Genomic DNA, 65,071 nt, shown 5'->3' with positions numbered 1-65,071 from the left:
CAGCTGGAGCAGGAAGGGGGTTTGGGCATTTTGCACACGAGCTGAATCAGATTGAGGTCCGCAGAAGCTGAGAGTTTGGGCGGAAAGGGCTGGTCATCTGGTTGATAGCCATATCAAACTGATGGCCAAAGCAAGGGCATGAGCTGAGAGAGCCTGTACTGGAAGACCCCAAATTCATGCTAAAAACATGCAACAAGGGGCATGTAGAGATGGAGCGGGTTGGAGCAGGCTTGTCAGGAGGGGAAGGTGAGCTGGGGAAGAGGGAGGCAGCACGAGGCAGAAACCAGAATGACAAACAGACCCAGGTAAAGATTGGAAGCTAGGAGGATAAATGGGATCAGGGTCAGGGGAAAGGCCAGGAAGCAGGAATAAGCAATAAAGGTTGCTTGCTGCAGCCAAGGAGCATGTCCAGCTGTTGAGGGACTGGAGGACTTTGCATGTTTGACAGATGAAGAAGCCATCAAGCTGCTCGTCCTGTGTTGCTGTGGTTTATCCAGGACCTTTGGTCCTTCTGGAACTCCGTGCTGGAGAGTGGCACTGATGTGCCTGGAGGAGGCAATACTGGGGATAGGTTTCTCCTCTGCCACTGACTTTGCTGTCTGTTTGCTTTTGCTAAGACTGAGGAGCCAGAGCTTCAGTCTCTAGAGCTGTTGTTATAGCACTTTTTCTTGCAAAACCCAACCAGTGCCAGTCCTTCAAAGACCAGCAGTCAAGACCACAAATCATTAGCTTAAAAATGTAATATTAAAAAGTATTCACAGGGTGGTTCACTCTTGTTTTCTGGTGCTTTTGAGGCTCGAGCTTGATGGCTTTGTCTGTAATTCCAAGGCCTAAACACAGACTTGTGGAGAGTTTGGGGGCGGGGGGATGTTTGGTTTGTTGTTTGTTTTTTTTTTAATGATGCTAAGGGAAGTTGTGTTTTTGAGATGCAACCCAAGTCTCTGCAGTCCTTACAGCTGCTGTGGTAGAGGTGCAGCAATGCCAGGGCACACGAGGGCTGACACAGCTGCTGTGGCCTCCAGCTGCCTGTCACTGTATCAGAGGCAGAAGTAGCTGCTGCTAGCTTGCGGGGAGTCTCTGCATGACTGAAGAGAGAGAAGCAATTCCTCGATTACAGGAATTTAGGCTTCTTCAAGGAAAATATTCCATGTGAGACCCACAGCACGTCACAAGCTACCAAAATTGCAGGCTGGCTTTCAGGAAAACAAGATGTCAGTGGTACTTCCAAACTGGGTAGCTAAGGTTTTTCTCACCTTTGAAGCCATTTTTAATGTGAGCTACCAAAAATGGGGTACATACCAATCACCAGAGCCTTCCTATGGTGGTTTTTTGGTGGTGTTGTTGGTTTTTGGTTTTTTTTTTTTTTTAGCTTCAGTTGACTCCACTCCTGCCTCCCTTGTGGACCAGGGTGTGCTCACAGGCAGCCCCAGACAACCAAAGCGTGACTGTTGTGCCACGTGCTGGCTTGTGTGAAGGGAGCAGAACAGGGATGAGTGACAGATTTCTGTTGTCCTATGAAAATACTGTTAAGGATACTTTTTTGTAGTCTTAGAAATGGTTTCTTCCTGTCTTGGGAAGTCTGTAATAAGAGAGTTGAAGGCAAAAAAAGAAAGAGAAAATAATGCTGTTTATTTAAATAATGCTGTTTATTAATGGTGGGTATTTCCAATTCTCCACTGCAGCACAGAAAAACAAAACAAAAACCAAAACCAACACCCAAAAAGCCCCACCTGGTATGTCTGTGAATAGCTTTATAAAACTTCTCAGGGAAAAGTAACAGATGAAACCACCATCTAGAGCTGGAGCTGCTGTGTGTTTGTTAGCGTTTTCCTGTGCAAGCAAGCGTGATGACTTGCCTACACAGATCTCAGTATTGCTTAGGCACTGGGGTCTCAAATGAAAATGTAGTTGGACCTTTTTTTGCTCCAGTTTTATCTGTGACTTTTTATTTTGTGGTTTTAATAGTAATCGCAATGCATATATACCAGAACGTTGAGAATTTCCTATAGTATTTTGTTGTAACCATTTGGATGACAATGTCAGTCTTACCTACGTGAAATCTATGGTCTTGGAAAAACAGACTTAATAATTTTAAAAAGACTGATAAACCTGAAAAATCGTTTGTGTGCAGGGCCTACTAGTATGTTCCTTAAGCTTCTTGCACATGGGAGGTGTAAATGCTTGAAGCTCTTCAGAATGAGAGTGGGATAACCCCCAAAAAAAACCTAGTCTCTGGCAGCACTATTTTCCAGTAGCAGTGAATTACTACATCCTTTTAAAAACTAGCACTTGATCTGAACAGGTTCATCTCTGCTGAAGAGGTTTGTGCTGTAATTACAACCGATTGAGAAGCAAGAAGTTACTTTTGACACCTGCTGAGCATCCCCTCTAGAAAAGGAGGCACTGATACCCCACTTCTGCAGGTTCTTCAGAAAATTCACTGTTGAGAAGCTCAGGTGCCTGTATGGGCACTGCATGGTGTAAAGACAGTTATTCCAGCTTGAATTTATGTGCATGTTTGGAAATGAATCTTTTTAACGTGTCTACTCCTACAGCATGAGCAGTGCTATTACACAGGCATAACTGGCACTTTCTAGATGGGAAAGGATGGGCATGTTTAAAAAAAGTGCTGGGATAAAGAACAGGGTAAGCAAAGCAGAGGCTTGGATGGGAGAAAGCCCATCAATTTAATTTTATGAATTTTATTTATTTATTTTTTTTTAAGGCCAGCATTACCAGAGGCACTCTCAGCTCCTGAGACAAAAACACACTTTCGCAATGGAAGCAGCAGCCTGAACCACAGGACATGTTTCAGAAGGGTGGTCTGCAGGGCATCAATTCTCTATTTGAGGAAAGCTGGGGCAAACTCTACAAAAAGGTTGGTGGTACAGACCTGTGACAGGTCATTTCTTGGCTCTCAAATATGGGTAACTTTCATTTGTTCTTTCATTCTTCAAAGATCAATGCAAACCTTTATTTTCTATAAATAATTTAATAAATACTTTTGTTTTACAATGATACAACAAATAACAAATTCATAGCAAACGAGTCACAAAGAATTTAGGATCAGTATATTTTAATAAGGTATCAGTGTCAAAATACATTTCCTTATCAAGTTAAAGTTCCCATACAGATATAATATTGTCAATAAGAATTCAGCAATATAGATTATGAAATAATTATGATTAAAAGTCTGATTAATATTAAGACATGGAATATTTTTCAGAGTGTTTTAGTAAACTGTTAGGGTATAACATTTTTAATGCTGAAACTACACACATAAGAAACAGAAGAGCAGTATTCAAGTGTCTTTAATCCTTGAAGCCTTTAAGTCCTTGCCACTGCAAATTTGTCAAACCTGGCTTGCCAATTTTAATCAGATTTTGATGCTTACAATTTTTTGACACAGTAATAACTTCACTTTAGCTTATTTTTTGTAATAAACTTTTCAAAAATTGCCTACAATAGGGACTATCATTTTTTTTTTACAGTATGTACCAATAACAAAAGATCTTCAGCTTTTCTAAGTGTATGTGGTTAAGACTTACCACAGCGAACTCTGAAGTGCTCAATGAACCCAAGGCTCCCTTCTCTGCAAGTGTCAGTGCATGATAATAAAGCAGTTTTATAAACCAGACTGCAGCAGAATCGGAAGTCTCACAAGAATATATCTTTATTTTAAGCTTCTGGGCCAGGTTTTTACTTTTTGTACATTGCCAGTATTCCATTTCTTCAATGAAGCTATGATGATTTATACCAGCGGAGGAACCAAGATGATCTGTCCCAACATATATTTAGGTCTGTACGTATTTTAAAGTCAGAACTGCTCACCTGCCTTTTATTACTTAAATATTTTTGCTGTTTAAATATGTTTGTTGTAATTGAAACTTTCAAATCCCTTTGAAAGCATTTAAAGATGACTTATTTTTTTTAAATGTGTGCATGACGACTACTGATAGTTGGAAAGGAGCTCTGAAAACGTCTGGCTGCCTTTTAAGGACACTTCAGCTACTGATTAATGTAAGGCAAGTAAAAATGATAGAGCCCTGCCTGCCAGCTATTCGTCTTACTACACAATCCTTAGTTCTTTTTGTCTACCTGTAACTGAGTTAGCCTAATATGCTGGGAAATACCACTTTTAACTTTTAGTTTTAACAAGTCTATATTGGTAGCTAGAATACAAAATTAAAAAGGCTAACATTAATCAGAGGTGTTAGTACTGGCCACTGGTCAGATTTCTGAAATACCAGTGAGACCATAACAAATAGTACTAGTTCTAGCAGAAACAGCTCTCGAAATTGATGTGTCCTAGATATAGCAAAAGTACCAAGAGATGATTAACAACTGACCCAGAGAGAAATAAAAAAACAACAAACCTGTTTTGGTTTTGTGTTTAAAAAAACCAACAAAAACCAAACAAAAAACCCCCTATAACACAAAAGAAAAGAACCCCAAAGAACAAAAAAAGAAGCCCCAACATGAATGAAAACACAGGTCAAAATCCTCCACTGGGGTAAATCTGTAGGACTCCCTTGGCTGCAGAGCTAAGCCAGGTTAAGGCAGCTGAGAATGTGGCTTGCATCTGAGGGGAAAAAAAGCTCACAACGTGCAACTTTCACAGATACCCATAAACATCGCAGTTCACCATTCACATTTCTTTCAAAAAAGTGTATAAAAAAGGAAGGGAAGCTGGGGAGGAGGATGGCCGGGATTATTCCTTAGTATGCTTTTTCAAAAGTTATTAAAGTTACAATATGATAAATGCTGGAAAACAGAAAGACTCAAAGGATTTCAATTTGGCAGATCAACAAAAAACTGTGGTTAGAGATCAAATTTGTTTCATTCATCTTTGGCAATAAAAATAAATCTTTGCAGTACTGCAGCCAAAGTTATCACATGATGAGGCATTTATACCACAGCTTGATAATAGCATGAAATTTGAAGAAAATTTCAGAGTATAAATTACAGGTAATGATATAAGGGAAGGGTAATCAAACTCTCTAAACAACACTTTAATTGCAATAGAGAAAATACAGTAGATGTATTTCTTTAATATGAATAATAAAGTGAGTAACTTCAAAAGGCCACTATTTGGTAACGTGGACAGGTTCAATATCTAAGTAAAATCCTGCAACAGTGTATTGGTATTAGAAATTGTCTACTTGCAAAAATATATTTAAAAACTGAAGCTGTTTTGAACAGTATAGGCCACAGAATATTGCAGGATCGCTCAGGTTGCCTGGTCCAGTGCTCTGAGCAGTTCACTTCCCTGCAGAAGCGTAGAGCTGCCCAAAACAGGGACGTTCACCTCACAGTCATATCTTGTCAACTCGGGCAACAAGTAGGGTTCAAAGGAAGGCCCCAGCAGGCGACTGGTCATACCTGGAAGAGAGCAGGGGAGTCAGTCATGGCGCTAAGAGCAGAGAGACAGAGGACTTCTCTCCTCTCCTCCCTCTTCTATTTATACCAGTTGTAATTTCATTTTGTGTTTATGTCAATATGCCTCAAACCACCAGCAGTTTCAAATTTCAGAGCAAATCTAGGCATTGCTCTGCCTTAAACTACAGTAAGCGTGTTCACACAGACAGGTGCAGTTCTTCACCTCCACCCCCAATTTAGATTGTTCTTAGAAAAGTGATATTGGTGCAGATAAGGAAGGCTGTAATAAACAACACAGTTTCTAAATTGACACTCGCTTCCATTATATATTAACAAACAGGGACATATATATATATGTCCTCTTTAATAACTTATTTTAACTTTTAGAAGACAAGTGTTAAGACCCTAACCTACAAACCTCTCATATATCAATGCTGCAAGTGCCATTGTTTAGTACAATCTAATCACTCCCATCACAAGGCAAGAGTATGGATGGAGGATGACTGGACCTCCAAGGTAAGATGTATTAATTTTAATTGAAATGAAGGGCAAAAATAGTTTTTCCTCATTTTTGACAAATACAAACATTAAAGTTTCACACTAAACCACAGAACTTCCTGTTCTATGAAGCAATACATATTTGGTTCCTGGTTTATCACCTTCCTCATATTTTTTTAAAGTGTTTTCTTTCATGGACTTAGTACTGGAACTAAATAACACTTTCCAATTTCTGTATCTGACAGCTCTTACCTGATGCTTTATGAGCTGGCTGGACACTACAGTCCTGATAATGGGAACTGTAAAACAGAGGGGGAAACGCTCCTGCTTTCAAATTCTCCCCTGGACTGCCACAGGTGGGTTGTTGTTGCTGTTGCTGCTGCTGCTGTTGTTGCTGCTGCAGTTGATTCATTGGTTGACTCAAACTTCTCCAGTTACAGACAAAATCATCTGATTTACATTGTAGGGGAAAAAAAAGTTAAATTAAGCCACTGTAACAATGTAGTAGATAATACTAATCCAGAGCAAAGTGATCCTCAGCGTGACGGTCACATGGCGTATGCATACCTACACCTTGTCACAAGGGAAGTCCAGAAACAGCACTGGCTCTAGAAGTAGCATTGCACCCAAGATATGCTTGTGTAAGGAAACACAGTGTTGTAGGCAGAAAGTATCAGTTCTGGCTCTGAGATCTCCGCACCTTGGATCAGCACGAGGTAAACCCATGTCCATTATGCTGACATCTGCTACTTCCAAGCAAAGGTGTGAATGTACATGAAACCATCTACCTGGCAGTTACCAAATATACTTTTAAATTGTCCAGCTCTTAGTAATACAACCTGATCTTTAATTTTAGCTTAGTGTAATATTTACAGAGCTTATTTACATTTCCTTTTGAAAGAGTTTTTGTTTCTATTCAATCTGTCTTAAAATTGCGAAACGGATTTCTTATGTCTTACCAGTAAGAACACTTGTGCTGAGAGACTTTTTTTCTGTAACCAAGGAACAATTTTCTCCTTTGAGAAATTTCATTCTCTTCCACATGAGGTGAGATGGGTTAATGATAGATGGATCTCCCTAGAATGGGAAGAAAAGCAAAATGAATAATTATACCTATGACCATGGTGAGTCCAAGGTTGTGAAGGGGATGCATTCCTTCTGCTTACCCCACTCAGCTGCTGCAATGCTTGTTCTTCATAATTCAGTTGTCGCTTCAGTTTCAAACTGTTAGACAGAGCAATTCTTGCTGGGTTTATATCTATGCCTCGTTGCCCAAAAGCATCCAGGGGTCTGTGGAGAAAAGTTATCTGTGTGAGTGATCAGGGAGGCAAACCTAAACCATCTTGTTGATTGATACTGATTCTTCTTTCATGTAAGGTGTCTTTGACATATGACAGTGGACAGACCTCAAACAAATGTTTTTATTTCATTTTGTTAGTCATCCCACAAGCTCTGGAAACTTTTGATTTTTAGGATCAAAGACTAATGTAAATCTAGCATAAACAGCCTCTAGTTATCTCCACACAGACATAAAAATGCTGTGGAAAAGAAATTCATGTGATTTTTTTTAACGACAGGATTTTGAAAGCCACACCTGTCCTCTTGCTTTGCATGCTAAACATGAACACAGCGGTTGTTGTTTGGGGACAAACCCTCTCTTTCCACATGTATTTTCAGACACTTGTATTTCTGCCAACAACAAGAAATCCCAGAAAGCAAGCTGCAAGTACAGGGCACAGCCTGATGTTTTAAAATGCCCATTGCTATTTTATGGACTTCCTGAATGTTTTAGCATGACCCACATTCTGCATGCTACCCAAGAGCTACAAAGAAATTTGTATCTGAGATAGGAAACTTCTAGGACTGCATTCTCTGGTCTACATCTCATCCCATACTGCTCACATATGTAAGAAAGCAATCAAGGGAAAGAAGGGCTGTAGAAAAAAACCCTGTAATTTCAAATCTTTGCTGTAATATTTATACACACCAACACTAAATGTACTGCCACCCCTCCCTCTCCCCTATTTTCTGTTGTACAAAATAAGAAAGTATGCATGGCTCCCAGCTTACTGCTGCATCAGTAAGCCTTTTCAGAGTATTTTTCTAACTGCAGAAAGTCAAGCAGGCTTTGCAAAGATCACTTGGGTAATCTTTACCTGACCAGCAGGAAATCCATTCTTGCACCTTACAGAGAGCAAAAAAATTGCCAACTTCTACTCCCCGTAGACTGCCTGCTGCTGGGAGAGCGCCACATTAATTTCCCCAAAAGTGCAGTCTGATGCTATCAAAACAACTATTCCAGCTGAATTGAGAAATTTTTTTCAGTATTATCACTTCCTACATTCCCCCACATATTTTGCGTAAAATAGATAGTTATACCCCAAAAACGCTTACCTTTTTTTACATATGGGCACACTGGGAGAATGTACTGGTGGCCCTGAAGGGGAACTTGATAGGGATCCTGAGTATTTATCCATGAGTCTCCATTTAGCAGGAACATATTCTAATGGGGGATCAGGTGGCCACTGGGTGTTTGGTCTTCCTCCCATCGAAGACAGGGGAGTGCTGGCTTGGTCCTGGTATGGTGGCAATGACGACCTACTCACGTTGTTGAAGAACACTGATGACGGGGACCCGTGACCAGGTTTCATGTTTTTATTTGATAGCTGTGGGCAGTATTTCTCTGGGAGGAACTGATTCTGTGAAGCAGAAGCAAGGGGTTGGAAGATGGTACTCATGCTACTTAGACTCTGCTGGGTATTTTGTGCACTTTCAGAGAGGGGACGTTCTTCTTGGCAGATTGGGCTGAGCTGGAAATCTTCTCCATCCATAGGAATGTAAGGAGCCAAGGTTTCAAGGTCCAGTTCATTGAAGTCAGTCTGAATAAAGTAAGTTGATAAAGAAATTAAAAGTTATTAATAGTTGTGGCAGTTAGCATGATATGAACTAGTAAATGTGAAGCTGAAAAATGACTTTATGCCAAATTTACCTACATGAAACTGGCCAGCTCCTATTTTAAAATGTCTTATTTTTATGACTAGCATACATGTTCATATCATTGTCAAAGAAAACTGAAGAAAAAAACTTCCAGATAAGCAGTATTTGCTAAAGCAGCTTGCATGCAGCTTGTGATCTGAACTAGATCTTGTGTTTCATTAAGCTCTGAATAACTTGTCTGCCAAGACTCTACAACATGTGGCATGTAGTTCAACCTCAGGCTTTTTCGTGATAAAAACCAGAAAACAACACAGCTTTCTCATAACCCAGCTACATGAAAAAAATGCACCTAAAAATGCAAAAGTTTTCAAAAATGTAGTTGGAAAAGACACCATTGCACTTTAATCTGCTTTTCTTTTTTTCCTTGGAGAACCAGTCATATTTAAATTCATTTCTCTTGGCATTTGACCAGAGCTGAACAGAATGGGAAATGAAATGAATGTCGGCCCACCAGTCAGCTCCTGACAGGGACACTTTTCTAGCACTCATTTTTGCCACCAGACAACCCTGCCAATGTGGTGGGACACACACACACCTGCGCAAGCAGATGCTGAGTCCGATGAAAGTCAAGTTTGCACGTTAGGTTTTGCACTGAGTTTGATCCGGATCCACATTTTCCTCCTATCTGTGCACTCTTTCTGTTGTTTTCATTGCTGTTTCTAAGTCCAAGCCTAGATAACATTTCTTCAGGAGATAGCCTGCAGCCTACCTATATCTTACTAAGTCTGCGAATTGCACTCGCAAATTGAGGCTCCTCATTTTGGTCCAAATCACCCCAAATTTTCCATTGGAATAATAGAAGGAGATGAGCATAAGGTCTGAGCTGCCAGCCAGCACTGCCTGTTCCTTTCTCTTAACTATTAAGAACTATAAGCTCTTAACAAAGGCATTTCAATTAAGTACCTAAAGTTGGGTGGGCTGAATCAGGCCTACCCCTTTTATTTACTCAATGTAATGTTGCAAGAGTGTAGGCTTAACAGAGTAGTTTATATGGGGAATTTATACACTTACACTCTGATTAGAATGCAGGAAACTGGTACTTTATGTGCAAGTAATTCTCGAATCTCTCTGAAATCCTCCAAGAGATAAGAGGAATACATCCAAAATGACAGTTTTCATTTTGTAGTTAAAGGACTCATGTGCTATGAGGAGCATTTCTTCCTCACTTTAAGGTTTTGCAAAAATTAGTTTATTTATGTTCTATTCTAGAAAGGATGTTTACTTGCTAATCATTAGGCCAGAGTAAAAAAATAAATAAGCTGCTGCTTATATTCCTTATGCAGTCTACAGGAGTGTCCAAATTCTGAAAGCTCTCTGCTGCTTCTTCCTTCTTAGCAGTGCCACCACAGTGACACTCTAAGGAGTGTCAGGAGTTAGGGACAGACATCTACACCCCAGCTTTAAAAGTGTATATTTTTGTTAAGTGTTGTGCATTGAAGTTTTGGCATACATGTGCAGATGCAGTTTGCACGTATGTTACTATATCTGCACACACAGCATGCATCTGTGCTACCTGCTAGCAGGGGACTGATTTTATGGCTTTTGGGAGATGTTAGTTCCTTACCTGGGAGTTGCACTGATTTTTTGATTCTGTGTCCATGGCAAAGAGTTTTTCAATCACCTCAATCTTAAGATCTTCATCCACAGAACTGTAATAATCTCCTGGGCTGCTTGGCTGCACAGAATAAGAATTTGCTATAAGCAGCAAGACAACCACAGTATTGGCTTAGCATCACGTAGTGTATACTGCACTATTCAGTAACTGATCTTTCCTATGATACCAGGCTATACATAGTGTCCTCAAAAAACAAAACTGTCTGCTTCTATCATATGCTTTTCTCCAACACAAGATTACTTGTCACTACAAAATTTGAGAGGTATACTGATTAGCAAACGCACCTTTGTCTTAGTTTGAATGTATTTTTGGCAAATCAGACCAGCAACATGAGATGTAGGCTATTAAATTATGTGTGTCAAGAAGGAAGACGCTTAGCACTACCTCAGTGTCTTTATTAAAATTGGACATGCTCCAGCTCTTGGGGCAATGCCCTGAAAGCACATTAATTCTTTCAGTGAGGAACTCCATGGAGCTGCTCTTAAATGCCTGAGTTGGGTAAAATTTCTGGACCGCACAATTTTTACACTAGCTTTTTATTTGAAGGCTAACTCCATGAAAGATGGTACAGTAGGGATAGAGATGCACCCGGCCTTGTTAATAAGCAATGAGATAGGACTGCTAACATGGAAACAGCATCTACATATATGGGTGGGGCTTAGTTACAAAACATAACATGCAATTTTATTTTTTAAAAAAGCTCTTCTTACCGTGGAACAGCTACTGTTGCTGCTTGCACTTGGTGTGCTGCTGCCAGGCGCGCTCTGAGGCATTGTAAAGGATGGTATTGTCAGCGTTTCACCTTGAGCAGCGTGGCTTTTCACTTCCACTGGCCATGTTTTGTTTGGTGCCAAAACAACACTGGGGAAGGCAGGGGCTTCCTCAAAATTCTGTGTCCCTGGATGGAGTTTTAACAATATTAATGGACTTTTTTAGGTTGTGCTGTGTTATGATATAATTGCAGCTATTCACTGAAAGTAAACACTGCTCCTAGTTGCCATGACAATAAGTTGGCATAGACTTAATGCCTGTTGTTTAGTCAGCAAGAAAGCCTGATTCTGCTCCCATTCACAGAAATTTTCCACTGGTGTGAGCACGTGGACTCTTATAGCCATTACTCCTGATTTGTACACATAGCAAACAGAACTTGTCTGTTAAATTTCTAAATGTAGGCTCACACGTGGTTCTTTGTTGCACAAAAATTATTTATACAAATACTAACCAAAATCCAGGGAAATAATGGCGTCGCCAGGTGTTGGTGCCAGCTGAGCAAGTTCCTCTGGTTCCTCCTTTAACTTAGTAAACAAGAAGTCGCTCTTCTCGGTGCTGGGGATGCTGCTCTCGTAGGCGCTGCTCATCGCCAGCAGGTGAGGCTTGAAGAGTGATTCTGTTTGGTCCATGGAGAACACAACATCGTTCTTCTCAATTTCACTAACAAGAAAATAGGTTTTAGGTATTTTGCACTCTAAAAGAAAAAAAAGATGTGGGTAATGCAGGCAGTGCAAACTCTCTAAAGCTGGGGCCCATACGAGTGCTTTGGCATCTCTCGGTCCCATGCCAGGCTGGACAGGCGAGGCATGGTTCCAGCGTTGCTGAGCACCACCATCTCAGATGACGCAGAGAGTGTGGTCAGGACTTCTGTGGGAATACTCAGGGCTTTGTTGCTCTGCTTTTTAAAAGGATGTAGTCGAGGCTATAATGACCCAGACTATCACTCAAATAAGTATTTCCTATTTTGGCCCCATCTAAGACCAAAAATACTTGAGTTTTGCCAAACACAGGCAAAACTCCTGATTGGTCCTGAGTTTTGGGGTGGAAAACAGCTTCTCCTAGCAACAGAAGATACAATTACTACTTAATTTTATTTCTCTATCACAGCATGAGGAAAAAAAATATTAGCAGTTGTGTTACACAAAAAAATCTTCTTCATACTCTGTTGTAGCAGCAGAGCAGCCACTCTGCAGAAGAGTGGTGTATTACACCAGCGTGTATGGAAATGGGCACGCCACATTTTTCATCGATGTCTAACATCAGTAAACAAGACTGAACAAATATGACTAAACTGATTCCAGAATAACAACCCTGAATAAACAGATCCTTCAAAAGTTCCTCTGATTATTGCTTTTCCTCCAGCACACGAATCCATACATGGGTTTTCTGTCCCGTACAACTTACTTACCTCAGCACGTAGTTGACACAGACAATGCACTGAGGCTGCAGGTTGCGCGTGTTGTAAATCACCGTTCCTTGCGTCTCCAGCCATACGTAGCCGCCGTGCTTGGCGAGCATCCGGTACTGGCCCGTCACTACTTGACCTTTTGTGCACACTGAGAAAAGGGGGCAGAGTGGTAGGGATAATGCAGCAGGACAGGAACACACAATATGTAAACGCTTGTTTTAAATAAACCCGCTTCAGAGTTTTCTGAAAACTCTGAATGCAGTTTTGCATAAAGACATTTGTTAGCAAGGATGCTTAACTTTGGGGAAATCTGGCCATTTTAAAGACAAAAAGGGCTGTTAATTTGAGGTCTCCACATGCGTGGCATGTGAGTTCTTTAGATGGTCTGAGTATTCCGATCAGAGTAAATGCAAAGAAAAAATATCCCATCCTCTGGCAGTAGGGCTGGAGTATGCAAGCAGTACTTGTACCAATACCAGTTTGCAAGCAGACATAGTTGCACTGTGTAGCCAAAGTGGGAACTGGCTCTGCTAAACCTTTGACCACACTGGCAATCTTTCCCTTTAAACAGCTTTTGTGCCTGAAGGCAGTACATCATCAAACTAATGCCCTAAAAGTAATGCAATTTGACTCAGTAAGTCTGGAAACTTGATTCTGCAGTCTTTGTAGTGAAAAAATCCTTGTGAATGTGACCACTAACGGAAGCTATTTCTTGTCAGTCTCTCCTACATCCCCACCATGCAAATGCACAAATCCAGGCCTATGAAATGCAACAACTGTTTGGCAGATAATTGTTGCTGTGTTTATCCTTCTCTCTCTCTGAAGTTTGTTTGTTTTCTTCCTAGGAGTATTTAATCATCCTTCATTTAATTTATTTAGACAAAGTAGAACATTACTTTTATTGATTAAATACTTCTGGTGGACCAAAATCAAAAGGCTTTCATTTCAAAGTGTTTTAGTGACTGGACTGTTCTGCTCTGTTTGTGAAACATAATTACACTGCTTCCTAATCATCAGCTCATCAATAAGAGTCACAGTGTAGGCGCCTGTTACATTACAAAGAAGCTTTTTACTGCTTTAATCTTTTTTATTATTATTATTCAAAGCATGTCATGTTCTGCTATAATAAAGAGCAGCAGAATCCCTCCGTGGGGTAATCTCATAAATTATTAATATACTCCTGACTGCTGACTTTGTTATCAACACTCATTAAGGTTCTGCCTTCAGAGTGAACTTCTCAATTCTTTTTTTTTTTTATTTAAGTATACATTACCTGTATCTTTACAGAACTAGTAACATCTCAAATGAAACAGGCTGCGCTTATGTTCCTTATCTCCTTAGGGAGAAGGCAGGGAGGAATTTATTGAACACAAAATTTGGTTTTTAATTGCTGAGAGACCCTTGAGAAATACAATTCACTTGGAAAGCTTCTTGAACTTCTGCTATATGCTACAAAGTGCCAGGTCCCAGATGGTGACATTCGGCTCCCCACTGAAGTCAATAGCAAAATTCCCATTGGCTTTAATGGCAACAAGACCAGACTCTAAATGGAAGTGATCATAGATTATTAATCGCTGAATTGGAAAATAATAGCTCTGTATTCAATCTTTTGTGTAGATTTATGTAACAAGACAGAGATTTTCACCTTGCTTGCATAACATTTAAAAAACGGCGTATGCTAAACACTGCCAAATGCATTCTAATCTTCCATTTGATGGTGGCTAATGAAGACTTTCGTACTCTCTATGCAACTATTCTCTCAGCCAAGAACACAAACGCTATTGTGGCTTATTTGAGTGAAGTTGTTATTTCACCTCAAGAAAAAAAATATCGACCAAATGCAGTACAGTAAAACTGCAATAACCATGATCTATCACTAAATTAGAAGGAAAGGGAAGGACTTCTGCTTCTATCCAAGAGACTAATTTGAAGTTTTTCTCCCTCTTTCTTCAATCTTCAGTCTCCTTCCTTCATTTCCTATGCAACTTTACAACAATAAATGGTTGGCACTGTCAGAATTGATGGCTGTATTAATGCATTAATATATACTCTATATACAGCATATTTCTAATAAAAGTTATTGATTAATAAATGTAAGTGTGCCAAACATGAATTCTGAGGTCGATATTCCCATGTATAAACAAACATGTCCAAGCAGAACAAATAAGTTCTGCATAGCTATGTGCTAGAAAGCACTAGTAAGTTGTGTGTAAGCCATATACCTGCTTGGTTACCCTGTGCATTAGACAACACCTCAATGGCACACATTATGAAATTCAGAGGATTTATGTGTGTTTTCTCAAGTCATAGCTTGCTGTCACATTGCCCTTGTGGTTGTTCTCAGAGTTGGTAAGAAGCCTGACTGTCCAGAAGACATGGGAGGTATTTATCATAGAAAAACTAGAGGGGTCAAATCTGCTGGCGATGTAAACTGATGGTTCTGTTGTAAGCAACAGCATTTATCACAGCACAGACTTTGGTCCTGTGCTTTCAACAGGAAAGATCATCCATGCTGATCCTGTGCTATCATAAACACTATGGAGCAGTTTGGCCCTCAGTATTTATAACCCACACAGCGCACAGTGCCTTGAGCACTTTTGCTGGTACAACTCACCCCTCTAGACTTTCCCCTGCCTTCATTCTGTTTCTCGACCAGTCCTCATGCCCAACACCAAAAGCCTGTAGGACATGGCCCTTTTCAGTAGGCACAAGCAGCATCTAGACAAACTCTGTGCTACATGAGGGGAATGGAATTGCTAGAGGAGCAACCTCCACCAATGCATGGTCAGGATGGGCTCTAGAAACTGTTCAGAAATCTCTACATGGACAAGTCCCACCTCAATGGTCTCATTTGCTTGGCTCAATAGGGATAACCAGCACAGGCTCGCTCTCTCACTCCTGTCACCAAAGAGACTGCCAGATCTCATTTCTTCCCCTCCTTGGTGTTGTCCCCTTCTCGGAAATGCAACATGGCGATTCAGAGCAACAGTGCAGCATACCCACCAACTGCTCAGGACGGCTCCTTATAGCCCGGCGTAGGTTATGGACATCCTATCTATGAATGTCACTAACTTCTTTTCACTATTAAAAGCATGAACACGTTACCTACAAAACAATTTTCACAAATGCATTCCCAGACAACTCTCTGCAAATATCATGTGATTTATCTTTATTTATTTTATATTTTTTTAAGCAGCTCTGGAAACAGGATGATTCATACCAACGCTGTTTTACAGCACACAACTTTAATCATTGCCAAACATTCTTTCAAGTATCATTTCAGCTCAAAGCCATCCTGAATCCCTGCCATTACAGCTAATGCATATTCCCTTTTCCCCTTAAGGTCAGGCAGTTATTCTTTGCTGCTACTTTTCTCTGGGAAGTACAGAAATACTTTCTGTAAGTCTATTTAGTGGGCAATTCCGTACATACATGCCCCAGGTCATGGATTTTTTTTTCCTGAGGCACAAAAACCTTGATCATAGTAACTACAAGGTGGGATTTTTTTTAAGCTCGTGGACTCCAGTCTAGGAGCTTTGCTTTGTTTTTAATAAGAAAAGCAGCAGCAGACGTTTTAGTGATTCATTGCTGGGAAGTCCCCCATGCACTAGTTCAGAGGTGGGACATGTCATTTGTACATTGGTGGACCATGCTGTCTCCAGCCACTGCACCAACTCGAAGGACAGAGACTGAAGATTTAAATCCAATAATTTTAAGGCACCTTATGTGAGAGAGAAAGTGTAACTGTGTGGCCTGCTGAAGAGGGGGAGGGGATCTTGTCTCTGACCTCTGCCTCTTGAATTATTTGGGTGCTTTACATTAAAAACAGCTAAAACTGGCAGCTCACGTAGCCATAGGAAGAACAAGAAACTGTTCCTGGCAATATATATTATTTGTATAATGAATATTCCTTTTAGAGAGTCTCCTCACACATCTGTTTTAGGTGGGAAGATAGTTGTTACTTGGTAGCAGAAGCAGACATTCAAAAATACGCTGCAAGAAGCTCTTCCTGCTGAGCCCAACGGCACACCAGAATGATAACACCACCAGTAAGCACACTTCTCACCAGGCTGGTACTGCCTAAATTTTCATCTAATCCTTGTATTATCCCTTAGAGAGACAGTGATTCTCCTCTCTACCATCCCAGGTTAGTTTTGAATATGGCAAAACTCTGCCCCTCTGGAAAGATCAGCAGCAGGCGTCAGCTAGACAAGCACTATAACCTGAAAATTTTCTTGCAAAGTATACTGTTCTCAGGGAATTTCTGCACACAAGATGCATTGGTATTTTCAGCTACTTATGGAGGTACCCACAAGCCATGCTTTATGTGCAAACTATGAACTAAAACAAGAATGTGACTTACAGTTCTGGTGACTCTTGGTCATACTCTCCGAGTCCAAGGCATGGTAGAACTCGTATGCCGAACGGCCCAGCAGCTCCTCTGGGTGGTATCCAATCAGCTCTGTTATTCTTGGTTAAGAAAAAGCCCAAATATTTTAAATTCAGGTTGCCTGAGCCTTATGCTTACATGTGCTATCAGGTCTAGTCCTTAGACTAACAGAATTAAAACCACAATATGAGAAATTCTGAACTTCTGAACACATTAGGAGCTGCAGAGGACTTCTGATCATGTTCTGAAATACTTCCATGCTCAGAATAAGCCGCCTTTTACTACTACTGGAATAAAAATTCCTAGGGATGTTGTTACATGTGTTGCACATTTCCCAGGCCTACTGCACAGTACCTTTTACAGAAGGTCTCAACTGGAAAACCACTGCTGAGAAAGCTCTCAAGCTGTCCACTGCATGCAGAAACTCCCAACTACCCTAACTCAAAATCAAACCATGTGAGGGGGACAGTGGTTGGCACCATAAGGGTTAAAAGTATGTGTACATACTTTTAAAATAACATACATAAAAGGGTTAAATCACTACTTTGGACATTGCATTTAATAAAATAAAAATGCAAGGTAAGAATTTAATGGCAGTTAAAAGAAAAAAAAAATCATCTTTTCTACTCAGTGTTTCTCAATAATAAGAGAACTTTAGCATGTGGATTAGGTTACTTGGGTGACTAATCCACAAACTAAGTAGGATTTTACACAAAGAAAGCTATGATCTCAAAACCCAGACTTTTTTCAGAGCCTTTCTGAGTACTCGGGCAAGGCAGGATTTCTCACAAGTCCCTGAACAAATGAAAATAGGTCATCAAACTGCAGATGATTTTCTCTAATGAGGGGGTGGAGGAAAAGCGTTCTTTTTACCTAAATTCAATTTGAAATCCCATCACACATAACTTTACAGGAAACATGGTTAGTTAAAAAAAATAATTCAACAGCAAAGATACCACATCTTCTGGGAAAATAAGGAAGCATTAGTGTTTTCCAAGCCAACAGCACTCTTGGATGCCTTTTCCTAGCTTTAAACTGCAATAGCAACCTGTGATGTGGCAGAGAGCAATAGCAGAAATGGCTACAGACCAACTGCTAAGCTGTCACACGCCTTGGAAAGCCAGGAGGTTTGCGAGGAACAGTGGTGTCTTGCAGCAGTCACTGCCATCACTGGCAGTGCCCAAATTTTATGCCTCGTATGCCCTTGGAAAGGCTTTATCTGCCACCACCACATCTGATGAGTTAAGAGAGACAGCCTCCAGTCTGTGTACTGCCTGAAAGGACGGCCCTGGCCCAGCCCTCCAGACACCCACAAGTCTTTACAGGACAGACATGCAGATACTCTAAAGCAAACAGAGCCAGAGTGTGGCATTCAGCTCCTGGCTCCCTCTCCAGCAAGGAAGACACAGAAGATGGAGATACTCAGTGTATGGTTTTAATGCCAAGGCTCTGAGTCAGTTTTTCCCTTGCCTCCACACAGGATAGTAGCTCCTACCCTCGGGACACCTTGGTTTTGTCACTGAAAACTGTCCTGATTCCCATGGGATGAACCTGTGTTTATAATGGTTTGGTTGAGCAAAGACCATAGTTGGTTTTATTTACTTATTTATTTACTTACTCTTCTCTTTATGTTTACAGTTTTATTTGTGCTTACAGTTCAACCGACAAAGGGGAAATTGGTGAATCAGGTTTCCAAAAGAGTTGCTTTTTTTGGCTCTTCAACTGACAAGACTCTGAGCTTTTAAACTGCACCCCACTCAAATCTGCAGCTTTTCTCTGGAAATCACAATTGCTTTTTCATTTTTAAGAAAAGCTGAAGTTCCCATAATGAGTTGGTCATCAGAACTGAGCCATCAGGAGAAAAGAACCAATACAGAAGGAGCCCTAGTAAAAATCAGGCTCCCAAAATACAGTTGCTGCTTGACTTTATGCAGTCAGCTGGGACACACTGGTGTCAGTGGCCAGAGGCTTTTTCCAGGACCAGTGTAAATATACAGGCTTTAAAAACAGAAACTGTGGCCTCTGGTTATGTAATGGCATAGCACCATAAAACCATCCCGGTTAGTTTGGAGCTCATCACAACGGGAAGGCTTTGAAAATTCGGGAAGTTGAGGATTTAACTCGGTCACTGGGAGCTGAGAGCCAAATGGGGGCTGAGCGGAAAGAAGGAAAAAAGGAAATAAAGATGAGAAAAAAATGAAGCATCATGTACCTAGCAGCACTGAGGCAAATCCAAATCACATTACAGCCTTCATGGGTATCAACAGTGGAAGTGAAATAGCAAGCAAAAACCATGCATTACTCTTAACTTTTATCAGATAGGAATTGCAGTCTCTATGCCAAATTGTCTATTCCCATCCCTCTCAAATTGCTCCTCACTGATCAGTTCATAACGAGAGCCATCACTATAAAATTACTCTTCTTGTCATTCCATGCCACAGAACAACTTGTGGAGTGCTGCTGTCACAATGTCAAATTTAATTTGATCTAATTTAATATAATCTTGGGTGAAAGTTAGCAAGTGGTGGGTTGATATCTTTTTATTACACCCAACTAAAAAGTGTACAGAAAGATAAAAATAAGATACCAAAGAATTGCCCACAACCCCACAAGACTGGCCAAATTCTAAACCCACGCCTGGTAACTGGAATATTAATCAAGACTAATTGTTTGAAATAGTTGCTTTTTTAAAAAAAATATATATATATGGCTAAACAGCTTCTATGCTCTTGTTAACTGATCTGTTAATCTGTTACCACTATTCAGATTCATTACATTTTTCTTTGAACACTCCTGGGACTGAACTTATTCTTTTGTTAATTATAGAATGTTTCTTTCTCCCACCCCAGAAAACTCTAAAACTGGCTGACAATGTTTCCCAGATACATTTTTAAATACCACTATTTTATAAGAAACACCCTCTCTCCAGAAATTGTTAGCAGTATCGGTTTTGGGTGCATGAACTGGCAGATCACACCCTCCTTTATTCCTCCTCTGGTGCTGCTGACTCTGAAAAGCTTAAAAAAATAAAAAATAATAATTTTTAAAAAGCTGTTGAGAGCCCAACAGCACCTGGGCCAGGAGGTGGCGAGTACTTCAGCACTGACCTCACCTGAGCATCGCTTTGAGGTTCACCAGTGAGGCGCACCCTCCAAACCCTGCGTGCTTTCCACAGGAGCCTCTTAGCAATGCTAAATGCCAAGTGAATACACAGAGGAAAAAGCATCCTACGGAGCTATGGGGAGGAGGAGTAGTACAGAACTAAGACAGTCACAGAAATGTCTATGCCCCGTGGGACCAAAGGGTCATTTACAAAACCCAAGTCCAGAACACAAGACTTCTACTTTTGCTTAGACCCCAGACAGAAAACTGCTTTTTGTGTGAGCTGTGGAATGACAAAATTGGAAAACAAACTGTGCAGTGGTTTGGGGTGGCATCCCTGCCATGGCAGGCTTTGTTTCCTCTGCATTTGTGAAAGCTAAATTGGTGCCAATTAGGAGAACAATCATTTTTGTTGAAGAAGACAGGTGGTCTGAGGGGCTGTTTACTCTCCGGGTAACTGCTCATTTCTGAAAACTCAAATACCTTTGGGGAATCTCAATTTTGCCAGATTGATACTTCAGTTTTCTGAACTAAACTTGTCACCGTGATGTACTGAGGTCAAAATCTCAGAAAACACAGTGGAGAGGTGGGCAGTAGCTTCCGCAGCAGGCAATCTGTCCCAGCTACCACTGCTGAAGTGCTTTTTGAGCACTACTTCAGTTTCTCTCGACATACCCGTTTCTTGGGATGCGGAGTAAAGGCGAAGTTTTGTGTTTAGGGTACACAATGGAGAAACAAGTGATCTGAATTCTATTTCTAGATCTGTACGACTTTGCCCTACTTTATCTCTTTGAGACACGCAAAGCAAACAAAGCTCATTGCTTCAAATGCTACAAGGTCAGCTATTTCAAATGTTTTGGCTTTTCTTAAAATTGTGCTTTTCTGCCTCTTTAGAGGAGCACAAAGCTTTTTATTGTATACCATTTCTCGAGTTAAAATAGTATAGTAAGGGCCATCAAGACTGAGAAGTCAGGCTCTTTGTGAAAGACTGCTGTGATGTTTACTGCTCATAAAAAAATAGCTGGGTGTATATTCGTCGACCGTGTGTGGACTGTATGCACCAGGGTGTGGATCTCTTAACAAAGTCTTTCTGTATTCAAACTGTTACCAAGTTATTGAAGTTAAACTGGTCTTGACGGGAACAAACAAAGTTATACTTAAAGCAGAATGAGTTAAAAAAGAGAGAAAAAATAAATAAAGCCCAACACGGTGACTGTGCCTGGGGTAAAGCACTCTGCCAGCCTGCTGGAGCAGGTGACAGGACAGCCTGGCAGTCCTGCCAAGTTCCCACATTTCTTCTCAAAAATATTCATGGCTTCTTCTACTCTAACCCAGGCCAATATAAAAAATAAAAAGCAAACTGCTGGGACCCCTGCCCACTCCTCAGAGGTACGGCTGGCCTGGCCAGGTGCATCTGCTCTGCTACACAAACAACTAGATGGCTAAATGAAGAACTTCACCAGGACTCCATCTCTCCTACTCGCTTGGTCTACCTCAGTCAAAGTTTCGTTATTAACAAAAGAAATTGGTCATAATTTTTTCTTAAATACAACATAGACCAAAAGCCAGTTTTGCCAAACGCAGATCTTTGGCTTCAGATGTCCTCACTTCACTGCTGTCTCCATGCTGCATTTTGCCCCTCAGCAGGGATGGAGGGACAGGACGTCCTTTCAAATGCTCATTTGCATTCTCACTTAACTTAAAAATATTCCTCAAATATAGGTCAAATGGCAAACTGACTTAATTCCTCATATAAGGTCCTGTGCCAGCGTATTTCTGTTTTGCAGGGACATAACTGGAAGCACGACACAACTCGGTTTCCTCTCAGTCGGGCACAGCCTGGATCCCACATGTACACTCGTATTAGCAGGAACCTAACAGAGACCAACACTATTGGCACTTCATCTTCCTGTATCATCCTATTCTGAATCACCATACATCCTCCATCACTCCTTTGTTGAGAAAAAGCAAAACCAGTGTATAACTAATTTGGTTTTTTGTTAACCAGTAACATGCAATTCCCAAACCAAGCCACGCCTTCCAAGTAATGGAGAGCACACGCTTTCCAGTGTGCCAGTGCCAGGCAACTGGTTTGGGATGCAGCCTCTGGAGTTGGGGCCTGCACATCTCACCCCGTGCAGAATAGATGTGTTTCCTCATCCTTGGGCCCCCTTGCACATGTTACCCACAGCAATCACAGACAAAGAGCGCTTCCTCCCCTCTCCCCTCCCCAGCACCCCAGAGAGGTTGCAGGGATGAAGGGGAAAAGCCAACACCACCTACAACGCCATGCTACCCTCCCTGATTTCAAAACCCTCATCCCCTCCAAAACACAGCCTGTTATTTTCCTTTGTTGGTCATAAGCCATAAAGGCTGAGACTGTGTGTGCTAGGGCACCTGAAGCAGTTTTGGGGTTTTCCATCAAATTCCGATACAGTTCTCACTTTTGTTTTGTGGACTTTTCCACCACCACTATTTCTACCCATCACCTGCTCCCCTGGCCCTGCACAGGAAGATACACCGAGCATCAGCTATGCCAACAAGGTAATAAAATTGCCTTTGTACAAAGACTTGCCTTTTTCCTGACTAAAACACTCTCACTGGCGATCTTCCCTGACACAAATGCGTTGTGCAGCTGAACTAAATCCTTACTTGGATTATCGAACCGTACCACTGATCAGCATTTCCACATTACAGCTAAAATAATCCTTCCTGTAAACCACTTAGCCAAGATAAGTGGAGCAAGGGAACATTTTTAAACTGCTCTCCAGGAATGGCTGAAGCAGGCATTTAACAGAACAGCCTCTTTTTATTATTTATATCTCAGAAACCTTTATTTACAGGCTCATCACCTTGCAAAAGCTGTTTTAAGCCTACAAACATATCCCACCTAACCACTGGCAAGTCATGGGCCCACATACATAAATTATTTTTGGAAGATAAAATACACAGGCTAGTGTCTCACACATTTTAAACAAGGGATGGCCAGTCTTGCCTGCTCTGTACCACATCTGTCCTGTACCCTCCGGAGGAAAAGCCAAGACAATCAAGGCACTTCATGTCAGCCAACTAGATTTTGTTACAGTGTTAAAGCAGCCAGCCTATATTTTTTTGTGTTACAGAGAGTACAAGCTTTCCTAAGGAGATGACAGATGTGATCTTCATTTTCCACAAGGATAAATTTCAGCTTCATGTACAAGAGCAGCTCTATTTTGTACCCACTTAAGCTTCACACTGGAGGTGGATGCTTCCATTGGTAAGGTCCAGCACGGCTGCCATTCATCAAGATACCTCCTCCTCAGAAATCCTATAGTTTCTTTTGCTTCAAAAATAAGAACCTAATGCTCCCTGGAAGCAGACGTGTCCACACCAGATGATCTGCAAAGGAGATACTCAGATGGCTGCAGAGGCACGTTGCTCTCAGTGCTATCAGCTCTGAGCTGGAAAGACACAGTCTCCTATGGAGAAATGAGCTGCCTTAGCCCTGCTGCATCACTGAGAAGGGTTTAGGCATCCGACTGGCACATGCTGCTTTTCCTCCTCTGCTCTGCAGCCTGGATTTACATTCTTGGCATAAGCTGCTCCTTCAGCGCAATTTGTCTAGCAGCACCGAGTATGATAAGAACAGCTGAATGTTTTGCATTTTTATGTGTCTAGTGATGTGTCGCCTGCTGGAGAGAAATCAGCCTCCCTCTGGGAGGGAGTGAGAGCCAGGAGGATCTGCTGGGAAGAACCTGGAAGGTTCAGGAGGTCTCTTCCTTCTCTGGCCTGTCTCGCTTTTTACAGCTTTATCATAATCATCTCAATAAAACACGAATAGACATCCAGCCAAAACTATCTAGTAAAAGACATGCTGATTTGGTGCCTGGTTTTAAAGAAAAATATCTGAAACTCCCTACAAGTTAAATCTTCCCAGAGGAAGCTGTTTTATTTCAGTGCCACATGAAAAGTTTTCCCTATATTTTCTGCTATTTGAGACAGGGCATGATATGTCATTTTTAAAAAAAATAAGCTTGTGTATCTTGCATAGGATAGTACAAGTCCCCCTAATTCTCATTTATAATTGTTTATGCATTGTCTGGCAGAGACATGTGAATGCTGCAACACAGCAAAATCCTCTGTTACTCTCCTCCAACCTGACACTGAATGGCCCTGTAATTCAGAGGTACATTACTTATAATGAGCCACTACCATGGTGTTCCTTCCCTCCCCTCAGCAGAAAATCCCTATTGATATCTCAATATTTTAATCCTGAAAGCATTAACAACAACAAAAAGCTTGTTTCATTGCAGTTACATCAGAGGACATTGCTAGTTACAGCACACTTGCTGCTGAATTCTCAGAGGGGTCAGGAGAAGGTCAGTCACAAGTTTCACACTTGTAATCTTGCTTTCATCCACAGAACTAACACTGCTAGTTCAGACAGTTGTTTCATCACATTGTTTAAAATAATAATCTTGCTTAGCACAAGTTTTAAAAAACCTTCGAGGGATATAAAAAAGGCCAAGATCTCAATCCTGTGAGCTTCTGCATAAAATGCGAGCATAAGTATAACCCCACTGATAACCCCACAGACCTCAGTTATTGCTAGCATCTCTCAATTTCAGGGGACCACTTTCATTAGACAGAAAACTTCATACTAAATTTGGGGATGGCCTCATAAACTTAAAAGACCTCAAAACAAACACCAAACGCACAGCAGTACAGACAGGACTTTTGGAGAAAGCGGGAACAGAACAGTTGATGGGAAGGGATCACTGGCTCACTCACATGCAGGGAATATGGTTAGCACAACATGCAGACAGAAAGAAGAGATAGTATGAAATGCCATGGAGATCCCAGGGGAAATCAGGCAAGAGACTGAGGGAATCTCCATTTCTTCCACTCAAGAGAAGTGTGGGGAGCGCAGGGCACAGCTCCTTGCTTGACCCAAGATCTTCCCCTCCCCTTCTTCATTTTGCCACTAGAAGAGGCACATAGATAACCAGCAAAGGTTGCTTGCTCTTCATTGAGCAAGAGGCTGCAATCCTTTTGCAGAGCTGCAGATGCTCTGGATGCCTGCCTTAGCAATTCTCAGTTAATCTAGAGCATAAAGTACTTTCCAGCTAACTGCCAATAGCATCCTGGGCCAAACCAACCATAAAACAGTCCTTGCCTAAGGTCCTTAAGGCATGTCATTTGAGACATTCTCTAAAAAAAGAGAACAGAAATACTCTGTACTCTTCAGTTTGCTAAAACCCAAGAAGTTAATGGTTATGGTTCTAAGTTGTCTCATCTTTTGCCAGTGAACTTGAATTCTTCACTCAGCAAGTGTGGAAAATGGTATTTCGCCTACATTGAGATATGAGATGGATTAAGTGAGCCACTGAATAGCTGTTTTGGTAAGGGACTGTACTTTCCATCCTTGCTTACTAAGTCCACATAGGAGGACATTTGGAAAGCCTCCTTGTTTTGTTCAAGAAGACAGAAATACCCATGGAAAGGAAAAATCAGTGGAATTTACCTGTCATCACAGTAGGTAAATTTCATGTCCATGCTATGGCGACTCAGGAAGGTCTTGCTGTCCAGGGGGATGTCGATGTTGGAAGGATGCTGAATAGGCTCACACATTATTATAAGGCAAGTGAGAAGAGGCTCTTTATACCCACACAGAGTGTGAGGAGGGCAAGTGTTATACACTTTAACTTGTCCAGTGCAGTGCAAAACCTGAAATAATGATTTTTTTGAATGAGAAATAAACTTAGAATGTACTTTCTATACATGCCAAAATGTCTTTTTACATCAAAAACACTTATTACAGCTAAAATACGGTACCTTCCACGTGGCAGACTTGAGGTTGACAGTTCTGCCTCTGTTGGTAACAGTGCACTTCATCCTCATGAAGAAGTCGCGCTCGGTTGACATCTCTTTGCTTTTCTTTCCAAAGCCTAGACAAGTATAAGGAAAATGGCAAATGAATTTTATCAGTTTTGCTTCTTGATTTCTTCTATTCGTAAGCATGAAGGATTCAATAGAAATAACAGACTAATTCTCAGATAATTTACCTGCAGAGACCATCAAAGATGCATGGACCATTGAAGAGCAGTTTGAAGAGCTCAGACCTAAAACTTTAAGTGGAACTTAAATGGGACTTTGTGCATTTAAACCTATGTTTTAGCTTGCAGCACATAAATCTTTGCAACATGTTACAAGTGAAAACATTACGCCTGTCTTAACTTGATGAAAGGAAACACTAAACAAACAGTTCTTAGTGCTATCATATGTAAGCAAGATTTGGCTAAACAAAACAAATCTGCAAAGCATTGTGTAACAGTTTAATGATCACTGTAGGATTGAAAATTCCCTTTACTGTGATTAAAAGATCTCTACTGTCAGCCAATTACTTCATTTGGTTATTTTAAAGGCAAATAGTCACTCCTGTTTTCATTATTACCATTTTTCAGACTCAGGTTCTCTCTAATTTCTTCATGGTCACACGGATGAGTGAAGTCAAAAATGCTGTGTCCAGTTAATTCCACCTGTGCAGAAGTAAGAACTATATTTAGCCAAATAAAAGCAATGAATAATATTTGCCTGATTTTAAATACCACCTATCCAGATGAAACTGGTCACTAGAACCAAGTGCATCCACAGGACGCTCACAGACACAAATCCTGTGGCCCTCCCTTTGTTTATCCTATGCATTAACTTCCCATTTTCTTCCCTATCTTTGGATTAGCACACTGCAGGTAACAGTCAACACCACTGGTTATTTTCAACACAGGAGAAAGTCCCCAGTCCACAGAGCAGAAAAGGGGGGGGACTCAAAGGAGCAGCTCTATTCCCCCTGTCCCATAGTCTAAGGCATAAGTCAAAAAAACGCCCATTCTCCTCACTGCAGTAACATCTAGGAAGGCAGGACTGCAGTCACCAAAGACACTACAACTCTGATCTAACGGGAGAGGGAAAAACCGCCACTGCTGTTTGATGTGCTGTGCACCTGCCTGAGAAACAGGACATTTTCTTTCCAGTCCTTTCTGCAGTGATGCGCAGCTGTTTTTCTGCATTTAGGCATAGGACTCATTTCTAGGAATTGTATTTCAAAGAGAGGAAAGGGTTAGGGAACAAATTACCTGGGTAAGACCCATGTATTTGTTGACATTCTCTGACAAAAAGATCATGTCTCCATCCTGTGTCACCACGGCAATAAATCCCTCCAAAGCTTTCAGGTACAGGTTGTCCATCTGCTGGTCTGCCTCTAGTTCGTTCTCGTTGTCAGCACATACTGAGAAAAAAAAAGAAAAAAAGCCTCTGAAGTCTTCAGCACCCTGGCCAGCCTTTTTCAATGCAAACACATCCACTTAACAAGGCAACACAATATTTTTCTGCTGCCACAATTTCCTTTCCACAAACCCCTTCCTTGAGAAGAAAGCACTCTGCACAGGCATGTCCTTATCACTAGAAAGATATTATTCTAAATCTTTTGGCAAATGCAACACAACCTCTACCCACCTTTAGCATGTTTCTGCAAGAGGTGTTTTTTCAGTGCATAACACCTATACACCCAGACACTGAAATGTGCACATTCTTTTGGCCACATGCAAGCTTTCCATCTCCTAACAGGCATGAACTATAGGGCAAATCTCACAGAAGGTAAGTAAAGGTAAAGCACTCTTGCCTTCCTTTCTACACTTTTAAGCATGTTTCAGCTTCATGAATAAGAGGCCTGCAGATGCAGATGAACCAGTATTGAAAAATTTCTGTGTGGGAGTTGGCCCACTGATTTCTTGACATGTTTTATGAGAAACGTCTGGGGTTATTTTTTTACAAAACTATTTACAGATACTGCATCTGGTCTGCGTACCTCAGACATGCTGTGGGGCGAGCTTATCTTTAGTTCTGTCAGGTCGCCTGCACATTTGCGATCAGTCGTTGCAAATATGTAGTGGTAAGGCTCTGAATTCGGGGAGGAAAAGCAAACAAACAAGCAAAAAAACCCCCAACCCAGCCTCAAAATAAAGAATAACCAACTCCAGTCATACACTGCTGAAGGTACAAGGCCATGGGTAAGTCTCATCGAGATTGCGGAGCTGCAGTGATGCTGCTCCCTGTGCCCCTCCCTGATAGCACAAGAGTGCTCCAGACTGGGGCCACCACTGATTTTGATGCCCAGAGGCTCCAGCCATAGCAGCATCAGCCTTAATCACAAGAGCAGTGGGACTCTAATGAGTTTTTGGGAGAAGCTGCTCTTATTTGTTGGTCCCTCTCTGGGGATGGCCAACACAGGCTGCGGATTTGTCACCTTGTGTCCCTGCCCTGCAATTCCAGCTACTCACTCAGGGGCCAGTTCCTCCTCAGCACAAAGCAACTGACTCCAGGAAATTACATCAGGGCTAGCATTTAAAATACAGAAAATACACAATAATATATTTGAATAGTATGCACTTTGGCCATAATGACATTTAGGGAAGGGGGAAAGAAAAAAAAGGTAAGTGACCATCTGCTCCCAAGCTTGTTTCTGCTGTGTAAAGAATGTCAAGGGTCTTTTTTTACTTTTCCGGAAGCAAACAAATGGTTTATTCAGCAGGGATCATGGCTATAGCCCAAGACAATCAGCCAAGTGTGGGTTCAGAGAAAAAAATGACTTTTCAGCTCTAACCCCAGACCCTCCTTTCCATTTTTTTCCCCAGCTCATTAAGTTTGCATTAACAAAACACGACCATTCAAAGGCAGGAAGGCTATTCAAAGCATTTGTGTTCTTAAATGCCTCCAACAGTGAAAGACAAACACTTTACTTGTATTATCAGATGATTAAGTTTGCTTTTCCGCGTATATAAATTATATTACTTATACAAACACACACAGAGAGGACATAGGATCATTCACATCAGGCCTGCAGGTTCAAACCTTAATGTCCTAGCTGAGCACAGCACTTAAAAGATACAGCCAGCTTTAGAGTTCATGGTTACAGGGTTTTGTGGGATCTGAGTTCAATTTTCTTTATTAAAATTACCTTTGCCCAGCTGGAGGCATCTGTGATGTGGACTGGGAGGAAAGGGTTTGTGCTGCTGTGCACCCCGTCTCACATAACCCAAAAGCATGACCAAGGTGTTTTGCAAACACTCTCCAGCTTCCCCAATACCTCAACACACCCCAGTGCACCCCTTGCTTCCCCCTCAGCAGCCCCGGGCACAGTGGGCAAGGGAGCCGGGCAGATTCAGGTTTCTTGCAGTACTTAACAGGGCATCCTCATGCTTCAAAGATGGAGTGAGGAAGTTGAGGGCATCAAGAGGAAGGTGACAAATACCTCCAGGGGCCCCTGTGCTGCTGATGCCACCTCTTCCTTGCCTGTCCCCCGTGGGCATCCCTGCTGCCTGCCCAGGGAAGTCTGGGCACCGGGGGTGCACCAAAGGTGGACACATCTTCTCGTGTGTCCAGAACGTAATATAATTATAGTAATAGAAATAATAAATAACAGTCCCTCATATGGCTGCAGTTACGGCATTCTAGCCTGCTTCTGTTCTCTAGCTACTGCTACCCAGAGGATATACACACATTAGGAGACCAATACATCAGAAGAAATTCAGTCATTGTCACGAGCAAAAATCCAGTTTGCTTTGGAAATAATCTGTTTTGCAGAAGAAAAACAAATAAAACCATCGCTACTGCACGCTGCTCTCAGAAATCCCTACTGTCTTGCACTTTAGCATAAGAAATTTCAGCTTCAGAGGGAAAACATTTGACAAAGCATAGAACAAATTAAAGTAGGAGGTTAACATGAAAAAGCTGCTTTCCAGTAGTTGAGGTCACTTTATGCAGGTAGCAGCACCTCATGTAGGCTTGCCAGCATTTTCCAAGTCTTAAAGAAAGGTAATCACGGACTCAGTTTACCCTGATTTTAATTTAGAGATTTTGTAAGCAACGCTGTTTTTCAATACAGCTGCTAACGAAATTTTGAAATAAGGATGCACTTCTTTTTTTTTTGTTCCCTGCAACTTTTTCCATCTCTGCTAATGGGAGTAACTCAGTTGAGGCACCGTGACAGCATAACCGGGCGACTGGCCTGCAGACATGCCAGTTTAACTATAAATTAATAGCACATTCAGCAGAATGAAGTCCCGTAATATCATTGTTCATATTATAGCTACTTTTATGGACCCAAGCCAAGATTGTGCTCATGTAGCACTGGGAAGCCCCCATAGGGGGGAGAATCCCCGTGTAGCTGAGACCACAAGATCCTGAAAGATGTCAGAGAACCACCAAAAGTGCCGTGGCCTCGCTGGGGCGACTGTCAGAGCTACAGGAGAACCAGGAGCAGAGCAACCACATCCCACTTTGATGGGTCATCCACCGCTCATACTGCCCCACGGCAGGATTTCTTGGTCTGCATCAAATTTTGAGACAGTACTTTTCAGTCCGTGTCTCCGTCATCATCAAATTTTGATAAATGTTGTTTAATCAGTTCTATTCTGAAAATATTTCCGACCACTAAAGTAGAATTTACTCATCAACGAGAAACTTTGAACTGTAATGGCAAATGCTTATTGCCGTGTTTATGATAACCTTTTATGCTAAAAATAGCTCTTGTAAACAAGCTTTGATTAATTCCCACTGTCAGGATGTGCACTGTTCCCAAGTTTAAGAACACTTTTTCCGTAGAAGCTTGCTCATTTCCTTCAGTCCAACCTCTTGGAACGAGTCTGAAGGTTCAAAACTCAGGCTCTCCCTACAAGAAATAACTGCTCAGGTATAAACAGCTCCTAGCAAACAGCCTCTGCTCCTCTCAGCACCTTTGATCTGACTCAAAGGGGCCTTTTTGGTCAGTCCAGAGGTAGAGCGTGATAAAGAGGATCTTTACTGGAGGTCACATCACACCACCTCCACAGAATTTGCATGGCTTTGTCTCTAATCCTGGATCCTATAAGTACCAGAAAGTTGCTTGGGTTTTGTGCACAACAGACACCAGGCTCCAGGGCTGTAAGAACTCCCGACTCCAGCAGGCAGAATTTGGGGAAGATCTAACAGCAGCCCCATCCTGCAGCGGGGAGCAGCTTTGAGACAGACTCGTCTCTTCCTGGTTTCTTGTTTTGCATCAAAGGAAAGCGACTTTTTTTTTTCCTTTTTCTTTTTTTCTGTCTTGACAGGGCAGTACATCCTGTTCAAGGGGATATTTTCAATGTGTTCAGTAAAGGCTTTCCATTTAGATACATCAAGAGAAAGCTACTCTTAAACTTGAAGCTTCCTGAAGGGCTCTTATCTCCAAGTGCACAAGTGACTTTGATAAAGTAAACCCTTATGCTAGTGTTGTTATGACTGCAGGGTTTCTATCTAAACAAATTATTCAGATGCTGCTCCCAGGAAGCTGCTCTGAGTCCTGCAGCCGTCGGTGTTGAACAGTGGGATGCAGGACCCCATCCTGATTGGGCTTCCCGAGCACCACTGGACTTTCTGGTGCACCTTCCCAGAAAAGTGGCATTGCTTCAGGCAGCTGAGGCACTCAGCACCCGGCTGCGCTCTCATTCCTAGCAGCATGGTTGGCACAAAGCTATTTTTCCAATTTAATAAAAGCAAACAAGTAGACGTGCTATTTTTAAAGCACTGTTTTATGCCACAATAGTCTGAGATTAGATGTGGCTTGTCCAGACATGCAAAAACAATGCCCACATCACCTCTCCCTACGGTTTGTCCTCTCCCTTGAAAGCCCAGAGAAAAAGCTATTTTTTCCCTTCTGCTCCCCGCTGGCTTTCCGGCTCTGTTGTCTCCCTCCCTTGAAACAACTTCACACTGGCTTCCTCGTGGCCTCCCTTCTCCCAGACCAACTTCCCGTCTGCTTCCCTGTTCCCTCCCCATCGCTGCTGCTGTCTGCCTGCACAGGAGCAACTCCCAGCCGGTTTCCTTTGCTGGAGCTCTGCACAGAAAAAGACACCCGGGCAGCCACGCAACTGGGATGGGATTAGAGAATGCCGATAAAATTGTGTTTGCCTGATCAGCCTGACTAAGAAGTCTGCAGTCCTGGCACACAGAAACTCACCGGAACCAAAAAGTTCTGGTTCCTATAATGTCTTGAGCATCAGTGTGGTCCAAATAAACACTTGAAATTATTGGCATGGCACATTAGTGCCTATGCAGGCTTCCTAAAGTGGATCCTCTTCCTCATATTCAGACAAAAGGAGACCATCTGAGGCAGCCTTAGCAACTATCATGATATTAGCTGTTAACTAAGATGGCCATTCCTTATTAAAAGATAGTTATTTCTCTTTTGCCATCCATTAACCCCCAAAAACCCACTAGGCTAGTTTGCTAGCTGCACCAGAGAATAACAGGGGAGAAGCACTGCTATCAATTTTTCTGGCTATGCTAAAGGACGTAAGATCCCAAATCTAAAAGCTCCACTATCGATAAGCATCAAACTGTCTATTTTCAGCAGCAACTCCATGGGATCAAAACCTTTACTTGAAAAGAACAAAGATCAGCTCTAAATTTACCCTAAACATTTGAATGTGACGATGGCAAAAATGTATTATGCCAACAGAATTAAGAGACATCTTGAAAAATATTCAAGATTATTATAACTAAATTATATTTCTACTTAGCATTCCAATTATACCGTGTACTGTTCTGTGCACAACATGGAAACAGTATTATAAAGCTATTGTTTCAGTTTGCTTCCTGTGATGCTAATCTCAATCAGGCTGTCAGACGAACAGCCTGCATTTCTAAATGTTAAAGGCTTCCTCTCCAACATTCCCACACAGAATTGCCTACTGTGAAAATCAAAGGGAAACGTGTTACTAAGTAAAGCAGCAACTTTTATAAAGCAAAACCTGGTATTTTTTACCCTTTTGAACTCTGAGATATACAACCAGCTATTTCCTATTATGATAGGATACAAGGGCCAAGCTCAGGCCCCGCAAGGCCTGCAGGAGACGTGCTCCTTGCAATCCAGAAGCTGGGATTTTTGGAGGCACGTAGCAGGAGAGCTCTCAACGAAGGCTCAGATTTGTAGGCTCTGCCATTCACTTGCTGGAAGAATGTGGGCATAGATTTCCCTAGGTCTTGGCTTCCCGACAGATAGATGATCATTATGCAGACACAGCTAGTAAAACAGCCTGGGTTACACAAGAAAAAAGCTCTAATCCAAGTCAGGGAATAATAGGAAGGGGCATGGGACACTCAATGCCAGCGGACTGGGGCTGGCAACCTGACTACAGCCATCTCTGCAACCCCCTCTGCAGCATCGGCTCGCAGAAAGGAGGATGCAGTCCTGAGCGGGCCCTTGCTCCCGCTGCTCCCAGCAACACTGCCATGAAACGGAGAGATGTGTTCCCATTCAAGAATCGTGCCCACAAGCAGTAATACCAAATAAAATCCAGTGTACCAGTAGTTTTTGATAGAACAAACATAAAAATGCTAAATCAAGCAGTATTTTTTCTTTACTACCTTTTGAAGTATTTTAAGCTGCACTGCAAGCTTATTTTAGTGACATTGTGTGTATATATATATATATATATATAAATGCAGTAAATGTTATTTTAATGTCCTAATTAATGACAGAACAAATACTCCCTCTTAACTTCAGTTTACACTGAGTGTCTAGCCCAAATAATCACAACTGTTTCCACGAAGCAAAGGTGGGGGGGTCTGTGGGCTGGGGCAGGCATTTGCTTCTCATGCACACCACAGTCCTCCACAACCCCGTTTCCCCGTTCACCTGCCAGAAATGACACAGAAACCCTCATGCTCCCCATCAGCATCAGGCTCCTCAAATGCAACGCAGAATTAATGGCTGAATTCCAGTCTGCTGCACATGTGCATGAAACGGGAGCAGCTTTCCTTGGGGCTCAAAAAGGGTTTAGAGCAAAAGTGGGAACGGGTCGCGGGTGGGCATTGCACAAGCCCAGCGTCCATTTGCTCCACGCTCTTGTCAAAATCTGATGAGCAGCAAATTTCTTCATCTGAAAGCCAAAAGCTGCACCAAAAACCTATCGCTTTGAATTAAATCATATGGCCTTCCAGTGTGAGTCAGTGTCCTTATGAAGACTGACATCATTCAGAAACTCACCATCAAAGACTTAAATTCAGCTTTTACAGGAACAGATCAGAAAAACAGCACCTGACAAATGTTAGCTGTATTAAGCAGTTATTGTACAGAGATGGTGATAATCAGCCCTGAAAGGCTGTATGTATTTTTTCAACCGGGTTCACCTGCCAGAAATGCCTATATTCAATTTTACAGTCTTGTCTCCTCAGAGCGAGAAACAGTTCTCAACTTGATTTACTGAGATTTACTTTGGCCAGAGCGGTACTCGACACCTGTGAATCTCAGGAGCCTCAGCAACTGCAAACTGTTGGGCAACTGCATGAGGAAGAAATAATACTCTGAAGCCATTATTCTGATAATGATAATCAAAGTTCTCTCTCTGATGCCACTTTATTCCAATGCCTGATAAATTTTATCTTTCAGATACTCAGGGCTTAAGTATTCAGCCTTCTTGTTTAGCTTGGCTGATTTAAATGTTAGCTATCCTCAGAAGAATGTAAGTAGCAGATGAGGCCTTTACAAGCAAACAGTGGTTTTCTGGCTTGAGTTCTTTCATTTCAATGTATTCCCATTGTCAGGAAATAGTACTCAGCTCTTCCAGAAAATCAGTCCCTTTAAAGTACCTTGAGCTCAATTCCCCAGAACAGAAGCACTAGAGATTTAAAAACCTTTACCTACATCTCTAATGTCTAAAGATGCAGCGATTAACAAATCTGCATCTGATTAACAACACAAATTTTAATGAGAGGACTTAATCCAAGTCAATATTTAGGCTGGGGAAGTGTATCAGATTTAAGGCTAAGTAAATAACTAACACAGAGAAAGCCCGAAATATTAAATCACAGCTTGTCACTACTGTAATGTTTCATTTGCAGATTTCTTCCTAACTGCTGGGTCCTGGTGGCACTTCAAGAAAACACAAATCAGCTACATGAACCACATTGTTCTTCAAGTGCTGTCACAGAAAAATCATATATCTATGTGTATGGATGAATAGTATATACATATATTGAGTTGTCATCACTATCAAATTATATGAGCCTAAGCCTTAACACTAAAGCAGCACTAAATAAATGTTTTACCTGTAGATTTTCTCCTCACCAAGAAATGCACATGCATTTGAAAATTTCACTTTAAACCCAGCAGTTTGCAGGTAAGCAAACATATTCTTCTGATGATGACAGCATCAAACTATTTCATGTCGTGTTTCACAGACACACGCATTACTGTGATTAACTGTTACAGCCCTTCAGAAGTTTGCTTTTCCTACGCTGTGCCAGTCTCCAGTTCATGCCGTATAAATATTTGAAAAGCTGAAACTGTGTTTTTATGAGAAAGTTACTAACAAATCGGCTTGGTGTATGGCATGTTCAAGAACATTTACCTACTTATGCAACTTCTTCAAGTATTAATTACATGATAAAATCAGAGATGATTTGTAAACACTGTTCAGCAAATAAACTTTTCTTTTCACAGAAGTAAACGTTAAAACCACATTGTATAAGCTTAACGTGAAAATACCCACATTTTATACGATAGCCTTAACTACAAAAATTACAAAGCACACAGGATCTGAATTTAATTTGTCATATTCTTCAGACTAGCCAACAACAAATTAACAGCATGCTTTTCCACAAAATGAGGTACTTCCTAATAACATTTATTAAAGTAACTGTTATGGAATGACTCAACTTTTCTAAACAAAGGAAGTATAATCATGATCTTATAGGGAGTTTTGCATTAATGAACGTCAAGATGAAACTTTGGGTTTGCCTTTCACAAACAACACAGGTATTGTTTTGTTAAGGCATTCTGGACACTTACAGGTCACCGTGTGAAAGTTCCCCCAGCAACATCAGTTGTTTTCATTGATCTCACAGGCTACCCAAACCACAGATTTCCATCAGAGTGATTATTCAAATACAGGTGCAAAACAAGAGCATTGTTAATTTTATCAGTTTTCGCTGCTAGTTCACATTTCCCACTACTCCAACATGAGCAAGATTCTGGTTACATAGAATCCATTCATATCAAGTATTGAAAAGTTGTTTGCTTTACTATCTTAGTCTACCTTGTCATAAGGCATCTACCTACTACTCATTACCAGTGTACACCACAATTAGTCCGTTCAGACAAAGCATTGGACCTTCAGAACTTCCCAGCTGCCTTTTGAGTGCACTGGCACAAACACACTTGTCATACTGGTGCAAGTACTGGAGCCCAGGAGGTTCAAGCTGAACATACCAAATCAAAATTTACTTGTTTCAGCACGGAAGCTTAAGATGTCTGTCTGAATTCTGATTAAACTCTTAGAAGTTTCAAATATTGTAAATGAGCTTAATAAACAACAAAAATCCCAACACATTCAAGTGTTTTGAGCGCTGATTTTTTTAGAGAGGCAAAACTGCACCAGTTGTTATTTTGATAATGAAGACCTTATATGGCTAATATTACTCAGACATTCAGAATGTTCCATCCCAATTAAAACATACATAATTCTGATGAAAAAAAAACCACCCACCAACTAAACTTTAAATCTAGTTGCACTGTCACAACACAGGCAGTTGTGTCCTGTTCTCACTTTAGGACCTAGTACCTGGAGAAAAACATGCAAAATCTAACCAAGCTGCTATGAACTAGCACCAACAGCTTCTTTTAGCCGGATCTTACCTGAAGACAGCAGCTTGTGAGTGCGTAGGAAACTGATTGCCAGGCGCATGATGGAGGCCTTGTCCAGGTGGGAACTGATGTTGTGGGGCAGGGGCAGCTCATGTGCCAGTTCGTAGAAAACTTCGGTTTCTTTGCTTCTCCTGCATCTCGCTGCATCTCTTGATTTCTCCTTCCTCCTCTCTGAACTGCTCCTGGGAGGGAAAGGAGAGAAAGGAAAAAGCATTTCTTGAAATGCAGTTCACAGCTTGAGAGAGGCACTTACAAGAGTTAATCTTGTCAGCAATGAATCTATTCTGCCAACTGGTATAAATCAATTGACCAGATATTCATGCCTATTTGCTCCTTTTAAAATGGGAATTAGGAGAGGACTGCCACAACTGAAAAGGGCTCCAGTTCTACAGAAGTCAGCCTTTGGACCCCCTGAAGCCCCATAAAGTGCAACAGTGTCAAGATCTGCCATAGGTGAGAGATTCAAAATGAAATAGCAAACTACTGTTTTTGGGATTCAGGAAATGTAAAGAAAAAAAATTTTTGTTTGTTCAATCTAAATTAATTTACCTGAAAAATACTCTGGGATGAGGTGACCATCCATTTTTAAGTTGGAACAACTACAGCGCATGTGGCTGCGTCGCAGATGTAATGACTTGCAAAGGCTGTTCCCAATATTAAAATAAAAGTATTAACAGGGTATCAAACTGTGTTTGTATAGACAACTGTCTCGGCTCTTAACCCGACACTACTCTGGAAAACCACCTTTGCTTGACCATGAAGGATACAAAATGGGATATAAAATACTGCTGCATGCAAGAAACCCCTCCTTCATGGAAGCTGTTCTAATTAAATCACCGTCTCTCCATTGTCCATGAAAACAGATTCCTTCTTGAGGAAAACAGCATGACCGACAGAGCCAGCCTCCTCCGAGCTCCGCAGAGAACAGAAGAGCAGGAAATAACTAAAGGGGAAGACATTTTATGAAGCAAGTACGCAAATTTAAGTCACTGAGGGACACAAAGCTAAATTTAACATGCGAGAAACACAAGGGCTGTGTTTATAATGGATCTGGGATAGGACAGTTTAAGAGGGAACTTCACTGACTCTGAAAGTAAAATCCTATCAAACCAGGATATTTCAATAAATATATTTTCTTGTGTGACGATTATGAGGAAAACAAATATTAATGGCATCACTTAATCCTACAAACTGTTCCAATAATGGATGGACTCATATAAAACTGCAAAAAATATAAAAAGAGGATTAATACATACTAATGTATTCTGAAGAAGACAACTATTTCTAGAAGAGCTAGACTGCCTGCAAAAGCTTCTAGCATGAAAACCACAAGTGCCTTCATAAATGAGAAGGAAGGAAAAATAGCCAGGGTCCATGTTAAATACCAAGAGTAAAGTTACAGTAAGGTGTTTGCTGGCACTCAGGCAATGCTGGGCATTCAACACCACCATCCAAAGCAGAAATGTGCTCACCACGCATCAGCAGGGCCCTTGTGCTGAAAAACACGTGAAGCTGGGCATACGCTAAGGGATCAGATAGGTGCTCACCAGTGGGTGTGCTAAAAGGGCAAGAGGGCTCATAAATGCTTACAGTATCTTCTCAAGAAGATCAGCCGTAGGCAAACCTCTTTCACAGCTATTTTGCCAGAGGCGAATATTTTCTAACGTGGCATTTGTTACAGGAGGTATTCACGGGATAAGACCTACACACAAGTCAGTCCAACTTTGACAACAATTTCAGAGGCATCAATGGAGTGAACACCAACCTGCCCAAGTTTAAATCTAAAGGACCACACACTCACAAGGTGACACTACCTCCTTACTTTTATCCTTGTCAAGCAAGAGTCATTCTACATCCACATACAAAATAAGCCCTTTTGTACAGCTGTCCAAGAAGGTACAACACAAAATGCTCTGTGTCCTCCCAGGGCAGGTTCTGGGAGAAGGAGAGACATCTGAACTACTAACACTGATGCTTCTTTCAGAGCTACGTCTTGCTCTCAAAGAAAAATGTGTCTACGCCATGCCTATAAAGACGCCAGACTGGGAACAAATCTCAGTTTCTAATTCTACCAACAAAATAAAAGAGCAGAAACAAAATAAAACCAAACAGAACAAAAACTATGCGGCACTAGTTGTGAGAATTTCCAATTGCGGCTTAGAAAATTTAACTTGAACCAAAAACGTTCAAGCTCTGCTCTAAATCTAGAGCCTACAATTTTCACATTAGGACCAGCTTGGCCAAAACAAGATCCAGTCCCTCCTCGTTTAAATATGAAACTTTGGGAACCGAGGCCAAAGCCGTGTCGCAACTTGTGCAGTAAAAACGGGTTGTATAAAACAGGGTCTCTCATGACGCCACTCTGGCCACAAAGAAAAATATTTAGTTTTGCTAACCTCTGTAAATATAATTTTGAAGTGTGGCTAATGAGACAAGCTGGTTTCATTAACCACGGGTTGCTCAAGGTTTCTAATAACTAATGCTACGAGCAGAGAATTATTTTTTTTTCCTCTGTGCTGCAGATGCTTTCCCTCAACACTGCTTCTGACTGCCATGCTCCGTTTCTCTGCAGAGAGGAGCTTTCTCGCATTAGAAAACAAGGGGAGGAATCAGCCTGACTGGTTGCTTTCAAAAGACTTTCTTGCTCACCCATTATCATTTTAAATAAACACACAATTTGCTTGTTAAGCATTTCCACGTTAAACATTTCCCCTGTGGCTTCCTGCACCTCAATTTTCCTCCTCTTCTTCCCTCGCCCAGCACACCCTCACATTGCGCTGTTATTGTAGCCAGCCCAGCACAAGCATACAGAGGCCCAAAACACCCCCACATAGCTTGCCCCCCAGCAAACATCTAGCCTGGCTTGCTGTCCCTTCACGTCAAAGACTCTGTCATCCTGGGCTTACTCGTCCTGGCTACAAAAGCCTCCAAAAACTGCAGCCGAGCGGGATAATTCTGCAAAAACCTGTATTTTCCCTGTGTTTGTTTGCAGGCAGCAGGCCATTAACTCCCTCTGCAGTTGCCCCCATTAGCATTTAACCCCACGGGGGTTAGAGGCTGCTCTACCCACAGCTAGAGACTAAAAATGTCACCACTCAACAACCTGCCCAATTTGAAGGCCAGGAAGAAAGACTGACACCCTGTCCTCTTCACACATCATTAGGGCAACGGAGAAAAGGCCCAGGCTCTAGCTAATTTATGAATCATTCACTCCCAGCACATAAAACACCCACTTAAGTAGCAAAAAAAGAGCACATGTGTGCGTCACTGCTTGGAGAAAGTGACACCAGCAGTAGCAGAAACCTCACTCACCCAAAGCTGTGTCAGGTTCTTAAAAATTCAGAGGGGAGAGAGAGGTGAAAGCCACCACAAATCAACCTGTCTGTGTAAGGCCCATAGGCACTGTGGGGAAGCCTCCTGGGAGCTTGTCCTTTCAGCAGTCCCAGGATCTGTCAGGATAAGGCCCCGCCTGGGCTCTTACACACACTCACTCACGTCGCAATCGCAGCCTGAACGTTCCTGATATCATGACCAGAAAGGAAAGGTGGAGCAAAAATCTCCACTGGCAACAGGGTGACTGAGCTCAGGAACGGGCCTGGGGACTCCACTCAGGACTTGGCTTTGCCGAGAGTGTCTGGGGGGCTCAAGGAGAAGGAAAAAGAAGCCTCTGCTTCCCAGCAAGGACTCTCCTGGGGCTGCTGCCAGACGATGCTTCGGGGCTGCAGTGCTTTACGCACAAGCCATAGGGAATGGAAGAGTTAACATGGTGCAGGCAGCTCCCCACCACAGAACAGAAGTATGGCACTGTACCCCCAGGATGGCTGTTTACATGATTTCTCACTCCCTCCTGGCATGTTTAGTTTGCGCTCTGAAAATAGAATTTACGGGCTGACACATGTGAGCAAACATGACAAACAACTGGCAAGTATTTGCCCTCTCCGGTGAATTTTCAGGAGCAAAAGCTCTCCATGCTTCTCCCAAGAACCCAAACAACAAACCGGCGCTGGGGGTACACCTATGCACAGGATCAGAGCATGCGATCGCACCCGCCAGAAGCATCCGAAGGGGTGAAGAATGCCCGCACAGATCCCGGCAGCCAGATTCCTATCCCCTTGCTCATCTCTGACAGCCCCTTGCGACACAGCTTCACTGAAATCGACACAGCTTCACTGAAATCGACACAGCTTCACTGAAATCGGTGGGAATGCCTGCAGACAAAGGTCTTGCACACCTGGGATGAAGATCACAATCTGGCTTTCCGAAGTCTCTCTTATTGCAGGGCTGGAAACTCTGGGCACAGCAACTTATTGGCAAAACCTGAAGCCCCATGTAACCAATTTGGCTCAAAAAACCTTGCAAAACTCTCACATCAGCTTTGGGATTGTCTTGCCGGCACTCACTTGCTGTGATGGCTCCGGACACTAGCAGCCAGGAGAAATACTGAGGCAACCAGCCTGGGCCGGGGACTGCGCTGCTGCCCCTGCCCTGCCCAAGCACCCACAGCAGGTACCGGCGACCCAGACACAGTGGGCATCAGCCCCACAAACACTGGGGCAAACAGAGCACCCCACATGGGAACTTACATGCAGGTGCACGGCATTACTCGCTGGTCTGAAGTAGGATTAGGCACTCAACACTCCTCGGCTCAGCAGACAGGGACTGACTTGAGGTTTCGGTCCGTTTCCACTAACTGTGACTGTACTCGCTCTCTGCAGTCTCAATCCTACCAGTACTTCATCTCCACCAGGAATCCTTGCCCACCACCTCCACCCATATATCTTCCTGGCCCTTCCCGCACAGTGTTACCCACTCCAAAGCCCTTGGTACCCACTCAGCTGACAACGGTGCCGGGTGGTCAGCTTCAGCGATCCTCCCTTCTGGCAAGGACATTGGTGGCCTCCTGTAAGCTGATGGAGGGGACTTGCCAAGACAGCAATCTTCTGCTCAGGGTTTTGCTGCTCACAGCAAGTCCATGTGGGTCGATACTTCAGTTGTGTACACACAGGCTTGCTTAAGACCAGGCAGCACAGTAATTGCACTGAGTTACATTCCCACCTTGTAGGTCCAGGTCACAGAAGATTTTAGAGAAATCATAATCCGCACTCCGCATAAAAGTATCTTACACGTAACCCAGCAGCCTGCAGTCGTACATGCATACTGCGTGACACATTCATGCAACACTTTGAAATACATAGTTCAGATTGATTCGCTTGAGTTTACCTCATGATTTTGGTGACCCTTGGACTTTGCTTCAAACTGCCATGTATGCAGGCTAGTAAAACAACAAACATATTACTTTATATCCAGTGGCTGGTTATTAAATGTTTCTAGCTCCAGCGCTTTAAAGGTCAAGAATCCACAGTTAATTAAGCCGTCACATGAAATTTCTGTAGTAAATGCTCATTTCGAATGCTTTAGAGTTAAAGCTTCAAATGCTAACTTGCAGAAAAAGAAAAATACATTCTAAGGGTGCAAAGATAAGAAAATATTTTACAGCACAAATAAATGAAAAAATTATCAGAAGCTTAGCACAAAAAAAGTTTTCCAATTCAAACCAGTAAAAACTCAATAAAAATATTTTTAACAGGCAGTACTATCTTAGATAACAGCAAAGATTTATTTCAAACTAGCAAATCCATTTTTTACTGTGTGTTTACATTTTGCTTTACCTTCTGCTCGGCAAATCCCTAGATTATTTGAACCAGGATATTATATTTAAAAAAGAGTTTCGCTGACTGTGAGGCACTCCGTAGCTATCTCAGATTGCTGCTGCTTGACAGCCCCAGAGGTGTGCTAGCACAGACACCACGCAGCCAGCAGTCATGCTTGCTTAGCCTTAAAATTCCTTTAAAAAGTATTTGTAACCATTCTACCTGACAAGCAGTTTGAAAGTTTTGCTTTTGAAAGCCCCCTCCGTTAAAGAAATAAAAGCGATCGTCAGAAAATAGAAAGCCCTACAAACAGCAATTTACTCACTCACCAGGAACCCAGGCCAACCTATGAACGTTGTGAATGAAACCCATACACAGTGCCATACAGACCTCTCCTTATACCTCTTTCCAGTGAAAATAATTATTTCTGAAGTCTGAGAAGACACCAGATGCCCAGGTTCAACACACCAGCAAGCATGATAGGAAGGGGAAGGATGCAGAGTTATTCTTGGACAGAGGAAAAAAAAATGGTTTGAAAATATGTGGAGTGCCCAGGCGGGCAAGTGCTAAAGCAGCATTGCTGCACATTGGGATACAGTACCCAGTACACAGACAAAACAATTACAAATGACATCAAAATGGGGAATTCGTTAATAGAGGAAATGAGAGTTCGAAGGTAACAAGAAAAACTACTAGCAGAAAGGGCTCTTACAAAAATAAGGAAACTAAATACCTTCCACCCTTCCTTTAAAGCTGTCCTAACTTGCAGTAACTCACCACCGACCCCTTGGTTTGATTGAGGGATTTCTTGTGTTTCTGTACGTACCCACTAAACACCAAATCACTGCTGGTTCAGTAAAGTGTGGCACCTACTGCCACATCAATACGCAATGCAATCCTTTCCTCCAAGTTTAAAACCAAAGGCTAGAGGAGAGTCACGAAAATGGGACAGACACGGAAGAGTTCTTTGAGTCAAGGAGAGGAACTCATTCCCATTCTTATGAGGCCTTCTCAAAGGATGCGTGGCGTAACGATAGGAGACCATTAGTGTATAAAGAGATGAGGCCTCAGTGAATACAAAACCTTTGGTGTCTTTGAGCATATTTATGATTCACTAAGTACACATCACTCTAGGACCACCACAGCTGACAATCAGGAAAATCACCACACCACAGTCAGGAATATGTTTTCTTCAATGGGGAACACATCAGCTCTTTAGACAGGATAAATTCCACATGAACTTTAAAACCACATGTAAGACTGTAACTTCTCCAACATCTGAAGCCCTGATGGTACTTTTTGTCTTAATTATTAAGCTGTACTGAATTTGTATTTTATTTATTTTCATGAACATTCATGGCATTTATTTCTGAAAAAGGTGGCTCTGAGCAAGAAGCATTACACTCATACAGTTTTAAAATGCTTATACCACTAGCATCTTTTTGATACCACTAGCTGCATTTAATACCGCTACTAAAAGAAAAACATTTTGCACCTGCAATTTAAATTATTAGTGTGAACACTGAAGTTGTCACAGCAACTAAATACTACTTTGGGAGTTCAACATTGAAAATGTTACTGAGGCTGCAGGAGCACTTATATTTTTAAAATTGTGTAGGTTCACAATATGTTACCAGAGTCTGATAAATTTAATCACCGTAAGCGAAACAATGTCTACAGGATTTATGTTCTACCATTTTTTCTCCAGTTTTACGAGTACCTTGAACCAGCAAGATAAGTATTGGGATTTCAGCAACCATTAATCTGGTTGTGGGTTACTTTACGATGCTGTGAGTGCAGCCCGTGCTGCAGTTGCCACACCAGCACAAGCCTGGTACCTTGGCGGATGTGCCAAACGTCGCTTCTGGGGCAAGACACAGCCCCACAGAACCATGTGAGGCCCATGGTGAGGCCCACGGCATGCAGAGAAGATGTCAGGCCATCTTTTTGCCTTTCCAACTCATTCCCTGCATTAGGACTAGATGACACTTTTCTGGAGGCTTAGTTTTCAGGCAGAGGAGTAGTTTCATGCTTCAAGCCACTGCGTGCTCAACAGGCCCCAGTGCCAGTCACAGAAAGGGTCAGGACAACTCTAGATCAGTCTTATAAAGCTGCTGCAGGCCACACTTAGATCAGGGAAACACACAAACAATAAGGAAATGTCTGTCTCTGTCTTCTCAAATAATAAGGAAATCTGGAGAGAAAGCAGCAGACCTGCACACAGTCAAATCTCAAGCAGAAAGTCATCCATTCAGCCTTCCCTCCCGAGACTGGTTTTGCACTGCTCTGCTCCATCAAGACACAGGATCATGGATTCCTTCCCTGTGGCAATCAACTCCAATACCAGCCAAGATACAGCAAGCTTCAGAGGTAACCGGCAGACTGAAAAAAGCCCATAACCAAACCCACTAAAAACAATGCTACAGAAAGGACAGTTTCAACGTTGGCCAAAATGGAACTTGCTTTCAAATCAGCAATTTTTGGGGGGTTGACAAATGTACCACTCTGCTTTTCTCCCAAGTTTCAACTTACACATCCAGGAGTCCCTGCAGCACAGCTAGAGCTGGATAAGGTTATGACAGTGCACAACCCGAGATCTCTATCAATGATTTGTCTTTGAGAGATTACAGATCCTTATCATCTTGTGGCATTACTTGTAGTAATCAGTCAATTTTGACATCTAATCTAGTGGTTCATATATATTGTTGCTCAGATGCTCAGCAGGTATTGCTAAGATCTGTTTTCAGATAACCCAACTATTTACCTACTCTAAAAAACACATACCAAAGGATGTGCTTTATCTCTCCTCACAGCGGGTTAAAGCTAAAGGTGAATGAAGTGCAATTCGCCTGCCTGGGAGGGAGGCCCAGAAGTTAAACTCAAAAAGGAGCTTCATTTTTCAGATGGGCCACTGACCACATCCCAGCCCATACCAAACCACAACCAGCATTATTTAGAAAGACAGTGCAACTGCAGGTAAAGGAGGACAATTTTTCAACTAAGCTTTATTTCAAGCCTAAGGGACAAACATTGCCATCACATGACTTCACTATCAGTGGTATGCATACCTATGCTTCAGCCTCAAACCCACAGTTGAAAGAGTCACACTGAAAATTGTAGACAAATCCCAAGTTTTACGATCTAACGCTGTGTTAATGCCTTGGGGCAATACCCACCAACATTTTTGGATGAAAAACCTGGCATTTTGGGAGTCTCGGGCCAATATCCCACGACATTTTATCTGGTCACGCTGGCACATTTGCTTCCAGGTTCACACAAGGGGCCTTTGTGGGCAGGAACAATGAGAGAGGCGCACACAGCACAGGAAGATGGGTGGTGACCACCAAGGGTTGGAAAAAAGCCTCTTTCAAAGGAAGGTCTTTGAAAACATTCATTACACCCCACCCAGCTATTTTCACTACAATATTTCAGTACATAAAAACAACACAGAGAAAATAAACAGCCCACCCTTCGGTACACTGTAGGTTCTCCAACCCCAGAAAAAAGATCAGCAAGCCATAACGCCACGGAAATCTTCACCAAATGGAGCCATGTAAGAGGTCTGCAAGCGTCCATGAAAACCTCCTGCACCACCTTTCTTCTCTCATGCATCTCCAGGCTCTCTATGTAAGGTAACTCAGATCTCTATTCCCAGACTAGAGTAATAAAAATTTAAAACTGTACTGGCTGGTAAATAAACAATAGTGAGCATTTTTAGGGATCACAGAGTGAATATATTGGCTTAATTTAAAAAACTGCTATATAAGTGAATGGCTCTCCACAATGTAGAGCTGTGATTTTTTTTCCTCATTCTGCCAATTAAAACAGTAGCTAAAACCAGGAAAATACTTAAGATAAAACAGCTGCAAGACAGAAAAAGAGCAATAAAGCAAATCCATCATGAAATGGGTCTCTGAAATCAGCAGATAGTCGAAGACTGGAGGCCAGTCTTTGAAGGTATGGAGGCCATGCTCTCACACAGGCTTGTCTCCATCGCAGCCAGCGAGGTTACCAACAGAGCAAAGACTGAGCAGGTGAACCCCCCCAGCCTTAGGAACACAAAAAGAGCTCCTTCTCCCCCTGCAGCCTTGAGTTGCTCTGTGATGATGCTCTCTACAGCACCCTCACTCCCAAGTTCAATATATAAAGACAGCAGAGCAACTACAAAAGAAATTTGGCCACTTCACATCGCTGTTTCAAGCACAGGGGCTCTGTATTGGATGCTCAAAAGACTGCAGTGGTGGTACACACCAGCTCGAAATGAAAATGTTTTGTCTCCATTAGAGAACACTCGAAACCATCATTAAAATTACTTTGTGCCACTGCTTGTTAATAAGCCATGCCTTGTCTTTCCAAAGTGTCAAATCTTCTAATAATAAAGCTAAGAAAACAACTCTTGCAATAAAATCTGTATGAAATAATGCCGACCCTTCCTTACTTTTTGGACCTTACTCATTTTAATGTGCACTCAGTTATGATGGAGGTTAATGGGTTCTCCCTGTCTGTCTCTTGTGGACTTATAGCCATTCACAGCAAGAAGATGGATGTCCAGAAAGACAGCTTAAACAGCCACTTTTTTGGCAAGCAGGGAATCATAATTCTTAAAAATAACAATACAGACACTCTAAATTTTGATCATTCCATGTAACACAGTTTCCTCCACTTCCTGCCACAACGATCAAGTGCAGATCCTAAGAGCCAGGCTACAATTTCTGCCCTCTGGGGTGTGAGTTTTGTCTGTACAAACATCCTGGGACACAGCTCATTCTTAGTTCCTGCTTTCTTTTCAGGGGGCTGTTATTTTACACAGTAGCTCTTTAATTGCCTGTCTCCTTTTAATTAAGTCATCGGGTAAACTGGAATAGTGATAACTTTGCATGCTGTGATTCTGATCTCTCTTTAGTATTCAAGTCTATCACTGTTTAAGTCAATAAAAATCAAAGATCAGTAGCCTGAGCCAGGGTAAACTGTATTCTGCTCTTACTGTGAGAGAAAAGGATTGAACCAAAGGGTCAAGCTACTTCAGCGGCCTAGCCAGAAAACCAGCAGTCACTTGAGCAAATTTAGGCAATTCCTCTAAATTTACAGCTAAAATCAGAGGCTGGAGTGATGTAGCTTGGGGGCAGTCAGTGCCTTCTCCATTTACCCTCAAACACACATGTTCAGCTGCTGGCAAAGCCCTGAGGAGCCCTCTCACCACTGACCTGCCTCGCAGCACCCACCGCTGCAGCAAAAGCCGGAGGGACCTCGAAACTCCGGTACTCAAGGAGGAAATAATTGTGGCCTCTCCACAGTCAACTGCAGCATTTCAAATATTTTAAAAGGGCTTGGTTCTGTCGGGAAATGGCCAATAGCTCTTCTGATGCATTGCCCTGGATTACTTGCTAAACACAAGCTTTCAAAGGGAACTGATACAGGGGCAGTCTGTTGTAGTACAAAGTGAATAACTGGATGCACTCCTCCTCTTTTGGTGTTTCTTTATTGCTTCCTTTCCTACTACTGCCTACTAACTCCTTAAAATTCTATGTATGTACAATGAAAGGATGGTTACACTAAGCAAAAATAAATGATGATGATAAATGGGAAGCAGCAAAGCTGAATGTATGTATACACACCCTGTGTATACAGAAGTAAATTTACATGGGCCACATTTCTTCTTCTTTTCTGGTTTTTACTTTAGAACTATGAATTAGTATATCAGTATTTTTACATTTTGCCTGCTGGAGCGTTTTTCTCCTTCAAGTTATGCAAACAAGGCACATATGCATATACTGGGGCTGATTCTCATCTCCATCATGGTCCCATCACCCCAAGAGGGCAGGAGCTGGCTGTCTAGTATAACAAAGGTAGGTAGGCAAAACTCAGTTCTTCCAGAAAAGGTGCTAGATATTTTTGTTTAATTTGATACAATTTGGAATTGTCAGCTTACTAAACAACAAACACATTACAACCAGGCAGGTCTTGGACATCTATCAGAACTTTGCATCTGTCAGGGTGCAGTACCTCAATATTCGACTGTTTTGATTCTAACTGCATAGCAGACAGATTTCTGACAAGAAGGCCCAAGATACGCACACTGAAATGCATGCAACTGTCCCAGTACACACATAACGTGTCACAAGAGTTACACAAAACAGGTGGCACCTCCCAAGGCACGGGTGAAGGTGCTCTCCTCCTTTTGGAGCTGAGAGTCTCAATAATTACCAACACTGTTTAGTAAACATACCTTGTGCCTCCTTACTGCAGTTCTTGGAAAATGTAATTTTTATTCTTTTGTTCTTTCCTAAATTAAATAACTGAATTAACTGAACTGCATGATTGCTCCAAAAATTACTGCTTTCTCATGACAAGCAGAAAGAGAAGGAAAAAATGAAGGAAAATATGGAAAGCAGCTGCACTCACTTCCAAAACTGAGGATTTTGTTATTACAAAACACAACTTTGATGGTAGAAGCCAAAAATGAGGTACAATGAGAAACAATCGTACCACAACTGTACTGCAAACACTAGTGCAGAGGAGAGATGAGGCAGGCGCAGAGAGAGCACCAAGTACCCGTGTTGATACAGAACTGGATCCAAAAGGTAACATTGCTTCCTGCATTAACATATTATTTGAATTGTATTTGTAGCCATTAGAGTCGGCTACATTTGAACAAAACATGCTGCTAAGGCCAAGATGGTCAAGTGCAGTTAGAAAAAGGCAGGGTTTTTTCTGTCTATGAAGGGATAAAAACAAGAAAGTCCTTTCATACAGAATACAGAACATGAATAAATATTTAGCACTTTTCCTGGAACAGCCATATGCTACTATGAAATACATTTAAGACTAGGAAACCTTTATAATGCAAAGCATAGCACACCTAATGGAGTCAATCTAAAATTGTACAAATACGATTTAAATTTGATTTAACAGTTTTTAGTCAATGGTGCATTTATAAAATAACAAGCCTTCGAGGAATACACTTTATGTACATTCTATTCATTTTATCCCCAATTTTTATTAAAAAAAAAAATCTTATTCACAATAGTATGTAACAATCACCAATGTAAACTTTTCCTCCTTGTTCTTATTATCATTTCCCCATACATGTCATGGACTTCCACCAATTTCTGTTGACGCTCCCACTAGTCTTTCAAAGAAAACTTGAAAACATGGGAAAAAAATCTCCAAGAACTCTAAAACCAAGGATTCTAAAAGAGCAATAGTCATTATCATAACAAAACAACACGGGTGAATATTTCAAGCACCCTCTCTCCACTTAAGAGGGTTTCAATACCTCAGATCACTGACTAAGAATCAAGTAGTTGATCTACATCGATGATATTAAACAAAACTTTATCATCTACCAATAAATGTTTACAATAGCGGAGAAGAGGCTAACTTTAACAAAAGCTGGAAAAAACCCTTCTGAAAATACAGTAAATAAAACTGACCTGCATTGTGACAAGAAATAAGAAAAGTCCACTGACCTACTATATTTTCAATTAAGCTTCAAACTGGGAGTGGAGGTAGGGCATAGGCTTATGCCTCTGCAGATGTAAAGATTTTACAGCATGTTTTATTAAAATAATGAATTAAGACATATTTACTTGAAGCTCTGGGAGAAGGATGAATGACAGCATCAAACCTCATCAGCCCAGAAAGGAAGAATGCCGACAACTTGTCTAACCTGTAGATCAGAGGCCGCAGGATTCACTTGAAGTACTGCAGTTTGAATCTCAGCATTTCTTTAAAGAAAAGTCAGTTTAAGCAACTTTCAGGGATGGAGAACCAACCCACTGTAACATTGAGTAGGTTGCTGTACTGGTCAGTCACCTTCATTGTCAAAATATTTGCACAGATTTTATTTTCCCTCCCTAAGAATTAATTTCTTGCTGCCTATTTTTATAGGTCTGAAGATATTTTGGGCACATAGGCGTGCCAACCCAAGACCAGTTGACTTTCAGCCTCTGTTTTATATGCTGAAAAATCTCCTGACCAGCAGGTCTTGCATCACTATTCACTAGTATGTTCTGGGCAGAAACAAGGTGCAAATGCAAAACAAACACATAACGTGAGAAAACTTCAGGCTGAGTAGGAAAGAATGCAGAATTACACACTGGAACCTGGCCAGAGGGGAGAGGAAAGACAGGGAAACAAGCTAGATAAGCTGTGGGGTTTGGGGAGAAAAAATGCCCCACACAAACACTCTCACGCCCCCAGCCCAGTTCCCAAAAAAATACAGTGTTTGTGTCTACTCTGGTGAATGCTATTTCTACTTCTGCATTATGTACGTAGCAGCCACAGAAAATCGTTAATAGCTGCTTTTTAGAGTTAACTGCTGACCAGTACTCACCATCACACAACTTTGCCTGCCATGGACATTTCTACAGATGAGTTGCTCTTGGACAGTAAAAAACTAAAGGTGGCTACAGGCAGTGCCAGCAAAACCAGCTGCCGCGTGAGCTCTCCCCAGCCTTTGCAAGGGAAGGACCAAAATGCCATGGAGCACATCCTCTGATCTAGGGTGGACTCAAAACGTGTCTTTCTCATGTGTTTTTGGGAGCTGCAGCTATTTAAATTATCATCTTGAAATGTCAGACTCCTCACTTCATTTCAGCATTAAAATCAAAACAGCAACAAAATGACTGGGAAAAACATCTTTGACATGGGGAGCAGGTTGTCCCATGCCTGCCCCATCAGACTCCAACTTAAAGCAGAGGTCCAGCGTTAACACTCACCTCCACACACAGATCAGGAACCCAGGCACACAAGGACAGCAAGGAACATCTGAAACTGCATTGGAAATACGGCACTTGTGGTCCAAAGAAAGAGGACCCAGTAGGGACATAATAGAGTCCAGGATGAAGGACTGGCCTGCACCTACTAAAGGCAAAGTCTCCTCTCCCCCAGTCCCTCTCCTCCCTTTGGGGAGGGTCACACCAGCCTGTCCCTGGGACCAATTCTCCCCTCACTACTTAACTGAAACGGAGTTAATGCTGACTTGCATGGATGGGAGATCAGAACAGAACTCTTCAAAAGAAGCTTTATTTTATGTTTTCTTGTCTTGTGTCAATGCCAAAAACCAGGAAATGCTCTGCACTCAGATTCTCCCGGGACATTTCGTACTTGTTACCTCAGACATGCTACCAGTAGGAGTAGTCACTGTTTGGCATGGGAAGGAACATCCCAATTTCCATAAGAGTTCTGTTTCTTGGCTACCAAGAGAGGAGGATAGATATTTTAAACAAGAAAGTAGGTAGAAGCAACAGGTTTTGAGGAAGTTTAAACAAACAAACAAAAAAGAGGTCTGCATGGAAAAAATAACTCATTCTACAAGTCTACTACAAAAAGCAGTAAGAATTCACATAATTTCATAGGCCAAGAAAGAATGAACATCTAGCTAATTTATGATATAGAATTTCCAATGTCTCAATAAAATTTTATTTCATTATAGAAAAAATAAAATTATTGAGGAACACTTGAAATGGATACCACTTTAAGGAAAGCAAGAAGGGCCACTAACAGAGCTTCATTAAATGATGTTCTCTACCACACAGAGGCCGAAGCATGGAGAGAACTGGAAACCAGATTTTAATCAAACCATCTCTGGAGGAAGTAGATAACACAATTCAGAAAATGGGAGAAAGATTTGGGAGTGCCGTCAGCAGATTGAGGGAGAGGAAAGGGAAAGCAGACAACCAAAAAAAAAATCCCATGGGTGTAGAAAGACTTCAAGAGCATGGAAAATATTTCCAAGTGCAGACCTAGAATGAGATAAAGAGAGAAGTGGAGAACTTTTCACCCCAAGTGTCTTGCTTCACACGGTAAAAGGTGTAAGTGTGGCTGCAATACAGGAACATCTGGACTCTGCTAAGTCCCAGTTATTCAAGTACTGATCACCTCAATTAACCACGCTTTGAGAACAGGCAGAAGGACAAACATTAATTCTGTTTAACTCCACGAATAACACTTCCAAGAACAAAGGGGTCCAGCCCACCCATCAGCCTGATGTACCAAGACTTAGTAAAGCAGAAATGGTCTTAAAGTAGGAGCCAGTTCTCATCCTCACAAGGATACTGTAAAGAAGAAAAGTTACTGCATTAAAACTTTATAGAAAGGACACAAATACACCTTCTATTAAGCAATATCTTCATATAAACATACGTGACTACAACTGTGCAGATACAACTCAGCCACCATCCCCCAAATCTAGAACAAACCTTTTATCAGGATCTATTTGCTGTTTGCTCAAATACTTCTCCCTATGCTGCTGCCCACCAACTTGCATCGCCCTCACTGATGCGAAGCTCCCATGACTATTTGCTAGCACTTGCACATTGAAGAGCACTCCCAGCCCTTCTCAGAGAGGTACACACTCTCCTAATGAGTACAACTCTCCCTTGAAACAGAGGCCATTTCATTTACTGAAAAGCCTTTGGCACTGTCTTTTCCAGTTTTGGCCTGAATAAGCTTATTTTCACAGCTGCCTGTCCAAACAGCTCAGGTCTTGCATGCTTTACCTCTACTCTGACTGCTCACCTAAACTACCTAAAATGGCTTATTTTCTAGCATGCTTCTGACACTCCCATCACAGGCCAGGAGGTGTTGAGTGCTTGCAATCTCCCTCCTGAAGAGGGGTGGAAAGTTCAAACAAGAGCTTAGTCTAAGACCAGCCATTCTCAGGATTTAATTCTGTGGTAGTGTGCATCTCCATATGTATTTTAGACCAAGTTTTCAGCAGAGACACCGTTCTCCTAAAGCTCTCAATGTTTCATTCTGCTGTTCTCAGTAGTTTTATGGCCTAGCCCTCTATTTCACTCTGTCATCAGGGAACATGGGGGCATTTTCTGCAGCGAAACCATTGCCCAACATCCATTCATACCCACAAGATCATTTGTCATCAGGTTACCGCCATAAATTTAGATTTACATCAGTAAACGGAAATTTAAGTTTTCTTCCAATATGTCATTACTAGCATTCCATTATACGGATATCTAATTATTATGCCACTAAACGCACCTTTGAAGGCATCTTTCACCTCTTTGAACAGTATTGCAAAATAAGAACTTAATTATCTGTTCTGCTATAAACACATTTTTAATAGCACACTTTTTTCCCCAAACACTTTGAAACTGCAGAGAGAATAAAGCACAACACAGAATGGACATAATACAGAAGCAAAGCTCAAAAATATTATAATATTATAACATTATAAATTTATAACAACAGCATTCAGCCACAATAGTAAAGCACTTCAGAACAACACAGACCCATATCACTTACAAAAATAATACAAAGGTTTTTGTCAGATAAAAGTACCTTGGAAAGTTAATACATGTGATATTTTCTCCTACATTACACAAGAAAAATCAAGCTATTAACACACAATAAAATATTAAAACAACAATAAATTTGACATTGTATAAGCCTGCACCTGTAAGGAATTGCCTGACCAGCAGCAAGACTGTGAGCCATAGCATACAGTCACACACGAGAAAAGAATTTCCCCAGCTTTCAAGAGGCCCTCGGTCTTATTTTTGGGGGCAAGAGAGGGACTTTAGGTGCCTTCCCAGATTTCTTGGACCAGCAAGGCCCAGGCTTCCCAAGGATTCCAGGCATTGCAACCACACAGCAAGACAGCAATTGGCAGCAAGAGCAGGGGAAGGAGCGTTGGAGAAAGGGCAGGTTTTGTGCGGGATGGTCAAGAGGCAAACACCATTTAGGAATGCGAGAGGGTAACTGTCCTTGACATTTGCAAACTGGCAAGCGCTGCACGGCAGCGTCCAGGCTGCAAACATAGAATACTTCTAGGTACTGCAGCTTGAGTTGAGCAGTTGCTCCCTATTTAGTCAGTCACAACTGAAAGTCTTTAATAAATACTTTTGCAGCCTACAAAGGTACCAGTGAGCTAGTCCAGCAAGAAACCAGTCATCCTCCAAGTACCCTATGGCTAATGTTTTACTCTGGATGCTGGCTTCCCATCATAAAAGTAATCTGAATTCCAAGCATTTAAAAAATGATGACTCAATTTCAAGAGAGATAAGGCTGGTTTACAGGGAAATTATAAGATTTAAATGTTTGTGCATGTGTGTGTACATTTATATGTGCACACACTAGAATTACACACTCAAACACACGAGGCTCATATTTGCCTTCCCATTTCTGAGTTTTTGTGAACAACTAGGGCAGGACTTCGAACTTCCCTACCTTATAAGTAAAAAAAAAAAAAAAGAAAAAAAAAGAAAGAAGAGACAGATATACAGAAAGACAGACAGAAAGGAAAGCCCTACCTAGACACACAACTCCAAGAACGAAGGCTTTCGCAGTAAATATTGTATAACTCGTGATAAGTTTACAAGAGTTAGCAGTGCCACAATGAGATAAACTATTTTCTCAGTTGTTGTCATTAGCAAATATGTTCCTCAAGTTAGGATGGATAAAATTATACTGGTAACAGCACTTCAAACTGCTTACATGATTTGACTTGGCAATACTGTAGTGTAGAAGAAAATAACAGTAGTTAATCCTCAGAAAGTTACCCCTGCCGGGATTTAGCAGACTCCTAATTTAATTGCTCTAAGCCTCTACTGAAAAGGCCTTTGGTAGCATGGGAAGGGGGAGAAGACAATAAAAACCAGAGGACAGAAGTAGGTTACAAGCTAGCAAACATTATCCATTTAAACAGCTAATGGCAAGCTCTGCTGTTATATTTTTATCATTGCTTTTCTGCAAATTACTTTTATCAGTGATAATTTAGCTTTTATTTCATTAACTGGCACAGCAGACAAAAGGAAAACAGATTTGTTTTACAGCAGCTCCAGCACTTCTTCTGTCCATTAACACTGACAGACAAAGGTAAATTAAAGCTCTTAGACCACATTTTCAGAATACGTGGTACTGAAACCTCTGTATCTAACCAATACACGTTTCTAAAGAAGAACAAAGTGCATGCTAATGCTTTTATCCTCTCCACACAGTTAATGGAAGTTTTCGTATTTTCAGATTTGATATTTTCTCCCCATTTAGTTCTATCTGCCTCCAAAAACATCTCAGGGCAATCGAGGAGAATCAGTATTTTAAACAAGGAAATTACTACATTTCAGTCAGCTGAACAGTGAAATAGCACTTTCTTTCCTTCCAGTTTCCTTAAGACCACAAAACCACAGAGAAGTTCTGTTTGATTGAAATATTCAACATGCATCAAGAACCCTGGGAGGATGTTATGCTGTTCCAATGCTTCTCTTCACCCTTTTTTTAGGCACGTTTTCAGCTATTCTGCTTACTTCAGTAGAGGTAAACAGATTGCTTTAGAACTTTCATCTAAAATAATGAACTTATTTATAGAAGCTAACGTAACTACACAGCTGCTCTGGGCGAACGGTGGCCTTTCCATTTAAGCGATAGTATAATGGCTCTGATTACAAACAATTTTGCAAGAAAAACAACAAAATATTATTGACAGCTCTGAAAAGGCAACTGATAGTCACTAGTAACAGCCATTCTCCAAATGAAAGTCACTTCTGTTCTTGCATGAAATATCCTTTCACCTTTTCTTAAGAAAAAAGCCATATTAGCAAAACAGAATTTCAAAGTCTGAACTGACAGTCTGGTGTTTTGGCTTGCTTTGAAGACAGCCTGTGCTATCATTAAAAAAATATTTAATTGTTTAATTCTAGATATTTGGGATAGTTTTAATTTGTGATATACAGACCACATAAAAGGGTTCTTTCTCAAAGGCAACAAATAATGCCATTATGGGTTCTTAAGTCTGAAATAGCTGCCAGAACCCAAGCATAAACATTTATTAACATATAACACAAAATTAAAAGCTAGTGACAAAGTATTTCCAAGAAAGAATATTTTACTTTGTAAAAGCAAAATTAAAGAGTTCTGCCACCATAATTTCTTCAATGACTATTCAGTTTTGTGACAAGCTACCCACTGATACTGTCAAATGCCATTTCATTTTCTAATAAAAATCTTTATTTTTCTTAGAATAAGTTTTTTTTAAAGTCTTGAGATAAATTTAGTTTAGTTTTTATGTCCCTTCAGCAATCATTACATGACCAATTACAAACAAATTTTACTGCTAGGGCAGGTCACATTCATGAAAATAGTTTAATATTAAAGCACATGGAAATTTGGAAGAGCAAGGAAATACTTCTTGGACAACCACCAAGGCAATTTCAAAGCACAAACATGAAAATAATTTAATCATGCCCTTAAAAGCAGGCTTGGCTACAGGGCTTCCAAAGTAATGATAAAAACGAAGTCACAGAAAACATATTTTAAGAGGACCTTTACTGAGATGGGGGAGGAGGAAGAACATGGTAGTTGAATATTTTTAACCAGCTTTCCACAGATGGGTCTAAATCAAGCTCTTGCGATTCTTCCCTGTCATAACCCACTACAGAGGTCAAAGGCTGAAGCTTTCCCAGAGGTTCACTGTGCATAACACTAAAAGTTCCCCATTTTTAGTTTATATATAACAGCAAAAGTGCTGTGGTCATTTACATCCCTTAGAGTCCCACTAGTATTGAATAGGGCATAAGCAGGGCAGGCAGAAGCACAAAACCTCCACATTTCGATTAGTTTCTTTACTTGTGCCTGCAAATATTAGTGCTTCCTACACTCTTTAAAACATGCTGTGAAAAGATGACAAAACAAAGCCTTTACTGCAAACATACAGACATTTTGTCATAAATTTTGTCTTTTTTTCTAACGTATTAAAATGGTTAGCTCTCTGTTATTAAGGTTTACAAATGGACTGGGGGTGCTCACTTCGTAGTTGTTTTGAGTAGAATAATTTGAGTAATTTGAGATTGTGAGCACTGCAAGCTGGACTGGAGGAGCAAGTTCAACACCCCATGGCTAACCTGGGGGAATCCTGAAGACACAGTTGGTGGGAGCTCAGCCACTCTGCCAAAGCTGAAGTCTTTGGCTTTTATACCAGGCATCCGACCTGTGCTCCTCCATGTCTCTAATTTATCTTAAAACAACAGCAGGGACGTTGGTAGGAGAGGGAGGGCTAGGAATGAGCACACTCAGCTGTCCAGGAGAGCATCATTCCAACCACAGTTAGGACTCAATCTTCTAAAACTGTCTCCAATAGACCAGTAAAATTAAAAAAAACAAAACCCAACAAACTCTTTTCTTTTAACTTTTTGAAACACCTCAAAAAAATGAAAGAGCGAATATACTGGAGATTGTTCCAGAAGAAGCTACCAGCATGATCAAAAGGCAAAGAGAAACCATTGAGCTTCACAACACACGGTCATCAGCAGCAAACTCAATTTAGGGAGATTTTTCTGCCCCAAGCTGTTCATGCAGCATTGGAGAAGAACAAAGGGACATGAGTGATGCCATTGCATGTACTGCACAGCCTGAATCGGGACCAGGGAAGAGTCGAAGGGCCTGGCTCTTGCTCCACCAACCACCCACCCCACAGCACATTGGTGCTGCAGAAGCCATCGTTACGCACTTGAAGGTTAAAGGCTTCACAACATGATGTGAATGAGAATTTAGCTTTGGCTGGTTTTGTGAATATAGCCAGTACCTGTAAACCTATCCGTTTCACACTCGGGCAATCTCTGGCTTTGCCATGCCCTACAAATATCCAGAACTTGTTTGGCACACAAAGACGTTTCAAAAACAAGAAACAGCATTGTAATTACAATTTTGCTTTGTATATAAGTAGTGGTAACCACAAAATATATTTAAGGATGTTAGCTGTATATGCAATTCTATCTAGCACATAAACGTCCCTCTCAAATGGAGCCTATTTCCCCACATTAGCTACCATGGTGTACCCCCAGCTTTTTGGAGTGCACATCACCAGCTCCTCTCCTCATCACTCCCTGCCTACACTAGTGCTCTCCTGTCTGTCAGTGCCTCACTCCTTCTCCTGCAGCACCCTACAAGTTTCCATCACAGACTTTACACTTTCCAAATAATAACAGATGCATAGAAGAGTCTCAGCATTGGCATATGCTATATGGCCTCAGTTCCTCAGTAAAGTCACCCTACAGGAAACAAATGCAAATTACTGCCTTCCATACACAAGGCACAGTCCTGGCGACCATGTTATTAAGTCATTAACCTTCACCTTTCATTTTACCTGTTTCCAGTATTCAAATGTTGCTTGAATTAGACTATGGTACTATTTCCCCGTGCTGCAATTTGTTACCAAGTATTTCACTCCATTGATTGAACAGTAACAAACAAATTAGAGCACCAACTTTTAAGCAACAAGAAAGGAGTTCAGTAATTATTGCAGAAGTTAACAACAGGATCACCATAATCCTTGCAAAGATCTGTTTGTTCATGATTCTCACTCAATCCCTAAAACAAGAATTTCAAAGAGCCCTAAATGCAGTTTTCTCTGCTTCCCAAGGCTATAACTCTGCACCCTAATGATGCTCCACTTTATCAGGAGATGATGCTAGCCATGACTGGTATCTTATCTTTGTAATCCTCCAATGTTAGACCAAGGCTAGAGTTGTGCTAAGGGCACGTCAAATGTGCTTTGCTGTGGAAAAAAATAAATGCCATTTGGAGAAAAGGTGGGTTACCTCCTGGAATAATTATAGTTGCTAGTAGAAAATGTTTATTTCCCTGCAAAACAAGCAAAGCAGAAGCAACAATAATACTTATTTCATAAGAGCCCTTGTTAACCATCAGACTGAAAGTAGATTCATACACATATTGATGCTAGATAAACAATTATGAGGATGTCTGCACAAAAAGCACGTATGGCCACTGAAATCAGAAGAAGGGTTTTTTGCTGATGATTTGGATAGACGGAAAGTAAAAGCTGGTTTGCCTCTTAGGGTAATTTCTGCCCCTCCTTCTTCAACCCTTTCTACCCTCCTGGGGTATCCTTGTCTACAGAGGAATACACAGGACCAGCCCTGGTGGACCAGGTGAGTTGTGGATGCAGCCCAGCAGCTTCCCACCAGCCCATTTCAATTAGCAGACACCTAGAGGACGCTTCCCCAAAATGTTCTCCTGGCCTCCACACACTTGTCTGTAGACCTTCACCTGAGTACTGACCCCAAGAAGGTCAGTTCAGTGAAACCTCCAGCGGCTACAGAAGCATCTGACCCAAGCCTCGGCAAACCTCTTTGGAACTAGATGCTGTGGTAAGCCAGCATGATACTCAGTGCTGAAACTGCTCATCAGCTTTCCTCACAGCTTATGGTCCTGTCCTGCCAGCCCTCCCATGCAGCAGGTAACCTACAGCAGTCTCATCAGGAGAAATTATCGTGCTGGTGAACGGGGCTCTGCAGGAAGGACAGAGCCCCCTTGTCCCTTCCCAGTCCCTGGGCAGCATTGGTGCTGCATATGCCACGTCCACCCAAGAGACAACCCCACCAAGCCTACAGGAGCATGAGCACCAGCAAAAGGGTATTTCTTGTCCTGTTAAAGCTTCCACTGCATTAAGCTTTTCTTTGCCTTTGTTTCCAAAAAGTTCCCATCCTTACTTATTAAAAGTTACTTATTACTCTTTTTTTTTCCTGTTTAGAGAAACAAGTGTGAAAACTGTAAGGTGTCAACAAAAAAGTCCCAGAAAGAACAGTGACATTTCACAAAGGCCCATTTTCATAATTTTATTCCACAGCCTCCTCCCCTGCCCCACGTCATCCCCTAATGCTTTTTAAAATACAAACAAAATGCAATGCACTGTAAGTGACAGAAACATTTACAGTTCACTTCTGCTTGATCTGGCACATCTGAACCAGGGAGACCTCTATTTTTCAGATCTCTATTTTTTGTAGTAGGGCTAAGACTACACTTCCTCACCATAGCATATGCTGGGTTTTAGTGTTAATTTTTACACTTCTTTCATTTCACTTTTTCAAACCACATCCATTTAAGGATGGATGCACACTTAAACACACTAATGTACTAAATTGCTGTTATTAAGACCTGTCCTCTAAGAGGCTAAGTACACTGCATTACTGCTTCAGACAGTAGGATAAGCTGTTCCAGAACTCCTGAGGTCCTCAGTACTTAGCAAGACCGGATTTTATTGTATACAATAAAATTGTTATTACACACCTACAGCATTCCCTCGTGTGCACAGCTCCCTAATTGCGGGTTACAAGTCACAATATTGCATGAGACGTGGCGCGTTTTGTGGTGACATCACACACTTGGTTTTCCTTGCTGACAGACTGCAGCCTCTGGGCAAGTGCACTAAAACAGGAAAATGATAAAAAGAAAACAAAGAAAACAAATACCAGCAATTCTTTTTCAACTGTGATACCCATATGAGGAGCATTTGAATAAAGTAAGAAGTATGTACCATTCCTCTCTGCACACCACCTACAAAGAAGTTTACAGATGTCGCCCGTTTTGCCAGCTGCAGAATGCAGTTCACAAAAAATGCTCTAAATGCTCTTTGGCACCATAAACATAACCCCATTTCTGGCATTTCCAGTTACTCTTTACACAGTCTCTTCCGCAGATAAGCAGTGTGTTCCTGCTCCTCTGAAAGTTCAGCTTGAGAAACACCGAGCAAGATCTTCAGCTTCAGGAAGGGGTAGGCCTGTAGGGCTGAAAACACCCAGTGGTAGGCAAGCAGCTCCCTTCGGCCTTTATCTGTGAGCACAGGCATTTTGAAAGTACGTATTTGCTCTATCACGTCCTTCAAAGGAGAGCGGTATCTCACCGCACCAAAAGCTGAGTGACGGAGGCTGCTGTACCCCTCAGAGATATCTATCACTCCTCTCCTGTGGTGAGACACATGTGGATCGGTGATCAGCATCCTTAACACCGGCTCACATGAAGCTGGAGACGTGGCCATGTACTAAGCAACACAGGGTGTTCCCCGGCTTCAAAAGTAGATTACTGTGTACAGCTACACACTTGTTTACTTGACCGAGATCCATTTTTAGGCACATATACAAGTACACAATCCTGAGCTGTTTATTCAGGTAAAACTCCCACTGAACGCTGCAGATATGTGCCTGCCTGTGCAGATAAGGATTAATCCCTTAAATCTGCAGTGCCCATTTGCACATTTCTAAATCACCCAAGAAAAAGAAAAGAATAAAAGCAGGGAGAATATGACCAGCTGAGCGTGGACATCCCCAACACTCGGCAACATTTGGATTCAGAGAGCACTCGTGTCTCTAACACTGCCAGGACACACACTCACTTAGAAATCAAGGCCAGCAGTTCTTTACTGTTGTTGAGCCTATCTATTTTGATCAGGAGTTTCTAAACCTCTATTTTACATGCTGAAAAAATTTCCAAATCTGTGACTTTATAAGCTTCTACCATGCAATTCATATTTGTATGGCTTATCCAGGGCTCCAAACCCACCAGTGAGAAGCAAGCTTAGTAGTGGCACATGAAGTAGCTTCTCCATCACCAGCAAAAACGTGTTGAGGTGAACCCGATTTATTTGGCATCCATGCTGCTAGCACCGTATGGTCAAGCCATACGAGGAACTCTGGCTTTGCACCCATCTGCCAAAAATGCAGTATATTTAATACACACCCCCTCTAGACGTACTGGTATTCACAGTGCTATAAAATGGTCTCCTAGATGTCAGACGCCACTATGTTACTTTGACAACTCTCCAAGCATTATATTAGCTAGGCTGTAGTAATTAATATGTTGATCCTAAGAATACAAGGTAATAAAACCCTTTTAAATGGCCACAAAAGCTGCCTCATAACAGACATTAACCAGTAAAAGTGTAGTTTCCATTAAATTAATCAGATTAATAGACAGTGTTTCAAGAAGTCATGTGTGGGCAGCATGAACTTTTCGATGTCAAAGTTACTATGACAACTGCGTAACCTGGATTCATGGAAGAGATGATGGTAGGAGATAATTTAAACAAGATACCGTGTAACTGTGATGACTAAGTCAATTCTAATACTTTCCCTTAAAATGATTCTTCTGTTTCTTTACAGGAGATAGCATTTAACTGGAAGATCACACAAGACCTGAGAACTGTAACACACAAATCAGTACAGTCTGTTGAGTAAACTTTAAAACACACTGAAGCAACTATTCTGTAATCTCTACTCTTCAGCTTTTCAAAACCATGCCAGGAACAGGGCTGCCAAAGAACACGAGTAACAGTTTGAGAACTGCATTTAAAAGTGGGTCCCAGAAAGTGTCACATTAGATGAGTGTCTTTCTGAAAATGCGTTACTGACAAAGCTCTGTAATTACATGCAGTGTAATTCTATAAATCTATCTATATCTATTTATCTATCTATAAATACATGTGCAAACACAAATATTTGAAAAATATTCAGCATAAATGCATTTATGTGCCACAAGCTGCTATGAAATTAACTTTCAAAACATATATACAAGTAATCCAAGCTAATAAATTGCAAACATTAATAAATACACTTGCTTCAAGTAATGCAAAATTAATGCATATTTTAACAGCAGACAACTGCAGAAACAACTTGTGTGGAAGCATTAAAAATCATGAGAATTAAATTAATATTTTCTTAAATGCCTTGACTTTCTATCCTTGTCTTCAAATTAATACTCTGGATACCTAGTGCATGTTTTCAATGTAAATATAAGGACTTTTAACTGAGTGACTACTAGCAATAATGAGAATTTCACAGTGCTCTGAAAACATGCTCATTCATTTATACACTGCCCACAGTGCTGCTTACTCCCTCCTTAATTAACACCTATATTTGTTACAGAAATTAGAGCTACGGCGGTGCGTATTTCAACAGCGCAGTCAATCTGAAGTCGTGCCTCGCGCTTATCTCATCACGAGGCTGTGGCGGCCAACTTGATTGCCTAGAGACATTTCAGCGTTGCCATACGCCCCCACCGCTGGCGGCTTCCCCCTGGAAAGGCGCTTCCATCGGCGTCACCGCCGGGACACCTCTGGCCACTGTCATGGCTTGGCTGCACGTTTGCAGGACCGGCCTTTTAAAACGTCAACCGTGTAAACTGGGCAGTGACCAGATCAAGCCGCCGTTATACAAGAAGCAAGGAAACATTATGCAAGACCACAGGAAGTCAGAGGAGACAGCATTCTGGGCAGGCCTGGCAAGGAGTCTGTGTGAACTTCAGCTAACAAGCAAAGCTCGGTCATTGGCGCCAAATTCAGCAGAGAACATTCCCAGTGCTGCAAAGGATAACACTCCCCATGTTTCTGCCAGTGGGCTTCGTTCCAGGACGCCATGTACCTGATGAAATGCAGATAAACCCAGGTCTCATTTTTCGCCAAGCCTTCGCTTATTTGTAAAATTTGGAGCGTAGTTTTGTCCAACATTTGTTAGAAGTGGCAAATGGTTTGTTTTCATGGCTTTGCTAATAGACCGCTTGCTCTAATGCTCCCTGTAATTTCAACTACAATAAATGACCTACAAAGAAGGTGTTTGGCAGAAGCCTCATTTTTTCCATGCATCTTGCCCATCTCTACCTCTAGGCAGTCTGCTAATAGGATGTGTGAGTGTTATGGATCCTTTTACCTTGGCATTTTGGAATGACCACTGCAAGTGGACTTGGCGCAAAAATATGACACCCACCTTGCACACAACTACACTATTTTAATCCAGTTCCATGCAGAAAGTAATTGTTTGGGTTTTTTTCATTTTCAAGAACTACTTCCTCCAGGTCCTACTTGGAGGAGTAATCCATTAAAATGCAGCAAACTATGTTTCCAAAATGGTTGAAAAAATTACCCTTAATCTGGCAAATGTTCATCATCTAGCAATACGTGAGTTCAGAGGAGTTTTATGCTTTGTTCTAGGATTCACCTTTAAAACATCAATGATAAAAGGCTGGAGGTGGGAATCCATTTTGAGGTTCACACACACGTACAAGCTGCCAAACAAGCGGCACAGCATGCGAAGTCTTACACAACACAAAACAATTACCAATTGTGATGAGTGCAGACAAAGCATTCTCAAGAGAATCTATTTTATGTTTGTAATCGCCCTCAAAAAACACACAATAGCACTCTCCTTCCAGCAAATGCATAATACAAACACAAACCAAACAGTAGGACTGCCTCAACTGGGGGAAGTGATTCTGAGAAATAGCACAGATCTTCAGTAGATACCGATTGCCAGCGCCAATGAAGCGATTTGAAAAGTTTTCATCATTCCCATCACTTATGGGAACAACAAACATACGCAGCTCTTAACAAGAGATTCCCGTCTTCCTCACAGTTTGCACATGAAAAGGTTCCCATAACTTACAGCTTTTGCAAAAATCATTAAATGAGCACAGTGGCAACACAGGAAAGTGAAAATGTTAGTGGTGACAATGCCCGCATTGTTACTGTGGGTATATAACAATGTCCAAAATTAATAATAAACCTGACAACCAACACCAAATGCACACACAGTTGGACCTCTCCAACCAAAACAGACCTCTCTTCAGCCGGATCCAGAGTTACAGCTGTTCAGAAGTGAGGTTGTTTCTCCAGTTGATGACAGCAATTCCTGTCCAGCAGAAAGAAGTCCAGCAGCACTTCTCAGGGCCCGAGTCAGGTTTTAATGTGGGTTAAGCAGGTTTTTGGGTGGCCAGTCTCGGACATTTTGCAGTATCAATGCACTAACCAAAGTTGCGCAGC

The 65,071-nt window shown here is 41.6% G+C and overlaps 1 protein-coding gene across 1 annotated transcript; it reads right to left on the bottom strand.

Annotated features, from left to right (window-relative positions):
- Positions 1 to 4,924: 4,924 nt before the first annotated feature.
- On the bottom strand, positions 4,925 to 36,899 carry EPAS1 (endothelial PAS domain protein 1). The gene is made up of 16 exons (XM_010183468.1): positions 36,851 to 36,899; positions 27,273 to 27,424; positions 26,594 to 26,678; positions 26,205 to 26,267; positions 25,975 to 26,087; positions 25,664 to 25,866; positions 17,032 to 17,138; positions 12,669 to 12,816; positions 11,712 to 11,920; positions 11,200 to 11,387; positions 10,439 to 10,549; positions 8,272 to 8,756; positions 7,044 to 7,167; positions 6,837 to 6,954; positions 6,130 to 6,327; positions 4,925 to 5,382 (listed from the first exon to the last, which is right to left on the bottom strand). Exons 1-16 carry the CDS (start codon positions 36,897 to 36,899, stop codon positions 5,231 to 5,233), a joined length of 2,505 nt encoding a protein of 834 aa, XP_010181770.1. The 3' UTR covers positions 4,925 to 5,230.
- Positions 36,900 to 65,071: the final 28,172 nt, after the last annotated feature.

The sequence above is a fragment of the Mesitornis unicolor genome, unplaced genomic scaffold (genome assembly GCF_000695765.1).
Source record: "Mesitornis unicolor isolate BGI_N332 unplaced genomic scaffold, ASM69576v1 scaffold43744, whole genome shotgun sequence".
NCBI classification, from domain to species: Eukaryota; Metazoa; Chordata; class Aves; order Mesitornithiformes; family Mesitornithidae; genus Mesitornis; species Mesitornis unicolor.
Note: the sequence above shows the minus strand (reverse complement) of the source record. Positions and strands in the feature narration are given on the sequence as shown.

Bases quoted from the DNA above. Each gene is read 5' to 3' on its own strand.
- EPAS1 (XM_010183468.1), bottom strand. From the start codon at position 36,899: ATGCGCCTGGCAATCAGTTTCCTACGCACTCACAAGCTGCTGTCTTCA. The intron at 12,817-17,031 runs GTAAGTCACATT...CCCTTTTCTCAG, and splicing joins GACCAAGAGTCACCAGAACT to TGTGCACAAAAGGTCAAGTA. The intron at 11,388-11,711 runs GTTAGTATTTGT...AACTCCATCCAG, and splicing joins CATTATTTCCCTGGATTTTG to GGACACAGAATTTTGAGGAA.